General features: G+C 30.9%; 1 pseudogene; it reads right to left on the bottom strand.

Annotated features, from left to right (window-relative positions):
* Positions 1-39,379: 39,379 nt before the first annotated feature.
* Positions 39,380-48,655, bottom strand: LOC148304472 (histone H2A-like; annotated as a pseudogene).
* Between the last annotated feature and the right edge of the window lie 23,434 nt (positions 48,656-72,089).

Below are 72,089 nucleotides of genomic sequence, written 5' to 3'. Positions count from 1 at the left end.
ATTCTTTACAATTAGGCTCGTGATTCTGTCTATACCCGGTGCCTTTGTTGGTCCAAGTCCCTGCACGACAACTTCAACCTCCGCCACCGAAAAGGGTACAATAGCAGACCCCGACACACCAGCCACATCGCGTGGAGGGAGACAAGACAGACTACGAACCTGTCTGTGGTGGTCTCCTTCTCCTACCCGAGACTCTGGAGGTACGAGTTTCAGCAACAGCATTTGAAGGGTTGACTCTACGTCCAGACACTCTGTCCCATCGACAGTTATAATGCTAGAAAGGTAACGGTCTGAACCCTTACCAGTGTTACCGACAGCGCTGTAGAGAGTCCATGGGTCAGCATTGCCCACCCCTGTGACCCACTTCCTCCAGCCCTCTTTTTTCGCACTTGCAATGCCCTTAAGATAGGCCGACCGAGCAACGCGGAGAGCAGATAAGAGAGCTGCTTCCCTATCGCTAGGAAGACCCCCTCTCCTCACCTTCCCGCACCGCCTGTAAGCCCTTCTATAGATTGCACGCAAAGAGGAAAGATCAGATGTCCACCATGTTGATTTAATAAGAGCACCAGGTTTAGTGCGTCCCAGGGCATGGTCAGCCGATCGGACAACTGCTCTATTGAAAAAGTCGCCTAATTCATCAGGTGTCTCTGCGGCACATTCATAAAAATCATGCAACTCATTCTGAAGGCACCTACCAAATTTCTCCCAGTCGGCTCCACCGGTCCTAAAATGCCACGTGGAACGGGCCTCTGGCTCTATGCGTTTCCCGACGCTTAATGTAATGAGTCTGTGATCACTGGCTATCACACCCGGGTGTACCGTCCAGTCTCCCGCAATCCCAACGAGGCGCCCCGAACACAGGGTGAGGTCAATGTTACTCTCACCACCCGCATAGCTGGAAAATGTTTTAGGTTGTCCAGGACTATTGAGAAGGTTCAAACCGTGCAATGCAATAAACTCCTCAACAGCTTCCCTTTGGTAAGCCCTACCCACTCCACCATCATCAAACCATAAAGGTGAACGGGCATTAAAATCCCCACCCACGATGACTGGACGTCCCTTGAGAGCATTAAGAGCATTGGACAGGCCCAGGATATGATGGCCAGGAAGATCCCCAAACCTAAAATACACCGAAATTAAAACGATTTCAAGATCCCCGAGATTTATCGTCACACACGTGCGGTCCTCTGAAGAGAGCCCTTCCAAAAGCATAGGTCGAATTAAGGGGTTTCCTATTACCAGCCCTGCCCTCGGATGTGCTCCCCTCTCAAGTACGGTACATGGTGGGTCAATACCTCGGGTCCTACCGCCCCAGGCATACTGTTCCTGAATGAACATGATATCTAGGCTCATGTCCCGCATAACACGATGTACCTCGAGGGTGGCAGCCCTTGACCGACCAAGATTGATCTGTCCAATTTTTGTTCTTGGTCTACTGGCCATAGTCTGTTGTTCGTATATTTTCATCTATGGCTGCCTTAAAAACTGGACAAATCTGAGACCCTGTTGGATGATCCGCCTGTCGTTTAAAAGCAGTGCAAGAAGCACATTTTGCGGGTTCATCTTTTTTTGGACATGTGTCCTCACCATGGCCCTCCACTGCACAGTGTCGGCAGACTTCCACCTTACGCGTGCAAGTGCGGCTCAAGTGCCCATAGAAGTGGCACTTAAAGCACCTGGTAGCGCCAACATAATCCCGGACACGACAGGCGTTCCATCCAATGAAGCAGTGTCCACAGGACACGAGCTGCCTCCTAACTTCAGCTCCAACTGTATAAATACAGTTTACAGTGGGACCATCCCTCCTTCCAAACATAGAAACCCTTCGGGTGGTTCTCCTAAATTCAGCCTCAGACACCGGTCCACTCTCTCCGAAATTTGCTGAGTAAATCTCTTTCAAGAGGTTCTCCTCAGACAATTCGCGAGGAACGTCATAAATCACTACCCTAGGAAGTCTTCCTTTAGGCTCCACAATTTGTAGACCACGAGATACAAGTTTCTCAGAAGCCTTTTTAAAGTTCTGCAATCCTTTTGTCGTGGCCGTCTCCACCAGGACACCAGCGCCTCGGACCTTCCGAACGCGCACAGCTCGAAAGCCGTCCTCTTTGGGGTTGATAGCCTCCATCACTAGCGTCTTCGTCTGCTCCGAGGTTGCTCCCTCAGGTACCTTGGGGTACACGATGATAGTCGGCTTGGTAGGCCCAACTACGCGAGCCTGACCACCCACCATCACCGAATTACCCGGCTTCTGAGAAGCAGCCGATGCGTAAGACGCTTTCCCAACACCCACCTTAGGACCGGTTTCAGTGGAAGCCACTGGAACCGATCCCAAGGCAGGTGCAATCACTGCAGACTCAATTTTATCCGTCAATTGTGTGAGGACCTCCTTTATTCCCGACGCAAGTGCAAGTGTGGCATTCTATTATTTCTGCCTACCCTTGCGATCAATTAGCTAGTTTTTTTTTTTTTAAATGTCCGATATTTTAATTATTTTTAAGTTATGCAATACGCTACAAAAATATTAGCTTCTTTTTTTGGTTGCATAATTTTTTTCTTACTTTTTTGAGTAGACTGACTACATGGGAGTTTAAGACGAAAGTAGTTTTATCCTGTGTCTTGTCCACGAAAAGATTTGTACAATATATGTTATATATATCTAGTGAAGAGTCGAAAGGGAAAACTAACGAACCTTAGAAACCCGGAAGGCTTTTCGTATGTTCGTTTTATACCATTTTGTGGGGGAATAAAAGCCTCATTCAGACGCCCTATTTTGGGTGATTTTAAATCTCACAGACCCGCGAGCTTTTAGGGATTCAAAACCAAGTGAAATGTCTTGGAAAATGAATCTTAACCACACAAAGATATTAAATATTACATATTTATTTATGTATGATTTAGTATGTTAAGATAAAATACCTAGACCATATATATTACAATATTATAATATATACCTAATTATTTTTTGACATCTCATCAAAGATGAAGAAGTATATGGAAATCTGGGCATTTACGGAGCGGACGACCGTCATAGGCTGGTTTAAGTGATCACATTCATCAATTCTTTAAAGTAAGCTTATAAGGATCGTCAGCCCCGTAAATGCCCTGACTTCCATATTCTTCTTCATCTTTGATGAGATGTCAAAAAATAATATGAAAAATAACCTACATAATTGGATATAATCCAGATTTGTGAACAAGTATTTGGACACACTCAAAATGTTATATTTAACTAACATTTGATAAGGATTTGTCGGTTTAACTTATAAGAAGGGTATAGTTTCCATCAGAGTTGACCCAAACATCGAATTAACTAACACAAATACATTGCTTGTATAGGGATTATAAAACCTATCACATGTTCGGAAGTATTAACCCCTAGGTCTTTATTAATATTCGAGTGGCCTGACTATGACCTATATATCCTTGGGACTTTAATTGTTTTTATCATATCATCCCTTCTATGGTTTTCTCTTCTTCTCCCTCTCATATCTTCATCGAATCCTATTCCGTTACCCAATCAAATGTTAAATAAATATATTAACTGTAATCTTATTTTGTACATTAAAAATATTATATATAAAATATTACTGGCAGTGCGCAACGGAGTCCTGGTTCCAACTCTAATGTATGGATGTGAAACATGGAGTTGGCAAAAAAAAAGCGATCTCTCGGAATAATGTGCGACAAAACGATGTATGAACGATGTGCGAATAATGAAATAAGGAAGGACAGAGTTCTATTCTCTCTGCCTTCCCCTGCGGGGAAGCGGCGTGATGGTTAGTCAGTTAGTTAAAATATTATATTATTAAAAATATTCCCATTTTGATCCTCTATCTTCATTCTCTCTCTTTCAAAGTATAATAATAAATAATCATTTTAGCTTTATAAAAAAAATTACTTCAGTCATTTGGCCTTGACATTCTGTATTTGACCTGATGATGGAATGGTTTTTCTGAAACTGGTCATGAAGTAGTGTTTTAAGTGGTATTTCACATTGAGATCGATGAATGATAAAGACTTTATAAAGATTATACTGTAATTATATTATCACTTATCCTGCAACTCGTAACAATAAATGACTATGTATAAATACGTATATAATTATTTGTCGTTTTGTCTATTTTTTATTGTAAAAAATATTATTTTTAAACAATTGTTTAAAATACAAACCTCAAACTGTATTACTTGTCTGTTTTTGGTTGGAAGATGTTGCTTCTAAACAATAAATCGCCTATTATTTTTTGACATCTCATCAAGGATGAAGAAGAATATGGAAGTCTGGGCATTTACGGGGCTGACGACCGTCATAGGCTGGTTTAAGTGATCACTTTACACACGTGTAACATTCACCAATTCTACCCATTATTGACAACCACACCACTCAAATTCTTGGAAGTTTTATATATATGAACCAATTTAGAAACTTTGTTCTTGAATCACTAGAACTTCACTAGAGACATCTATTGGTGAGATGTAAAGAAGCTTTTTTATTAAGCAGAAACTCTTATATTATTATGTGAGATCCGAATCCTGGATTATAATCACACACATGAGAAACGCCAGAAAATACCATTTTCATTTTTATTATTAAGCTTATAATTCGATCAGATAATTTATTTACAACATTTTGAGTGTGTCCAAATACTGTATTTGGACACACTCAAAATGTTGTAAATAAATCGCCTTATATGCGTTTAGTCTCTACAAACAAAATGTTACCTGAACATGTACATTTGATTTTTTTTAGATTTTCACGATCATTCATAATACGATTGTGTTTGTTTGGGTTACTATGCCGTCCGATATTTTAAATGTCGAACGTTACAGTCGCTGTTGCTCGTTTCATAACTTGGATATGAGATTGTTATGTCTACTCTAGTGGAAATTACTGCCAAATTATAACGGCTCATATTTGATGTTTTTGAACCATTTCCAGTTGACCTATTGCAGAACGAGCTTAGAACATCACAATTACTTGATAATTTTCTAAAGATATACATATCGCTCACTCCTTTCAAGAACGTCATAAATCAAAAAACTTGATTTTTCAGGAGAATGGTTTTGTATGTTCAAAAATATAATAGAAAATATAAAAAATAAATATCAAGACAGTTATTGAACTTTTTACTGTGCAACAGGTCTTTTTGGGTAAAACCTGAAGGTTTTTTCTACATTTGAAAAATATTTAGTTTATTTAAAAAAAATAATTAAACAATACCTTTTCTTCAAAGTGCAAAAATAACACTTTCTGCCCTGTAGCGGGTAAATATTAAGTTAAAAATATGCCTCTTTTGCTGGGATATAGTACATTTTCTAGGCATTCCGAAAACATGCACAAGTGAAAATTGAAAAATTTTTATTTATGACGTTCTTGAAAGGAGTGAGCGATATGTAAACACAAAATTATGATTAACATGTCTTTAAAAATAGAGACTAAATATGAACGAGCTATTCATAAATGCATAGAGGAGGTTGGATATGGAATATATCCCATCATTTGGTTTTTTAGTAAATTACAAAATGTCATAAACCAATTTTCATTCATAAAATTTTATAAACAAGTATTGGGAAAAGGCAGTACATTATTATAAATTGTAATTATATGAATTATGAAATATATTAAAAAATATCAATTTATTTGGTTGAATTTGTATTTTTGGTGTAGGATCGTAATAAAAACTTTCTGCCTACGCATTTTAACAACTTTGAAAGAGTAAAACTTCACAAAATTATTATATTAAACCATATCCGCTCCCTAGGTGGAGCATATGGAGTCCACAAACTGTCTCCAGGCTTTTCTGTTGGCTGCCAGCTCCCTTGCATCCTCCCAAGTCAGATCCGCGTCTCGAAGTTCTGACGAGAACTGCCGACGAATTGTCAGCAGTGGTCGCCCTGGGCGGCGCGAACCTGATGCCTTGTAAAAGAGGCAAGCTTGATTAAGGCTTGTGACCAAAATTTGCTGCGTCCTACGCCTTATCTCTTCATTCCTCACAAAGTCAAACCACCGCACGCCTTAGATTCTCCGCAAACACCTATTCTCAAAGCTTAGTACACGGCTGCTCTGGGCCCTTGTAAGGTGCCATGTTTCACAGCCGTATAAGAGAACAGGAGCAATGCAGGCATTGTATAGGAAAAATATAATGTTTTAATACAATTTTTTTGTTCCTTATTTGTAGTTTTTTATTTATTTGTGAGTTTATTTGTGTAGTTATTTATTTTTCTTTGGAAATCTAAATTTAGTAAAAAAAATATCACGTTATATTTTCATGTAAAGCACCATCTGTTTAAAAACACACAAAACAAAATTCATACTTGTAACAACCATCCAGAGTTTAATGGCTATCAAGAGGTAACGATTCAAATCAATTCATTTCCTGAAACTGAAATAGTCAAGATTCGAACCAAAAAGGTTGAATTCGTATAAAATACTTGTACTAAGCATTTGTTAGAACCTCTTCGTTTACAAACCCTGTATAGTTATGCTACGCGCCTATAGATGACTCTTGTTCATTTCTATTCTAGATTATTATTATTTAAATATCTACACGTAAACCAAATTGATTTGTATATAAGTATATATACTTAGGTGGTCGGAAGGTTGGTCTTTAGGGTAGTTTAAAACTTGTATTTAACTTGTATTTAAAAATGTATTCATGAAATTTCTTTATTTTATTATTTTAGCTTTTGATGAAGTACGCTTGTATACTAAATTATTTGAATTCCACAAATTTCTTTCAGCAAATGTCACTAAGTTTTTGAGTTTAATTTCTAAAAAAAATTAAAATCGTAAAATATTTTACAAGTAATTTGATTTTTTAAACTTCTACATATTTCAATGTGAAAATACTTTTTTGGCAATTATTTATTTTTACTTGAATATTATATTGATAATAATGCGTGAATGATACTAAAAATTAGCATAGAGGGAAAATTAAACCTTTTATTATTATTGGTATCCGAAATATTCAAATATATGAAATTATATTATTTAAAGTTAAAAAAAAACACTCTAATGAATTTCCCATGAAATTTTATTTATTTTAAAAAATACATATAAAATAAAATATCTTTTCTACCTTTTACAATTAAAATTAGCAAATTGGTAAAATGTAAAACCGTTACTGGGTTTGAATGATTACTAAATTGACACACTCAAAAATTTAATTAAAATATTTTTAAAATTAATTTGTCTTTAACAGAAAAACAAATGAAATAATAAAATTTAAAAATTTTGCTCTTCAAATTTCCTTAACACCTTAGAAAAGACTTTTTTTTTAATTTTACTGAAATATTCTGCTCAAATCAACAATTTTTTTAGCTTTACCATTATAATAGTACATTTTTACTTATTGATAAATCAATACTGTCAAATGTTTTACATAAGATATATATTTGAATATTTACACATCAGGAAAGCAGTCATCTTAAAAAAAAAACTTTTTTTTAAAACTTTTTTTTAGTTTTAAATTACTACTTGAATCTAAAGTCACATTTTTAGATATGTTATTAATACTTATCGATCTTTTTTATTTCAGTTCAATTCTAGCAAAAGTTGAAATGAAAATTTACAGACAGTTTTTTAGCATCCTTTGGAGTTGTGAGTTAAATATAGGCATAAGTAAAAATAATTGCATTTTGAATCAATTTTATATAAAGTACAATATGCACCTGTTATTGTAATTTTTAATTTGAAATACAGTTTGAGTCGTAAGCTGAGTCAAGTTAAAATCAAAATATCATTTTTTTTTCAGGCTTTGGCAAAATGTTTTATACTCTTTAGAAATACAAAAATGTTACTTATGCTTGAGTGCACATAACTGTGAATACAAATTATTGAACCCATTACATAATTTTGTAAGACATTATTTTCCCTTTTTATCTTTTTAACATAAATTGTATACATTTATTTAAATCACAATTTTAAACATCTTTTAAAATATTATTTTGCAAAGACCTACCAAGCCACCTTGTGTGTCTTGTCAGTGGAGTTCTTTTTTAATACATGTTGTATTGTTTTAAACATTTTAACCAAATATACATACAAAAAGAGAGAAAAATTAAGAATATATAATAATACCATATCCGCTCCCTAGGTGGAGCATATGGAGTCCACAAACTGTCTCCAGGCTTTTCTGTCGGCTGCCAGCTCCCTTGCATCCTCCCAAGTCAGATCCGCGTCCCGAAGTTCTGACGAGAACTGCCGACGAATTGTCAGCAGTGGTCGTCCTGGGCGGCGCGAACCTGATGCCTTGTAAAAGAGGCAAGCTTGATTAAGGCTCTCAGGAGGCATGCGGAGTACATGGCCAAGCCTAGCCAAGCCAAGAATATATACATTTTACAATTTTCATAAAATAACTCTTGATCATTTAACTATTCCTTTGTTTTGCCTTCGTTCCATATTTTATTTAGACCTCTAACATCAATATTAATATTAATATGTTAAAGAAGCAATGGTGAGTAAAACTAATCATTTCATGAACACATTTCAAAAGAATAAATAACTTACAATACGATATTTCTGAAACCTTTGGATATAGCTACCGTTGATTTTTCGAAGTAGGCAAGTTTTATATGTGAGATGTATTTTTTCTGATTATTGTAATTATTTCTTCAATCAATAACGTATTTATCTTTTAATTTGTTCATCCAAATAGATTGAAATCCAAAAAATATCTTTATTTCAATAATCCTTTATTTTATAAAATATTTTGCTTTTTATAATCGAAACATATTATTTATATTTTGTTCATATTTAGGATGACTGTAATTATTGAAAAGATTTTCGTATAAGATTTGAATTTAATAAATATCAGATTATTAACAACTAATTTTGTTTTTAATATATATTAACAAATTGGTGAAACATTTGCAAATACAAGACATTATAATTGAACACGACAAAAATAAACAAAGTATTTTTTTTTCTACGAACATTTCACTTAATTCCATTTTGCATACATATGTTTTGGTGATCAATAAATTAGAAACATTTTTCTCTGGTATGGCAATTTATTGAATCACGGTATTTTGCTTTACTGATTAAAAATAACTCTAAAAGCTTTTGAATTGATCTCAGTTTGCGAAAATGTCAACTCTCTTTTTCCAACCCAAAAATTTGTTAGTATGAAATTGTATTCCAAAGATTTAGACATTTTTACTGTGCATTTAGATTTATATGGGTTTATAAAACAATATATAGAAAATTAAAAAAAGAAAAAGTATTTTATTCATATTTTTTACTATTCATTAGCCATTATAATAAGGTATAACCTTTATTTTTAAAATAATTTAAAAAGTAATCTGTAAATTAAGGGTTACATTACTGTAATTCACTGCTTAAAGTTTTCAAAACATGGTTTTTCATAATACCGTCACAGAAGTCCATCAAGTAAAGATTTTTTAGAGATGATTTCACTTCACTAAAGTCCATCGTTTTTGTATAAGATATTCATCCGAAATAACTGAAGTCCATCCTACAAAATTCTATGTATGATGGTTTTACAAAATCAAACAAGTGAAAGACACCTTTAATTTTTTTATAAGACAGTCATCCAAAATTATTAAGTACATCCTTTGAAATTATTTGCTAGGTGGTTTTTCAAAATCACGACTATGAAGCCCACCTTTAACGTTTTTTTTAAAGATAGTCATGTAAATTACCGAAATCCATCCAATAAAAAAATTTGCGAGATAGTTTTTTATAATAGCACCACTGAAATCCACCTAAAAAGTTTTTTTCAATAAGATTCGTCCAAAATCAAGACAAAATAAAGAGTTAAAATAAAGGTGATTTGAGCATATAGGACATGTAGTTAACCAGGCAATAGAAATGGATCTTCCTTTTCAGTTATCTAGAAAAACACCAAGGAATTCATGGGTGCTGCAGAAAGATTACATGATTCGAAGACATGGCCTAGGTGATGTTGTCTAGGACAGAAGGACCTATAACCTGAGGAAGAAGAGAGCTGACCCCAGCAGTCTACAAGGACAATAAGCTGGGATGTAGCCAGGAAGAATAAGTAAGTAATAAGTCCAAAATCACTGAAGTCCATCCTTTAAAATTAGTTCTAAGACGGTTTTCCAAAAGCACGTTACTTAAGTCCATCTTACAAAATTTATATTTTTAAATTTCACCATCTAAAAAAACAATACTCAGTAAAGTAATCATTTGTCTATTTAAAACATATAGTTTTAATATTTTAAGACACTTGCAGATAATTGAAAGAATTTTTTGTTCCTCTTCCTATAGGAATAACAAAACTCGTATAAGATGTTTTGTGTTGTAATAATAAGTATGCTGTTTTAACCATCATATTTTTTATGTTTTAAACAGAATTTCTTGAATGTTTTCCGCAGATGCTTTGTGGCACATTTTATAAACTTTATAAAATTAATTAACTTAAATTTGGTGAAAACAAAGTTAATTAATTTCATAAAGTTTTTAAGCAGAAGTTTACTTAAATAATAATAAATTTTGTATTGTTTGTTAGATATTTTACACCTAAAATACCTAAATATAACCTTCCATAAAAATATCCTTTAAATACATATATGTATTAAAGTTTTACTATAAAAATAACTTACATTTAACATAAATTATTGTAATTCACATTAATAGTTTTGCATTTTGAAATATTGCATTATCATGATCCTGTTTAAAGACTGGTAATAATATTTATTTATCTGTTAATAAATTACTGACATTTTCGTCCCCGTTTATGCTATTCACATTTGAGAAAAGTAAATTATTTATTTTAGTATCTGAAATTTTGAAGGAAATAACGTTTGGAAAAAATGCAAGGAAATTGCAAGGAAGAGAAGTCAAAAGGATTATGATTGAAAATTTCATATAACATCACATTTATGGAATAATTATTTTTAATCAATTAAAACTTTGTTAGCCTCCATAGTGTGGGGATTATCACATTTGGCTACAACTCCGGATGTCCCGGGTTCGATTCCCAGGGGGGCAAGTGTTTTTTTTTCGTCACTTTTATATGTACTTAATGCTAGCTTGGACTGTTACCTGAAGGGCAGGACTGAACACCTTGCTTAAATATATTACAATAAAAGATCAAATTTACATTTCGTCAGTTTGATGCAGTGCCGTGTGCACCATTTAGTTTGGATAAAATTCAGTAAAAGTTGTATTTTTTTAAAAACAACTGACAAGTTATTAAACTAGGCATATTAATATATAAAGTATGTAATTTAAGTGCGTTACGGTGTCATGTATTAAATGGATTTTTTATATGAAACATCTACCGTTCTTTCTACATATATGAACAAAGATAGAAGTCTGAGCATTCCAGAGCCTATGACCTGGTATTTGGCTGCCTTAAACGATCACTTTATACACTTGTTAAACAATCACCATTGTTACCATTATTGAATATCCACATTGCATCAATTTTTTAAACCTGTACATATGCAATGGTCTCGGTTACCTTTTTGATTATTGTAAAGCCGTTTTCTATAATTATTACGGCTAGTATAAGATAGGAAGGTATATATGTATGCTGTATAGAAAATTACGTAGACTTTTTTACGCAACACCTTACAATTTATGGCAACGATTAAAATATTATAGTAATAAGGTAATCGTTTGCGTGTCAACAACTTCTCCTCTCGGACCTGCCGAAGTGTCATTAGGTATCATAATTTGCAATCAACCTCTCGATGGTAGTACCTCGAGCGGTCTGAGCGATGCAAAATACATAATTTACATCTGTTATTATGTACTTTGAAGGGGGAGTGAAGCGATTTCGCAGTTAGCCCAAGGAGATCTCTCGTCATTGGTCCATTAAACCGAGGCGAGATCTTTGAAATCGCCGGTTGGTTGAGGCTTGATCCCGGCTCCAGGGGCGGCCTCTTTCCAATCATTGCGTGGGGCAAATCTAATTGCCATGTTTATTTTTTTCGCCTCAGGAATACAGTTATACATAATTGTCGAAGTACCTGTCTGGATGTTTTTTCTTCTTCTTCATCTTCTCAGGCTATTGGTGAACTGCCGATTTAATAATCTTAAGTATCCAGTCGAGGCAGGAGAGGGGAATCCAAAAGTTCGTTGGCACGACTTTTTATGAGAGTTCTATGAAAGCTAAATTTGATTTATAACATTTTAATAAGGTATTCAATGTGTCTTCGTAATGGAAGATTTAATTATGCAATCAAGTGATTTGTAAGCGTTAAGAAAAAAAAACACGATAAAAAAGAAACGCTTTATAAAGAGTTCGTATTGAAATACATACGTATGTCTATACACTTTCTACAAAATATTAAAAAAAAAAAACACTTTTTACTTGATTAAATATTTTAGATATTTTTTAGTTTCACAACATATATTATTAGTTTAATTTTCAGAATTTTTTAAACATATTTAATATTTTCACACTTTTTATGTATGACAAATCACTTCACTTTTCCGCTTTTAAAAAAAATACTATCACAATTAAGGCTAGTAACTAAAAACATATCCAATTTCTTGCAGTGACAAAAATTCACCCTTTCAAAAAAAAAATATTATTTTCACACAAACAAAAACGTACTTAATTGATGAAAATTCACTTAAATTTTTCTTGAATCTTCAAAAAAAGTTGTGGTTTACCCTTTCTAAAGCTATATATGATTAAACGTGAATGAATTTGGTGAAAAGTTCGACCTGATGGTCTACCGCAGAAGACGATGTCGTGCAAAGATATTGCCCCGTAAAATGTTTTCATGGCGGTGAAAATCGAGGTTTTTATACTGAGCTGGGCTGGGGTTCAATTCCTGGTACAGAACCCTCGATGGAAACAGACCGTCCGATTCTCAAGAAGAACAGATTTTACTAGGAATCAGGGTTTAATGATTTTTAATACACACATACAGGTGCTTAGCGTCCACGCTGACAATGTATTGAGAGTTATACAACCCAATATATATTTGAAGATGGTTTATAACAAAGATATTTCTCGGACTTAGATATTAATCTCTCGAACATCAATTACGATGGCGATCTATGATTTATTTATTGTAAGTACCGATAGCTTTCTAGAGAATCGCGGCCATTTTGTTGTTGAGTTAATCATGTTGCTTTGAGATGGTTGAACCGTGTTTCAAGTGCGTGAACTGTAATCCGCCTTCTACAAAGGATTTTTTCACGAACCACCTGCTTATTTTATTGAATCAAATCATTTTAATATTACTTAATCATTTATTTTAAAATATATTACAAACGTTAGTGGCATATATAATACAACATTCTCGATGAACAATTTTCATTACTTATTTTAGAATTAAGGTTTCCAAGACTAAAACATAAGAAAGTAAAAGAAAAGAAAAATTAAACGAAACTAGCACAATTATAAATTATAAAAAAGGCATATAAAAAACATAAGGTAAGAAGGATGTTCAAAGGAAACAAATGAGAAAATATTACTAATATCAAATACAAATATGCATCTTTCTATGTGAAGATTTAACTGATTTATTTTTTAACGTAAAATACATTGATCGTCTGTTAGTATTTTTACTTTAAAAATTCTAGAATCTAGATAGAAAAGGCAAAATTCATATTTAGTGGTTAAAAGCCACTTTAAAAAGAATACCTACATTTATATGTGAATATGTTGCGTTTCAAAAATAGGACAGGGAAAATAATGAAAGCTTTAAGCGCTACAATGAATGATTGAATACCAAAATTTGGGTTTTTCTGAAGTAAGAGGATATTCTGTGTTATTTATAGTGATATCATCTTAAAACATCCGGAAGTTATGATAATTAGTCTAGACTAAACATTAATAAATCACTTACAATGTTTTGAAATATGGCCAACACAAGCATTCATTAATTATTTTTTAAGGAAATTAAAACCAATTTCTATTTACAGATTCAATCTGACGAACTAATGTTTGTTAGCTGTTTACGTATTTTAATATTAAAGTATACGTTTAAAGCATCGTATTTTTATTACTTCTTACAAACATATTTAGTCCACAAGATTTAGAGTGTGTCCAAATTCTTACAAATACAAAAATCTGGATTTCTCTACTTCGGAGTTATTTGGGATTTTTTGACATCTGACAACATTGATGAAGAAAAATATGGAAGTCTGGGTATTTACAATGCTTTTGACCTTTCATAGGCTAGATAAGTGATCACTTTATACACCAGTAACATCCACGTCAAATTTAGGAAGTTTTACATATATTATGAATCTCAATAGATTGATATATACGTATGACCATAATCCAAAATTTAACGTGAATAAAATAACTGGTCAAAGTATAAGATGCAAAAAATAATCTGATTTTCAGGCATTTCTTAATATGTAACATAATCTGAGTGAAATAAATGGGTGTCTGCTAAATGAAAGCTCTCTAGAACCAATCAAATATGGCTGTTGTGAACTCAATCATGGAATGTCATGAGATTGGTTATTTACATATCGCTTATTCCTTTCAACAACGTCATATATCAAAAATCGTCAATTTCCAGTTGTGAATGTTTTCGGAATGCCCAAAAAATGTACTATATCCCAGCAAAAGCGGCATATTTTTAACTTAATATTTACCCGCTCCAGGGCAGAAAGTGTTGTTTTAGCATTTTGAAGAAAAGGTATTGTTTAATTTTTTTTAATATAGTAAATACTTTTCTTATTGAAAAAAAACATTCAGGTTTTACCAAAAAAGATCTGTTGTACAGAAAAAAGTTCATTAAGTGGCTTGATATTTATTGTAATACATTGTAGTATATTTTTAAACTTCTCGATCTCCTGAACAATCAAGTTTTTTGATATTTGACGTTGTTAAAAGTAGTGAGCGATATGTAGGATTACCAAAATTTGAGTAGTGTGGTTGTCAATTATGGATAATAGATTGGTGAATGTTACACGTGTATAAAGCGATTACCTACTTAGCTAGCCCTAAAAGGTCGTAAGCCCCGTAAATACCCAAACTTTCATATTATTCTACATCCATGTTAAGAAGTCAAAAAATATGGCATATTAGGTTAATAAATGTTTGAAAGCTTCACTTGAACGCTATGTTTACATTAAATGTGTAAAATGTCGCTGTCGCCTTGAAAATTTAGAAAATTCACTGATCGATCAACAATCTATCTTAACACAAAGGCCATTCGTGCCTTCAACATGTCTCAAGGATTAAAGGCATATTATTAACCGTCCCCTTTATAGGATCAGTCTATCATACTTATAATGCACCTTAGCCAGAATTGATCACACCGTGTACGCTGTACGCCGTACCCCCATAGACCCATCTGGATTCCCTTTGATCCACCTGCTAACGCTCTCTGAATAGGCCAATTCCCAGAATTTCCGTACTCGATTCCACGACATAAAACGAGGCGGTAAATTGAAGCAACTTACTTGCGTTTACATTACGGCCTTTGGAGGTTTTGTTGTTTTCCTTTTTCCATCAGCGGCCGATAGGAGAATAGCCGGGATGATAAATTGGATTTATAAAATCTCTATTATCATCCACGATGCGACCTAAACGAACTTATTGATTTCGTTAATGGTGGGGAATGTTATTGTTTCGTTGCTGTTTCATATGTATTTTCACACGTTTGACATACATTCGTCCAAATACAGCAAATCACTTCAGCCACTACTAAACGTTAAAAATATAACCCATATTATTTTTAGACATCTCATCAAAGATGAAGAAGAATATGGAAGTCTGGGCATTTGCGGGGCTGACGACCGTCATAGGCTGGTTTAAGTGATCACTTTACACACGTGTAACATTCATTGTATATAGAACATACAAAATTTTGAGTAGTGTGGTTGTAAATAATGGGTAGAATTGGTGAATGTCACACGTGTGTAAAGTGATCACTTAAACCTGCCAATGATGGTCGTCAGCCCAGTGAATGCCCAGACTTCCATTTTCTTCTTTATATTTGATGAGATGTCAAAAAAAAGAATGATACTAGGAGTATTTTACTCCTATAATTGGAGATAATTCCGATTTGTGAACAAGTATTTGGACACACTCAAAATGTTGTATATAACCCTTTTTATTGAATAATATTTTTTTCTTAGCCTTATTTATCTGCACCCAATGGTGCATAGGGCACTGCATCGTATTAACACAATGTTATCTTGATCGTTACTTACATGACGGCAAGGTGATCGCTCATGCGCTTCAGGGACCAGTCGATAGAAATATCAAATAAATATTAGAGCGTGAAAAATCACTAATATTTATTTTCACCCCTCCTGGGAATCAAACCCGAGACCTCCAGAAGGTAGCTAAACACGCTAACCATAACACCACGGAGGCGGACAATTTTTTTTTATAAAGAATAAGTAAAATATAATGAAATTTTATAGTTTTTATTCGACTGGTGATCGAGTTTTGCAATTACCGATATCATCAGACTAGTATGACATAGGTACAAGTATGCGGTAGAAGGAGTTGTCAAGTAACGGTTTCAGATTCATTAATATATTATTTAAGTATAGCTTCTTGGTGTAATGGTCAGCACGCTCGACTACCGTTCTGTAGGTCCCGGGTTCGATTCCCAAGGGGGGTAAAATAAATATTAGTGATTTTTTTCACTGTAATATTTATTCAATATTACCCTGGACTGGTACCTGAAGCGGAGGGCTGATCACCTTTCCTTCATGCGTAAACGATCAAGATAACACTGCGTTTATATGACGCAGTGCCCTATGCACCATTGGGGTGCGGATAAGGGTTTTATTTATTATATAGCTTCTTAAATTCATTTCTATTTACCATATCTGAATTACAATTATAATAATATCACACTACATAAATTAATTCATTTTTAATTAATTTGGTCGTTATTTAAAAAAATATATACTATTTTGTTTTTCAACTCCTGGTTTGTTGTTTTTATGACATAAAATTAATACTAAAAATTTCAAAGATAAAACCTATCTACTCTTAATATATATAATATTTCAACAAAAAGAGACTTACTTAATCATTCAAAATTTGAGCACAATCTAAGTAACAAGCAAGTCATTCTTTTACCTGCTCCAAAACCTAGATTTTTTGCAGACCAGTTTGATTTGGTTGCACTGCAAAGAATCATTTAATATCTTACCAATTGATTGGGTTGTCAGAAAAAAACGGAAGCTTTCTTCGGCGCTTTTATTTCATTAAACTTAACTCCGCCAAAGGAAGGTATTTAGTGACTGAACCCTTTGGTAGTTATTGATGATAAACCGCTTTTATTACTTGACACATACTGAGGGGTGTTTGGAATTGGCGTCAGGCTGTCTACGAGAATTCATCAATCCAGGGGAACCCTTATGTACTGATTGAAAAATCTTTCATCCCCAAAATATTGTCTAATTTGCCAACGGAATCTCTTTTCATATAAAATCTGGTACTATAGAAGATGTGTGTTGACAATAAAACTACTTAGAACACCTGCATCCCATTCATATAATAAACAGTAAATTACGATGACGCGGTAAATATAAATACATATTTTAATATCCATCGGTTAAATTTATTTTATTCCCTAAACATTGACAGCAAATATAACAAATTTTATTAATTACAGCCCGAGAAAAAAAAATCATTACAATTCGTTTATGGGAAATATATTAAACATTTGTTTTATAATTTCACTAATTCATGTGCAGGTGTTGAATAAACCTATGAGTTTTATGAGAGATCGACGCTTGTAGGCGAAGTTTTGAACTTCGTTTAAATGTTAATTTGATCGGTAATAATAATTAATTAACCCATCCACACTTTAAGTGTAAGCATACGAATATCTTACTTACTCGAAGAATAAATAAAACGGTTATTTATATTTTATGTTCATTTAATTCGAGGTTTTGATTTCCTTCTAACTATGCGGTTCAGCAAAAAAACTGTTTGCAAATGTCATTAGAGATTAATGTTATGAATGTAGAATTATTAACAATTGAGGAAATAGTTGTTAAATAATTTGCACGCTTTTTAGATAATAAAATATAAACTTATATATATTTTTTTAACGATACATTTTCAAAATATTATTAACTGACACTTTAAGTTAATGGTGCTCTATAATAGGTATATTCACCTTCATCAGAGTTGATCTGATCATACATACTACTATAAACGCTTGTTTGCCATATATAAACATAGCATTGATTTATTATTGATGTTTAACTCACGTACGTACTACCTATTTTTTTAATGCATGTTTTAAAACAATGATACATATTATTGTTTCTGTCTAAATTGGCTTACCTGTTGCAAGGTATTTATATAATAGACATTGAATTTTTCACGCTACAGACGATATATCAATATGCAAGTACATATTTATTATAGGTGTTTCAAATTGAAACGAAGCTTCTATCGTTTTTATATGAAATAAGATGGAAGTCTAAGCATTCCAAAGCTTATAACCTGGGACATGTCTGGCTTAAATTATCACTTTGTACAATTGTGTAACGTTTACTATTCTGCCCATTGTTAAACATTCACATTGCATTAATTTTTGAGAGTTGGTATATTTGTTGTGTTTTTGAATTCCTTTACTATGTAAGTAGTAATTTGATAGATGTGGAATTTAAACAAACATAGTTAAGAATTTGTGAAGTACATGGCTCTCTCTAAATTAGGTTTGATTCTCCAATTTCTCTCTCCGATTGATTCTTCAATTTCTTTGCGATAAAAATTTATCATCGTGCCTGTTAAATTGGCCAATATAACAGTTATTTTATTGGAGATTGACAGTTTTTTTATTGAAAAAGGATTGTGGATCCTATTCACTGGCAATTTACTAGTAGAATTTGGTAGAAACGATCAAAATGTTCCTTTTGTCAAAGTAGCTAGTGTTACTGAAACGTCAAGGCAGTGGAAATCCGCCATATAAGATGCAATCAAAAGCACGAAGGTGGGCAATTACCCGTCTCATTATTACATAGAATTATGCAATTAAAACCCCGGCAAAAAATATTAGCAGCGCGCGGAAAAGTTCTGGCATATTTTCGCAAATTCAGTCCCGTAGGCAGTACGACTGGCGTCCAATTATCGAGACGAATGTCCGCGCTAATGGATAATAATTTGTCCCCGTTTGTCCAATGTTGCAGGGCCTTGTGCCTTGTAATGGTGTTCTAGGAACACTCGGGCGGCATCAAGGGATAATTCCACTGGTCACTGATCGCCGCTATTCGCATTCATGGGGATATGTGTTGCGGACTACCAGACCAGTGCGTGTTCCTTCGTGAACTGCTTTGTCGCTTAGCGCTGAACTCATTTTTTGCACAAAACGCATCGCATCGCTAACGCAGATACAGTTCTATGAAGCAAATAACATTAGTACTTTTTAATTGTGTTTTTTACGCCTATTTTGTTAAAATCGACGCTAATTGTTGTACTTAGTTAAGAGTTATTTCAATTTATTTTAAAATAGATCACCTTCTTATAGACGTAAATAAAAAAGGTCCATTCACTTTATAAAATTTATTATCCGTTATTAATCATTGGCTTCTGAAATATAAACTGAAATCGTGATTAATTAATTCGAGTCACTTTTTGGTAATATTTACCAATTTTTAGTTGTAATGTAACACTAATTCTTAAAATCAATTGTGACACGCGTTTTGATACATTCCGCATCATTTACGGTGTTTGAAAATGATGCGGAATGCATTAAAACGCGTGTCATAAAAGATCATAAGAAATAGATATTTACCAAGTGAAATGTAAATAAAAAATGAAATCGGTAACCTTGTTTAAACGAATTTGCATTTTAAAAATTTAGTTTATCGCGCTCGTAAAACGTTTGTTTTCCTATCAATACATCAAAAAATCCCAAAAAATAATTAAAATTAGTATTATTTAATTTTTTCACATTCATATTACTTTTTATTAATCTAAAATAAGACACTTATGATTTTTCCCATAATAGATTTGAATACTTTCACAATTATCTCCCGATTTCAAGAAGTCTTCAGCTATTCATCAGTATTATTTAGATTCGTTAACCTTTTTCTTTTTGATAGTGTCGGAATTACAAAACGTAGACCTAAAAGCTTACCATCTCGACAACCAGCTTTTTTGATGCTTTGAGACAATTTTCCAAGCTGTCGGAATCAGGGGGTAGGACACCTCAGCTCTTCAGGTTACTCTTGGAACTTTCAGTGTCTTCTCGGAGTCTGTTCAGAGACCTTCAATCGTTACACCCCTCATCATGTCTAGATGGTATATTTTAAAAGTGGATTAATGTGATTTACAAAATCCATTTTCCTGCCGTGAACTAGAGAGAGTGTTAAAAGTTATGCACAAGGGAGGAATTTTTACCTCAAGATCGGAAGTGGAACCTTCTCTATTTATTATAAAAGATATGCAGTGTCAGAATACCAAAATATCAACCAAGACTTGAAGTAACACGTTCAGTCTTAAAACTTCATGAGAAGAGATAATAATTTTAGTAATATTTAATGTGATATAATATAAAGATTTCGACGAACTAAAATGTTCTTACTATGTATCACGCTGCTTCCTCATAGGGGTTGACAGACAAATTATAATGCCACATAACTCTTTTTTTGAAAACATTATTCGTTTATTATATCGTAAGCAGAATGGCGAATGTTACATGTGTATAAAGTAATTGCTTAAACCATGACACGTCGTAATCCCTATAAATACCCAGACTTCCAATTCTTCTTCATATGTGTTGAAATATAAATATAAAAAAATCTTTGCCCCTTCCTCATTTATGGATCTATTAACATACTCCCCAATCATTCCGACTCCTGACCTCTTATTACTTGATAGTGCCAAATTGTTGGAATACGTAATAGAATTTTATTAGCGGAAAAGAAAAATCCATTTAATTTTTATGGAAAATGTTTGAGATTTTTCGTCTTCAAATAATAATAAATTAAATTATATTTAAATAACAAACATAGCTTTTATGAACATATATGAAAGCTCTAAAAATAGTTTTCTAACCTGATTTTCTCAACTGCTTAGATAGACGTTGAATAAACCCCGTTTAAATTCAATAAGTACACCATGAAACAATTATAGATAAGGATAATTAAATTGGTAAAATGAATGGTTGCATGTTCCGTGTAACGGTTCGAACATGACATGAAAATGTTGTACGTAGGTGAACGTACCTACGTTTTACAGCATACTTCAGTGTGATTATATTATATACGGAGAAAACCTTCGTAATTATAGCAAAGAGAAAATACGTAGAAATATTATCTAGCTAATTAGCTTTGTATATGTCCCCCGTAGTGTCATATTACATGCTTGTTTACATATTTATTTATTAATTTATTTTTCAAAAATATTACATTTTAAAAAGACAACACCAGAGTGTAATTTATTTCTTTATAGTTTTGCTAAGAAATTGATATAAAAGAAAATGTTTAATATTTGGATTAGTCGATATTTAGAAGCGGAACAGAGAAAAATTGGGTAAATGTTCTTCGCAACTACACAAAATTGTTCATAAAAAAAAACGTAAATTGAACTATGCGTTGACTCAATTTTGTATGGGTCACGGAGAATTTCCAAAATACCTCATCCGTTTTTAAATTAGACAAAACTCTACCTGTGAATGCCATGAGACGTCATCACAAGATGTTCCTCATTTAGTGTGAGTATGTCTAGTGTAGAAGTATTGTAAAGTAAATAGGCATTTAAAAAAGGTTAAAAGCTTGCTAAAAGGAAACAAATGAGAAAATATAACTAATCACTCAACGCAAATATCTTTCAATAAAGTATTTTTTAGTTCATTCATTTTGGATCCCTGACTGGATTCTATTTTATATATATACATATACATATAACAATGCCATAGATTGCACATTTTAAATTTAAAACTACTTCATAAAAATAAAAATTGTTTGATCAAGATCTAAAATCTCCCATAGTTCTTCACCGTTTGCTTTAAATATTTGTACGAATTTATAATTTTCTAAAATCACCTTTTTTATGGATTGAATCTCTAAAATCACAACCAATATAATACAATCGTTGATGACAACATTTTATATAATAAATAAATACTTTTGTGTAAATAAATAAAAAAAATTCTTGTGTTTGGTATAAAAATGCCATTAATGCTTACTTTTTTTTGTTGTTGAATTTATTTCTAAAATCGTTCTATAGTTAAAAACAAAAATTTATATGATTAATAAATAAATTAAGTATGTCAATAAATAACCATCGCTCTTTTGTTTGGTGAAATAATGCCATTTATTGCACATATAAATAAAAAACTTTATAAAAAAAAACCGTTTTATCAAGATTTTCAGTCTTCTTAAGTTTCAATGATTAAGGAAACACTTGTTTTCATACCACTTGAGTTTTTTTAAAGACTACTTGTTTCGGAAGCTAAAATTCCATCGTCAGGTCTGAATAATAACTAGTATAATAGTTACTATTCAGACCTGGCGATGGAATTAAGCTTCCGAAACTAGTAGTATTTAAAAAACTCAAGTGGTTTAAAAACAAGCGTATCCTTATTCATTGTAATATGTCTTACCACAAAGTTAATGCCAAAACAATAAATATAACTTCTCAAGTTTTATTCATCGATTGATTTGAAGTTTTGACACAAATTTGTTTTAAAAATACATGATTTATCTATTGGAAACTATCTCCCTTGGTCTAATTATACCCTATACACTTTCACGTAACAATGCATGTGATACTTAAGAATCTGTAGACATCATCTCATCACGTTCATCTTCTCCCAACTCCTAAATATTCATCGCCTGTCCTGAGCATAGACGTAATTTGATTTGAGTTTATCGAAGGCCGATACGTTATTCCAGGAATTGTCGAAAGTACTTACAGGTGGATACAAGTAAGGTGCAGCGATCATAGACCACTACCAAGCTAGCTGAATGATGGTACAAATTCATCACAAGATCTCATCATAAAGAATCTGAAGTGGTCAGCACACATTATATCGAGTACCTACCTTTGACAAGTTAATAATTTTAAAAAAATAACTAAATTATTATGTATGAAATCAGACACTGGATTATTCACCCTACTCATGATTTCGCTCACTCCTTTCAATAACGTCATGTATCAAAAAACGTGATTTTTCAGGATATCGTTTTTAAAGTTTAAGAATATAATAAAATGTTTAAAAGTAAATATCAAGCCATGTATTGAACTTTGTACTGTGCAACAGATCTTTTTAGGTAAAACCCTAAGGTTTTTTTCTCCATTTGAAAAATATTTGGTGTATTAAAAAAAATAATTAAACAATACCTTTTCTTCGAAATGCAAAAATAACACTTTCTGCCCTGTAGCGGGTAAATATTAAGTTTAAAATATGCCACTTTTGCTGGTATATAGTACATTTTCTGGGCATTCCAAAAACATGTACAACTGACATGTACAACATGTACAAAAATGACGATTTTCGATATTTGTGATTTTGAGCGATATGTCAATATTATATACAACATTTTGAGAATGTTTAAATATTCACAAATCTGGGTTTCTTTTAATTAACACAAATTTATTTTTATATATTTAAACAGAATCAATTTAATTTTTTGAAATCTTATCAAAGATGAAGAAGCTCTATATATATGAATCAATCTCGAAATAATGTTATAGAATCATTAGAACTTCGCTAGAGACATCTATCGGTGAGATGAAATTAAGCCTTTTTATTGAGCAGAAACTCTTTTTCTTGAATCCTGGATTATAATTACTTACATATAAGCGTTTTCTTTAAATATTTCAACATGTCTTACCACAAAATAAATGCCGAAACAATAAATAAAATACATTTCTTCATCAGTTAATTCATTTGCCAGACACTTCTTCTTTGAACATAACTCAATACTATGTACTTACAATGTTCCTCTCTGCAAAGAGACTAAGCATTTGAGCTTAGAGAGGGACTACTCTTTGTTTATTGTTTATACTTAAAAATGATATAATAGTTTATTTTCAATTTTGTAAACTAACCCTGACTTCCATATCCTTCTTTATCTTAATTAAGTTGTGAATATTATAGTTGTGTCAACTTGATTTGAAACATCTATTTTTAAAATTCTTAAACTATTCAAACTGAAATTCTGTGAAATCGATGAACGTATCTGTAACCTATTTTTTCTCCTTCAAATTAAAAGGATGGATCTCATATTCATCTCCATTTTACTTTCATCTTTTCTCTTGCATCGGATAAAAGATCATCTCTCAGATTATAAACTGAACAAATAATGTCGAATTGTCTCGGTTCCTGGAAAACATATCCCGTTCTGACAGATTATGTCTGGACGGTTCATCGCATAGATTATTCAATAGGAACAATCGACCTTCAGATAGTACCTACATATATCGGTGAACCGAATCATGGATTAATAATTATTCATGATTTGGAGTAATCTTACAAAATCATCAAGTATGCATAATACTACCTTATTATTTTAAGAAAGTAGGAAACTAGTCTAAATTATTCACTGGAAAAGAAATCTTGATGCTTTATTTAATTGAAACTTTTTTAAGCTCCGCATGACAAATATACACACACACATATATATATATATATATATATATATATATATATATATATATATATATATATATATATATAAATATATATATATATATATATATATATATATATATATATATATATATATATATATATATATATATATATATATATATATATATATATTTATATATATATATATATATATATATATATATATATATATATATATATATATATATATATATATATATATATATATATTATATATATATATATATATATATATATATATATATATATATATATATATATATATATATATATATATATATATATATATATTTATTATTTTTTAACATCTCATCAAAGATGAAGAAGAATATGGAAGTCTGGGCATTTACGGGGCTGACGACCGTCATCGGCTGGTTTAAGTGATCACTTTACACACGTGTAACATTCACCAATTCTACCCATTATTGACAACCACACTACTCAAATTCTTGGAAGTTCTATATATATGAACCAATTTAGAAACCTTGTTCTTGAATCACTAGAACTTCACTAGAGACATCTATTGGTGGGATGTAATATTTGAGTAGTGTGGTTGTCAATAATGGGTAGAATTGGTGAATGTTACACGTGTGTAAAGTGATCACTTAAACCAGCATATATAATTATATATATATATATATTATATATATATATATATATATATATATATATATATATATATATATATATATATATATATATATATATATATATATATATATATATATATATATATATATATATATATATATATATATATATATATATATATATATATATATATAAATATATATATTTATATATATATTTATATATATATATATATATATATATATATATATATATATATATATATATATATATATATATATATATATATATATATATATATATATATATATATATATATATATATATATATATATATATATATATAAATATATATATATATATATGTATATATATATTTATATATATATATATATATATATATATATAATATATATATAAATATATATATTTATATATATATATATATATATATATATATATATATAAGTATATATATATATATATATATATATATATATATATAAGTGATTTTTTCACTGTCATATTTATTCAATATTACCCTGGACTGGTACCTGAAGCGGAGGGCTGATCACCTTTCCTTCATGTGTAAACGATCAAGATAACACTGCGTTTATATGACGCAGTGCCCTATGCACCATTGGGGTGCGGATAAGGGTTTAAAAAAAAAAAAAGTATATATATATATATATATATATATATATATATATATATATATATATATATATATATATATATATATATATATATATATATATATATATATATATATATATATATATATATACTACAAGTTAAAAAACAAGAAAAACCTTAAATAAAACTCTATTCTGGAGAGTAATGTTATATGAAAGCAAAATGTAGACTATTGGGCCAATATAAAAACCGTTTGCACGTTGACTCGACTAGCAGAATTATTCAGAAAATTTTCTGTTAAATTTTCTCGTTAAATACCACTAGTTAATTTAATAATATCGTCACAAGTGTTCGTTGCATTCAACATCATTATCATACACCAAAGTGATTAAAGATGAGATGAGAGATGAGATGATGAGAAACACGAGATGAAAACATTAGGGAAGTGATTTGAACGATTTTACGAAAGGCATCAAGATCATCGGAAAACTTTACATAACCTTTGGATAGATATACTCATTTTTGCATACAAAGTGTTGTGTACATTATTGTATTATTTAGGGTATAATAAAATCATTATATATGTATTTGCATAAATAAACTATATGACGTCAAACCTCCTAGGTTACAAGGCTAATGAATATTACGAACAATTAACTTGGTAATTTTTAAAGGTCATATTATTTTTGGAGGATCGTTAAAACATAACAGAAAATTATAAAATCGGGTATTAAAAGTAAAAGTTTGAGCTAAATTGAATTAAAATTATGAGTTAGACTTTAAAAAATATCACTTTAGAGAATTGACTCTTCCTTCTTTTTTTTCCATAATCTTCCCAATTTTCACGGAAAGTTCTTAAGTACAAATTTGAGAATAATTTATCAACTGTCGGCTCTAGGAGTTCAATTTGTTTTCTTGATCTTCGAATAGAAGCAATGTTATCTTGATCGTTAAATACACGTTGGTTCCAAGGTAAAATTAAATAAATAATGTAGTGAAAAATCACTTATATTAATTTTAACCCTCCTGGAAATCGATGACCTCTAGCATATAAAAATACCAAAATATACATAAGGCACTGAATCGCATCGAAACAGTGTTCAATTGATCATTATTTACTTGAATATATGATGATTAGTCCTGCGCTTCAGGTACAAGTCGATGGTGTCATGTAATAAATGTTTGTATAATTGTTTTTAAATATTTATTTTGACACTTCTGGGAATCGATCCCAAGAACTCTAGCATGGCAGGTTTTTGGGAGAAGTATCCAAAAATCAGTAGATAAGTAAAACAGCTTACGTTATGTAAATAGTGTATTGCATCCATTATTTTAAAATCTTTGAATGAAAGAAGGATGTACCTATATTATAAATTTTGGGCCCAGGTATTAATTTGATGTAATAATTTTTTACCTCTGATCGTTTTGATATCTTAAAATATATCATTGGTTAATTGAAAATTGTCTTACGTCGCCGAAGTAATGAAATGGTCATCTTTTATGTATGAATAAATACATTTTTACATTTGTTTATATGCTATCAAACACATAATTACAAATTACAAATTGATGTAATGCGCCCTCACCGTTTTCCCGTATCGACGGCACACTTTACAATACTTATTTGAAAAACTATATGAAAGAAAATTGTTTTTAACTTGCAATCAAACAAGACATGGCCAAATTATGCGATCTATTTCAGATCTTATTTTCATTTATGAAAAGTTCTTTTATACTTAATTCAATTTTTTCAATGACTGTTTGGACTTTATTACATAATAATCCTAGTTTTTTAAACCGAAAGAGGTACCTTTATTATTGGTTTAAAAAAAAAAATATATCTTTGTTTTCGATCCTGTAGTTCTATGAACGTTTCCATAAAGTGTATTAAATTTCATTTGTGTGCTTTGCTAGGAGGTGATTTTTTTGTGTTATTGAGTTATTTTTAAATTTATATGTAAGGACTGTTTCAACGTATGGTTATTTGACTGTCATAAATTATAATTTCATGAATATTTCCTGTGTGGAAGCTTGTTTTAGAGCTATAAGTATTTAATTATGTATTTTTATTTAAGTACTATAAATTATGTCTATTTGATTGGTGCTGATGCGTTTAGCCCAGATGCATAAAACTCAGACAAACAAATCAAATTAATATTAGATTTATATACTAATAAAGAGAGTTTATTAACCTCCTTTATTGTCCAGTTGGCCTTTATTCTCGAAGCTTTCATCTCTCTCTGTATTGTTATAATAATATCTTGTCTCCCTTTCTTTTGCTTTTCCAAGAAAAACATTGGTAGCATCAGTAAATTAAATACCATTCAATTATTTTGATCATGACACCATATGGATTCGAAACTACTGCAGGTGTATCCAATACATTACACCCATAGATTGTTATATTTATTTTTAATGGCGTAGATTCACAAGCATCTTTGGAAATGAAGTTTTAAAAATATCCCGTGTAAATAAGTAATATTTTGTTTTCTTTGTTTCTAAACCGAATTAAAGTAAAATAAAAATTAAAGATTCACATTTTTATCACAATATTTTTATTGTTCAAATTTTTGGTCACAAATTCTGGAATACTCCACTTAGGAGCTATTTATATCAAGATATTTATTGATATCTTAGCATAATAAGTAAGAATATGGAAGTCTGGGTATTTACAGGGTTAACGATATTTCATTGGCTGTTTTGAGTAAGCACTTTATACACTATGTACCATTTATCATTTATCATTCAACCACCCAGTCGTAAGCCCTGTAAATGCTCGTAGTTCTATATTGTTCATCATCTGTGTTTGAGAACAGTTTAATATGGCCAGAATAAAAAAAAGGAATTTCCTTTTTTTTACAAAAATAATGTTCTTCTTCTTCTTCTTCTTTATTAAGGACTATGTCCTGTTATTCTCTGGTCCGCTCCTGGGAGGTGGAAGACCAGCTGTGTCTCCAGCGTTTAGGTGGTCTTCCTGGGGGTCAGTTACCTTTTATGTTGCTGTCTGCTGCAATTCTCACCACTCGATCCGAACTTGCTTTTCCAGCATGATTTCTCCAGAAACGTCTTCTTTCTCTTCCCCATCGCTTAACATCTTCAGCATCGCAGATTTTTCTTATTTCAGAGTTTCTTACTCTGTCACGAAGTGTTAGGCCTGCAATGGGTCGTAGAGTCTTCATTTCGGTTATTGGGTAGTAAGCCCAAAATAAAACAGGGTTTTTTGGATTGAATTCTACATTTATTTATGTATATTTTAATACGTGATGCGTTTTGTCTTCTCAGGACATTATCAAACAATTTATTTGAGTGTTTGATAATGTCCTAAGAAGACGAAACGCGTCACGTATTAAAATATACATAAATAAATGTAGAATTCAATCCAAAAAACCGTGTTTTGTTTTGGATATAGTACCCAACAATTCAATATGGAATTCTACCAACTGTCTGCAGTTACAATAAATAAAATTAATTTCGGTTGTTCTAAGGCTATATAAGAATATAATAACGTTTTTTTAATATGATATTATTTTACGTTTAAGTATACTAGGTTGAGAGCAGATGATCCAATTACTCGTCGCTATGATGCGTTGTTCGTCGTTGGTGTGATTTGATTTGATTAGTGAAGACTCGAACCAGCGGGCGGAAGGCGCACTATGTACCCCCTACCGGGCGATGGCAAAACTAAACACGAGACTGAAACTAACTGGGTTTAGTTGTGAAACTTTAAATATTGTTTTGTCAGAATCGGAGCTTTGACCTCTAAGTTATTTATTTTATATTAAAAGCAGTTCTTATTATCATTAATATTTAAGAGTTCATAAGTAAAAAAATTGTACATCAATTTAAAAAAATCTTATAGATTTAAATTAATTTTATTGGCCAATGCTTTTTTCTATCCCTATCCTTTGAACACATTTTTATGAACCTTTTTATAGTACTTCTACTACCATCACGCCGTTTCCCAGCATGGGTAGACAGAGAGGATGAAACGTCACGTACATCTGTCCTGACATACACTCCTAGCTTCCTTTGCATGCATACATCTAGTCGTACACGCCTTTTGGATACCTAGACTTTTAATTTGACCATATTTTAGGTTCTGATTGATCTGGTCATGAAAAAATTTTTTTTGGGGTCCTATTTCTTTTCTCCTGTCACATTTGACAAATATATATTTTCCATTCATTCTCTCGTTATCCATTCGCTTCATATATCTATTTCACCACATAGAACTTTTTAAAAATCTATTCAACTATCCGTAGTTCAGCCTTGCATTACTTCCCAATATCCTCAATTTTTATTATGTCACACAAGATTTTCCACACTGAAGTAACTTAATTTCCCCAATAGAAGTGCCCTAGCGTTTGCAATGCGACGGCGCCGGCATTGATGTCATTCTACGTATTAAAATAAAATAATCAATCATATTTAATACAGGTCATAAATAATGTGTCGATAGAGTGACTTTTCTTAGTCACTAGTTTTAAGTTTTGAAACTTTTACATAAAAATATGAATATAAACTTTTACGCTTGTTAAAAAGGTTTCAAAAAAATCATACATATGCGCACAGCTACTAATACTATTTATACCAATTACCCCCTGTAGGGGAAAGCAGAGAGGATGGAATGCCACATTCTTCTGTCCTGACATACACTCCTAGCTTCCTTCACTTCCATACATCTAGTTACACATGCCCACCATCGGATTTTAGGTTCAGATTGTATATAGATATTAAATACAATATAAACTATATATATTATTAGGCTGATTGTAAAAAAAAACTAGGAAATAGTTCGAAAATTACGAAATATAATAAAAATTATCGGTTAAATATGAATTGTTTTCCAATTTAAAACCGTTCTTAATCCATACTGTCAGAAAGTCTAAGTAACAGATTTTTTTTGGACTTTTTTGCCAAATAGAAGTAAAGTAAAAATTGTTTACATAACGTTATTTAACGTTCGATGATCATGTAACATGAATCAATGAATGTAAAATGCATTATAAACCATGTAACATGATAAATTGTCCGCCTCCGTAGTGTAATGGTCAGCACGCTCGGCCACCGTTCCGAAGGTCCCGGGTTCGATTCTCAGGGGGAGGGGGTGTCAACTAAATTCAAGTGATTTTTTCACTCCAATATTTATTCAATATTACCCTGAAGCGGAGGGCTAATCACCTCTCCTTCATAAGTAAACGATCAAGATAACACTGCCTTTGTATGATGTAGTGCCCTATGCACCATTGGGGTGCGGATAAGGCTTTTAAAAAAAATAATGATGAAGAAACATACATAAAAATTTACGTACCTTTTTTAAAGTGAAATAATGAATAAGCGGTAGGTTTATTTGTTTACTTAACATGTCTGTAAGCATTATGCCTTTTCAGGTAAAAATGTTTTCTGATTTGTTAGGGTGATTATTAACCGTGAAAAAGGACATACGCAGATAGGTACCAGCGACACGTAATGAAAAAAGAAAATAAGGGTCCTTAAAAAAATACAACAGACTGTGAAATCGATGAATGATGACATAGCTTTTAAAAGAGCTTTATGAAATGCTAAAAAAGTATGTACGTCAATGTTTTTCGTTTTTAACATTTTAATTTTGATTGTTATTTATTTAGGATTAAGGTTGATTTTTTATTTTTATTTAATCGCAAGTATATAAAAAATTGTTTTAAATTCCACTCTTTTTTATAAATATTTTATTTTCACCGTTAATTTATTTATATTTGTACAAAAAAATAGAATTCTCTGATAAAATACTTTCTGGCATGTTCACTTAATATTTTCATTAATTGATTCAGCAGTCAGTTTGTGGTAATACACATGTGAATTTATTATTTGAGTATGCATTTCAATTTGTTTTCTTGAATTTATTATACTAACGCAATATTCGGTATTATTCTAATAAAACTAATTTTGCTACTGCAACTGTCCCTCTTGTTTATTAAAAAAAAATATATATGCGTCCAGTCTAAAATAAACATTTTACAGTGGTAACAAAATTAGGCAAGAAATAATTACTTATTCACATTCTAACAAATCAGTACTAGTATAATTCACTTTATCAATTCATTAATATTTGTATCATTTAAAAAAAACATCTAAAATGGAAAATTGCATAATATATTTTAGTCAGTTAAGCAAAATATTCGGTGACACACATGAAATCCCTACGTAGTCTAAAATGAGACACCCACACGAGAATATGTTTTTTTTTCCACATATTTCAAAGATCATTTTTCACCGAGATTTTGCTTGGCAAAGAAGAAAAATTCAGCTCACTTTAATATCACTCCCCCGGACAGATTATGTATGAGACAAAACGGAAGACAAAATAAGTCAATTGTGACGGCTAAAATTCTAGCGTGACCGAAGGAATGAGTTTTGAAAGAGAATCATGTGGAATTGCCGTGAAGCATAGTATTAATTATTTTATTTTATTTTTCTTGCATCTTCAAAGAAACTAGATAATTTAAGTAAGTAAGGGACTAACATTGGTAAAAAAAGGTATTTACATATATTTTCGTAATTTTTTTAAAATTTATTTATTATATCAGATACTAGATTATTTATCAATATTATTGGTGACTCAACGTGAGATAAAGTATCTATCGTTTTTGTATACGATAGAAGATGGAAGTCTAATCATTCTAGAGCCAATAAACAATCTGTCGTAAGCTGGTTTAAGTGATTACTTTATACACGTGTAACATTCATTATTCTATCCATGATTGACAACCACACTACTCCATTTTTTTAATAACTCATACATACTCGTATATCATTTTACTCGTTTATCATTTGTGAGAGCTTTATAAAAAATACATCATATAATTCACATGTCGCTTCATGTGTGAGTCCGTGGCACTATCTATGGTTGATTGATATTTTAATGAATGCAATATTATTCTCGAATTATATTACCTACTTAGAGACGCCTTATAACATGATACAAAAATTTTATGAAGCTAATAATTTGACCAGTTATTTAGTTATTTTTATAAATATAAATATGTTAAAATAACTCTTGGGGATTATTTTTTGTCCGTCTCCGTAGTGTTATGGTCAGCACGCTCAGCTACCGTTATGGAGGTCCCGGGTTCGATTCCCAGGGAGGGTCAAATAAATATAAGTGATTTTGTCACTGTAATATTTATTCAATATTACCCTGGACTGGTACCTGAAGCGGAGGGCTGATCACCTTTCCTTCATGTGTAAACGATCAAGATAACACTGCGTTTATATGAAGCAGTGCCCTAAGCACTGTTGGGGTGCGGATAAGGGTTTTATTTTTTTATTTTTTTTGACATATCAACATAAATGAAGAAGAATATGGAATTCAGTGTATTAAGGGAGCTTACGATGTGTTGGTTAAGTGATTATTTTACACACGTGTAGCATTCACCATTCTACCCATGATTGACAACCACAGTACTCAAATTTTGGAAGACATACATATATGATCAATCTTATGACGTTTTACGATTAAGTTATAAGCCCTTTAAATACCCAAACTTCCATATTCTCTTTCATTTACGTTGAGATGTCAAAAAATTCTAAAAATATGAAGCATTTTGTGTTCACAAAAACTTTTAAATTGAATTCCTAATTATTACGAAATGCGGCTATGTATGCGAAACCTAGGAATTTAATTTGTCTTCTAGTTTTGTAATGATTCATTGTTTTAACTTTATATTCTGTTTATTTACTGTATTTATTATTAATACCCCAACTACGTTTAATAATATAAATGAATTATCCTGACTGTAAAAGTTTTACTGTATATTTAAATCATATTATATATTTTGCATAAATTGATTTAGGCCGTTAGTAAAAAAATAAAATTAATTTAAGTCTTATACGCACGAATGCTTGAAAAAAGTTGTCGCAACAACTTAACAATCCCGAATATATGTATATGATTTGTACGAACTATTTGAAAACCTTACGCATACACAAGGTCCCTCGTAGACGTCCGTTGGTTTTCATTCCTTTTTTCCAATAGTTCACTCATGCCTCCAACAATGGCCACGGGAACGTAGCGGACCTGACTTCCCGGAAGAGTGGTGACCAGACATTCTGTTCTGGATTGACTCCCAATCTTCCCATCTCTTCACGCCATTATGCGGCGACTAATGATGGCACTAGCGCTCGTACCCCATAAAACGGCATTCTTTAGTATAAAAATTATCAGCCTACTATATGGGCTATGAAATTATCGTCATACTTATGAAAATGGATATTTTTTCCACATGTTTTACGTATTTTCTAATGTTATAAAACATATATTTTAAAGAATCTCATATATATATGCAGTGTGAAACTTAGACAAGATTGTTCCAGCTTGAGTATGTAAACTATCTATGTGACCTGCCCATCACTTATTGCCTCCTTTTCCTACGTACAATTTATCCCTCTTTTAATTTAAATTTTGCCTGGCAAATACTACTATTTCTTAAAATCCGTTTTGACAGGTATTTCGAAGCTTTCCGCATCATTTTAAAATACCGTTTATGATGCTAAGTCAAAAATTTAGAGTTGTATCATTGGGATGTCAAAGGAGGAAACTGTAGGAATTGTTTCTTATTTTTTTATGAATATTTTTTTTAATCAGTGGAAACATAGACAATAAGGGAGAGACTTTAGTCATTGTCGTATTGTTAGTTATGGGTTTATTATTATTTATTTAGATTTAAAAGTATATTGGTATTTATTAGGTAAAATTTAAACTAAAATGGATCGATATAACCACAAAGTGACTGCCGAATGTATTTTCCCATATAGCTCTTTTATTCACTACATTACTTTTTTATAGGATCTTTCGTCTCTTGTAGTAGCCTGTGGACCTTTTGTTGTTCATAAAAATCAGATGATTGTTTGTATTTTAATGGAATTTCATTTAATTATTGCCAATAGCTGAGTGCTTGAAAATATTTAGCATATTTTAAAATAATATATTCGCTACATGTTTTTAATATTCTGTTTCCAAAGACTTTTATTGGCATGGACTTTCAATTAAATCAGGAGTCATTCAACGCATTATTCAATTATGCAATTAATTAAAAAATGTTCGATAATTTTTAGTTATTTAAATTACAGTTTAACACTGCGTTTATATAAATTTAACACTGCGTTTATATAAAAGCAGTGCCCTATGCACCATTTGGGTGCGGATAAGGGTTTTATTTATTTTATTATATAAATTACAGTACTGACACGCATAGACGGAAGATAATAATGCCTTGATCATAGGAGGAATTACTGTTCCCTCGAAAATTACTCGTGTGATTCTCAAACTAGCATCAAAGTTTGAAAACAATACAATAATGTATTTTTTAGAAGTGAAAAATAAACTATCATAGCTGCGATTATCACAACCAGAAATCGTTTTAACGCATTAATTATTTTTATAGGCAAATTTAAATATACTAGTAAACGTCGAAGGAACTAATTAAATAAATAGTGAAAGGTAATCCATATTTATAGTAAAAAATTATATAATTGTTGTTTATTGTGGGGCTGTTTATTTTAAACAGCCTTCGTTTTATAGTACCTGTCATTTTTAAAACCGATACAACTATTTTTGACAGGAATTTTTCGTGACCCAAAAGAGGTTTTTTGTTTTTTTTTTACTGAAAAAATGTGTTTTTTCATTTTTACCACCCTATCCTTGATACTTATACTCTGCCTGTAGATAAACCTTTAAAATAAAGGTTTTGCGTCTTATTACCGTAAAAGATGTCGAAAACCAAAGAAATAAAATAGAACTATTTTTAACCAGTTTGAGAAGTCAAACACAAAAAAACTTTCATTTAAAATACTGTAAAAATAGTATTTCCGTTCAAGTTTGGGATTTTTTTTTTATTGATTTATACCAATAATTTTCCGAAAATTCTTTCCTCATTTCAAATTGTGATTAACATGCGTTTCCATCAGAGTTAAACCGAGCATATAACTAACGCAAACAAACCGCTTATATACGAAGTGTATATAAGAATATAAAACGTCCTTTCTCTATATCGTTTAATACAAGCACCTTAAAGTATAAAACAGTCTCCTTACTATCCATTGCTTACTTTGTGTGATACCACTTTTTTAGGAGAGTGTTTTATTACCATACCACAAAGTTATCAATGCTTTTAATATACAAAATACCTTAATTTATGTTTATTAAAAAAAACTCATAACGCACTAAACAACTAGCCATCACTCCACCTCACCGCAGGGGTAGACAGAGATAATAGAACGCCATACCAATCTGTCTTTTGCAAACACTCTTCGCCAATTCCACATTCATATTCGCCGAATCTTCCGACTCCTGACCTACCACTTTCAAGTATTTGAAATACTTTAACGCGGTAAGTTTTCCTCAGTCTTTTGCTCCGATTTCCGACTACATTCCTTCATCAATTTGTTTTTTGTTCTATCTTCACTCATTTGTTCCACAATCCTAAACCATCTCAACACACCTTTCTTAATTTTATCAATGGTATCGTAATATTATTATATTATATCATCTATCATCTTTAAATGTATATAGAATTATCAAGTTATTTGAAATTATCAAATGATCTGAGAAGGTACTTTATGGAAAGATATATATGTAGTGATTTGTGGTAAGTCATTTTTTCATATTTTGTTTTTACCTTATGGTTTTTATATCTTCTCATTTGTTTATTTTAAATATGCTTCTTACCCTATGTTTTTCTCATTTATTTTTTTCAAATATATTTAAATATGTTTTTTATGCCTTTTTATTACACTTGTTTATTGTTTTTAAATTTTGCCATGTATTAGTATTAGTATTAGTTTTGGTTATTTGAAAAAAAAAAGTTACTTTTTTATTTGTGTTCCAGTCTTGTTAACCTTAATCCCGTGTCCCAAAATGAGAAATAGAATTTACTCATCGGGAATATTATATGTATACTCGTATATGGCTTATGTATGTAATACGTTTTGAAATAAATAAATAAAATAAGTTTGAGAGACTGCGGGCAGTCTGCGAGGACTTCCGGGAATCGCGCGCGGCGTGGTCAAGTGTCGATATGATCCCTTTTATATTGGCACCCCCATTGTGGGTCCATTATCTACCGGTTACATACAGTTTCGCCGAGTCATCATCCGTCCAGAGGCATTGTGGTACCACTAACTAGCCAGCTTTTTACTTATTGAAATCACCTCCACAGATTTACAAAATTATTTTTCAAGAACATATATCGTCGCTTCGTGTGAAACTCATAAACCCATCAAAGTAAAAATAGTTATATGTTTTTTTAACAATCAACAGGTTATAAACTTACCCTAATAGAAAAGCATTTAGATGATACACATTTTGAAAATTTTTGATATTTTAAGACCCATGGGAAAAAAGGGAAGTTTAAAATATTATAAAGAAAATAAGGATGGAGTATTTTGACAAAATTATAAGGAGAGAGAAAAACAAGGTAATACATATAAACATTTTGACATCTCAACAAAGACAAAGAAAAATATAAAAGTCAGGCTATATTTAAAGGGATTATGACCTTTTATAGGCTCACTTTAGACGTGCAACATTCACCATTTTACTCGAGATTGACATCTGCAATACTGAATTTTTTGGAGCTCCTTCATATATCATCAATCTCATGACATATGTGAATTACCTACAGCCATCTTTGTTTGGAATTGTAAATAACACGTCTGCTTACAAGCTTTTTACTAGTTTGATCATGAAGTATCGACCTAACGTCCAAAAACAATCTTATGTTTTGCCCATTAAAACTACAATATGATTAATTTTAGTGACCAGATCAATCTGAAGAAAATAATGCTTTCCCATTGTACGGGCATTCTCATAACAATTGACTCGGACATATGTATCACTTTAACAAAACAAACGTAAAGCTTGTATAGGAAGCATTTAAACCATACGACTGCTGAAGTGTATGAATATCATCGTAAGAATTTATTTCTATCACATTATTTCGTTTCAGCTAAGTCTACATATTCAAAAATGGCACATAGCATACTGCTCGTTAAAACAAATGTGATCAATCATATTTCATAAAATATGAAATGTATTAATAAATGGTATTGAGAAATTAATTTTCATGTTCATAATATCTGGAATATGTTTTATTTTATTTTATTTTATTTTATTGGAAGGAAGAACAACAGTTACAATATATGATACATACAGAATACAAAAAATAAAATCATGAGTACCAATTATAGTTCTTCACAACTATGCATAATAGAGGTCTATATAAAGAAAGAACATGAGACAAGGATGGGATAAAGAGAAAAGGAGATGGCAGTGATAGGAAAAGAAGAAATGGAAAGGACAGGGAATAGAATTACTTTTTTAGGTTTATAAGATTTCGAACAATTTAGCTTTAAATTATGAATATAAGTACATTATTTTTGTCACTAATCTATCACAGAAATGTTTGTATGTATGTCGTATGTGCGAAACTAAATCATAAAAGGACAAGTGGCTTCATGTTATATTACAATTACATAACACTTGAAAAATGCCATTTATATCACTCAAAAGCTCCATTGGAAATATTCCTGAGCACGCAATGTTGCTCTAAATATAAACTACGAATTTAGATTATTATCAGTTTTCAACGAAGCTCATGGATGTATACAGGTTGCTACGAAAAATAATTCAATTTTTAAATCTAAAATGGTTGTAATTGATCAAAAACCAGGTTATCTACGAAAATGGTAAGTGACATAAGTAACAAGAATGATAACTTTTAGAAAAAAAACTTTGTACCTTAATTAAAAACAAAGCACTTGTTATACCACTTGAGTTTTATATCGACTAGTTTCAGAAGCTACAGATGCCTTCATATACGGGTATAAAAATAAATTGTTTATAAAAAATTGTATTTCTGCCTGTAGATGAAAGCATTTTTAGCTTCCGAAACTAGTCGTAATTAAATATGAAACTAATTAGTATAAAATAAGTGTTTTGTTTTTATTTTTATATGTCATACCATAAAGTGAATCTCAAAATAATAAATGATGTAACTATATATCTTAATTTATTATTGTTAATTTATGAAAAAGAAAACAATGATAATGATACAATAATTATAATCTTTGTATGTTTGTCTGTTTAAAATATTTACGATATTAAACGTTGTTACTAAGAAGATAATTTAAAAATCATTTATTGATTTTACATTTTTTAACCCCCAGACGTACCCGGTCACGAATTACCGTGACTCAATCATATTGAATTGAAAATAAAGAAAATAGAAAGTACACATTTCTTGTATATTTCATTTGACAATGCTTGTGAAGCAATAAATCTACTAGAAATCTATAAAGCTACATTGTGAACCAGCTCAGTCAGTATAAATCCACCGTTTTTTTTAAAGAAGAAAAACAATGTCTTTGAAAAAGTTTGTAACAGAAAGAATATGAAATAATTTTTGTGACATTCAGTCATTTTTGTTAACATTTACACAGGAATACTACAAGAGAATAGCCAAAATCCAACATGATTGAATGATTTACATAGCGCCATTTTCGTAAAATAATACCTCAAGGGCGCTTATACAGATATGGATTATGGTATGAAAATGATAATGAAAGTTTTTTTAAAGAAAAACGTCGTTTATCAGCTGAGTCTGAAGGAGGAAAGTGGAGTCGCTTTCTTCTGGGTTTTCTTAGGCTGGAGCATGGCCAATATGTTGTGCAGGACGCCTCCCTGAACGATGGTAGCGACGGAGAGCAGCTTGTTGATCTTCCGTCATTGTGGGAATTCAACTGCAGATGGCGGGGGTGATGCTAGTCTTCTTGTTATCACTAGCGACATTGCTGGGCATCTCCAACACCTTGGCCGCCAGGTACTCCATGACGGCGGTGAGATATACAGGCGCACAAGCCCCAACTTTCTCAGCGTAGTAGATGCGAGCTGGTATGTTTTAGGTGTTTAAAATTGCCCCATATATTCTATAAAATTCAATAATTTTATGTGTGTGAAGAAATTGATTATATAATTATCTGATATGTCAATAATAGTGCAAACCAATTAAAATTTCTAGAAAATGCTTCACAACCCTTAACAAGTACTAACATATATGATGAGCATAAGAAGAATACCTCACGGTCGAAACCAACAGTGATCCACCCTGTATCTATAGTTTTACATTTATACTTGTTAAAGTATTCGTTTGAACAAAAGATTATCGCTGTACAAGGGTATTTATTCCTCGGATAAATTTTTTCACAATTGCGTGTTAGTTTTACCTCTGAAGGTGACACAAGTTTGTGCGATCCAAGAAATATTCCGGTAAGTACAATTTTTAATCTGTTTGATTGTGTTTTTATAAAATTATTTTTTGCCAGTAAATAAAAAAATGGTTAATTTTGTATTTATTTATGAAGAAATAAATCGTATTTCATTTATTGATTTGGCAGTCACTGTGTGGTAATATATGTACATCCGTTTTTAATTTAAATTTAACTTGGTAAATACCAATTTTGTTTTCAAATAAGTTTTTCAAAACATTCCGCATCATTTTCAATCACCGTGTAGGTTTGTGTAAAAATAATTGAAAATATTAAAGATCCATAAATATGAGTTATAAAAATAAAAACAAAATTGTTATAAATGTTAAAAATTGTTAAAAATGACTTTAAAAGTTATAAAATTTAAAAAAGTCAGATTTAAAAAAAATGTTAACTCGTTGTAAAAATGATTTTAAATTCCACGTTTTATATAATATATAACTATTATTATTTCCTCACTATGTATAATTATTTATTTTGAGAGCTTTCTTTATAAAGCTGGTTTTTATTTATATATTTAATACTTAGTCACCCTGCATAAAAAATACCGATATTTATAAAGCAGAACAGAACTTTTTTATTGTAGAGCTTTATATAAAATTTGAAATATCGAATCACTGTGTTTTTATTACTTCAGTGAAATAATACGTACGTTTTTGTAATAACTTTCTAAAAATTTTAAGTCAATGTTATATTATTTCGAGGTATTTATTTTGATTTATAATATAACTTATATCAATTTTGGCGCCTTCTTACGTAATAAAAGCTATTTAAAAGAACTATTCGGCTTAAGTGGAAAATAATGTGTTAAATATAATATTAAATTCGCGTTTAAAACAAATAAAATAAATGTGATAAAACCATTAACTGGTACATTATTTTTGAATAAATGAATAAATTAAATAAATATACGTTTATTGATATCTTAAATAGATCTTTGTAGTTCGAATATCGATAAAATACATATTTTTAAAAAGTACAGTCGATTCCGCTTAATTGAGACGCGTTGGCACGGCACAGGGACACTTGTGCCCCTTGGCTGATTCAATTAACAACTGTTTCGTTTGACAAATATTTTTTCTCTTAATATTTAAGGTTTTAATAAATTCCTTTTTAAAAACACAAATTGTTTGAAAATTTTAAACTCAAAAGAACGAACAGTTAATTCATATAATTTCAGCACTTTGTACAAGTAATTTCTAAACTGTGGATATATAAATCTGTGACTTTCAAATGTAGTATAATAAGAATTTTTAATTATGGGCAGAATGCTAATCGTTACACAAACGTATAACGTGATCACTCAAGCCAGCCAAATCCCAGGTCGTAACCTCTGGGATGCTCAGACATCTATCATATATGGTTTTTATATATTTAAACTAAAAAATATTGATACTTCATCCCAAGTTGACAATCATAATACATTTATTTATATCGAGAAGTCAAATAAATTAGTCGAAAAGTAAGATATTAACAAAAAGGTTGCACCCTGCGGAGTAACTTTTTTATACTTATTTTGAATTTTGAAACTAAATGTTAAGTTGAAAATCAAGATTTCAAACATAAGGCACGTACATAATCAATAAATATTGTAAATTTGAAACAATCACTTCGCTCTAACCGTGATGCCACACGTTTTCTGACCTGGTATTTTATGACCCCACGGTTAGGGCGGTACGCATAAAGTTAGTTAAGATTACGTTAGCTTAAAAAAAAACCTACCTGTGTTAGACTGAATCTGTTTCAATATGAAATTGCACGAAAAATCTTATCAACTGTTTGAACTGACTCAATTCTGCATAATACATGCCAATTTCAACTAATATGAAATAAATTTCAGAGATAAATAAACAAATTCTAAATAAACTCTTTCATGATACCATTGTTGAGTTTATCAGTGTAAATACGACTAGTTTTGAGAACATTAATAGTTCTCGAAACTAGTCGAGTTTACATTTATCACTCAAAAGGGCTCTAATACCAAGTGTTTTTACATTTGTATCATTATATTTTGATTAAATATTTGCTTTGTGGAATACAAAACAAATAATTAAACAAAAATAATATTAATAATAATAATAAAACCCTTATCCGCACCCCAATGGTGCATAGGGCACTGCGTCATATAAATGCAGTGTTATCTTGATCGTTTACACATGAAGGAAAGGTGATCAGCACTCCGCTTCAGGTACCAGTCCAGGGTAATATTGAATAAATATGACAGTGAAAAAATCACTTATATTTATTTTACCCCCCTTGGGAATCGAACCCGGGACCTCCAGAACGGTAGTCGAGAGTGCTGACCATTACACTACGGAGGCGGACGAATAAATAAAATCATACTTTTTTTTCGTGTTTAACACTGAAAATGCCTTTTTACCAGCGCGCGGCCCAATTAAGCGAAGCCAGTGTTTATTCCATTTCATTTGACACTTTTAACCTGACTAGACATACAATTTATCTTTCATATTTTAAGGTCATTTGAGTATTTTATCATCAACTTAATTATTAAGGTCATATACATCACATCCAATGACCACTGACCAATTCAAATAGGTATAGACGAGTATGTCATAAAGATCGCGCTTGTGAGATCATTTGATAGAAGTGAGAAGCTTATAGGGCATTATAATAAATATGTACTTTATAAAACTATTAGAAACAAAATAAACGTAAAATTAAGTGTTATTTCGTTACTTTCGATTTCTCGATTTCTCGCTTTTAAATTTTAGGCAAATAGTCCCGGCTGTGTCGTTTGAAGTGAAGATTGCCTATTTTAATATATTTGTGAACACATACCAACATATTAATTTTGCAAAACGATTATTTGAATACAACCAGGATAACGTAAACTATAATAATAATAGTTTGTGTAATTTTCGCAGATAGGATCTTTTTATATAGCTATTTAACACATTTCAAAAACAAAAAAATGCGAAGTTATGTTATATACAATATATATATATATATATATATATATATATATATATATATATATATATATATATATATATATATATATATATATATGCGAAGTTATGTTATATATATATATATATATATATATATATATATATATTTTAAAATTCAAGTTTTACTTGGGAAATACTAGTATTTATGTAGTGTAGAAATGGTGGTATTTATCAAGTAAAACTTAAATTAAAAATGGATAGATATTACCTCAAAAGGACTGCCGAATCAATTACTAAAATAATTTTTATTATAACTTTATAAAATGCTAGTTTGATAAATTTCAACATATATTGTGACAATATGACTACTTTATAAAAAAAAACATAACTTCGATCTCATAAAAACAGAATATATTACTGTATCTAAAAAATCACTAAAGATATAAAATTGCATTATTTTTAAGCTGCTTCATTATGAATAGAAAACTATAAATTTATTTTAAATTCTAAATTAAAATAAATATTATTATCGATATTTAATTATATAAAATATAATTATATTAATAATTAATAAAGAAGAATAATTTTATGGAGGTCTGGGCATTTACAAAGCCAACAACCTGTCGTTGGTTAAAATATTGTCCGATAAAAATTTCAACCACGAATTCAGCCGACAAAGTATCACATAGTAAATCTTTTTAAATTGAAACATTTATCAAATTTACAAAATTTGAGTAGTGAGGTTGTTAGTCATGGGTATAATGGTAAATGGTACACAGTGTATAAAATGATCACTTAAAACAACCAATGAAATGTCGTGACCTCTGTTAATACGCAAGCTTCTATATTCTTCTTAATTATGCTAAGATATCAATAACAATTTGGATATAAATAACCGATAAGTAGAGAAAAACTAAAAAAAGTAAACAAAAAATTAGACACACTCAAAATTATTATTGTTTAAATTATTTATTTGGCAGTCACCCAGTGAAAAGATGTTTCTGCCAGTGTCAAGTATAATTTTTATTTATGAACAAAAAAATAATAATAACAATCTATGCAAAATTTATAGTTTAAATGCGTTTAGCTTTATCATTTTAGAAATTCACTCAAAATATTTTGAAAGAAATTGTAGTTTTGCCTGCCAATTATTACTTTGCTAACCCAGGTACAATTGATATTATAAAAAAATATATAATAATACAATGATTCAATGAAGCATTTCAATCCAGCCCCGGAACGTGAATGAATTTATGTTCACAAACATTCTTCAAAGTGTCACGGATCATTAATTTCCTTACGGTTTAAGCAAATCAATACTCAATGGCACATAGCAAAAAATACCCATACCAAAACTACTGCGTTAAAAATTATGCGTGAATAACAAACACCCTTTTAACGACAGTATTCAAATTTACTGATAATTTCAATAATTCAAATCGCGTAATGTATAATTTATGGGTCGATCTTATAAAAGGCAGGTAAAATAACATTTTTCTCAAGATTAATCATTTTTTATAAAAAAGGGCGAAGTTTTATATTGATGTGCTTGCGAGTAGCGTCAAGCGATCTGACCTTTTGTTTAAGTTGGTTAGCTGGACTAGTTTTTATTTAGCTAGGAACGATGTCTTCAATATGGCAGGCTGTAATACAATGGCTGGAATACGCCACGTGACACGAACCATAACAACTGTTTTACACATAAAACTTATCACAGGGTGAATGGAAAATAATGAAACAATTTAATGAATTTAATAAAAAAAATACCGAGATTATTTTGTGATTCATTGTAGAAATGAAATGAGCTTCTAAAATGAAAAAAAAAATTAAAACGTATTTTATCGATTTCAAAACCTGATAATTTTTATAGTTATCCACTCGGGTTTTTCACATTTACTACACAGGGAAAGATATATTGTTCCATTAATTGATTTGGCAGTCACTTTGTGATAAAATCTTTCCATTTTTTATAAAACTTTTATTTAGTAAATACGGTGTTTGAAAATGATACCAAAAATATCGTGAAAAAAGTTATGCGTGTAAAAATCGCCCATGCACTTTATCGTTAAGTAAATTGTGTAGTCAATTGATAATTTTTAAAAGATAAGGATTTATGGTTTTATGATTACTTACACACATTGGCATGATATTTTTATCATGTTTTTTAAACTTCAAACATTAACCCTTCAACGACTGTAGTTTACAACAATACGAACGTTTTGGTTAGGCAGTCTTTAGACCCCTAACGTATGAGGCCAATTAAAACCAATAAATATTATGCAGTAAATTAAACAAACATTGTACTATACTCGTATATAACAGAGAGCATCATTATTTATAAATATTTTCTTTTTATCTTACGATGAACTTTAGAGTACCTACTTCTCTACTTCATCGGCAATTAACCAAAATTACACGGCTGGTTTCATTTGATACTTTACATTTAACCGTTTTAGCACCAATTGTTTTCCATGGAACTATCTAGAAGCGCGATCGCGCTCTTTCGCTCTAAAACGATTAAGCACATCCTAACAATAACTTACCGATGTATCTTATTCTTTTGGTATAGTATCAGGTCCGTTCGACGTTTGCGAACACTCTAAAGAAAGCTTCTCCGTCCTCTCCTTTCGATGAACAACATTACTAATATTTTAATTCCAGAAAAATCTCTTATACCAGAGCTCTGCAACCGGTGTGCCGTGGCACACTAGTGTGCCGTGAGCCGGATACAGGTGTGCCGCGATGAAATTCAATGTATTTGACATTTTTACACTATGTATTTCATATAAAACACAAAATACACAATTTACATAAAACGCGATGACAAATTATTTTTCATAATATTATCTCTTTTTGAAAATGTAGAATATACAAAATAATTATTAGGTATAATTTGTTTTATTGCTCCATATGTTATTTTTTGGTGTGCCGTGGAATTCTAGGAAGAATTTTAGTATGTCGTAGGTGAGAAAAGTTTGCAGATATGTAAGTAAATTAAATTATATTTATTGTCATTACCTTTTTCGTTGTCTCATCAAAACCTAAACATTAATCTTGTTTTTGGTAAGCGAGTGACAAATTGTGAATTGTAAATCATAAATATATATATTTAACTCCTGAGTTACCGAGTTATAATATGTACATAAATGAACTCAAAATATACAAGAAATACTATGGAGTTTTTTTTTAATTTATTATATTATTACATAGGAACGGTAAAAATATAATGGTATTATTAATAACACATTGAAATAGAATGTTATTTTTATAACCTCTAAAATAAAAGCACTAAGCAAGTAGATTAATCGATGAAATAATGATAAGTTCATAAAAAAAAATTCTTCCTGTTGTAAATACATATGGAAAACTGACAAAAAATAAATCTTTTTTATCATTGTGACACATCCGTTCAGATAGAGTAATATGTTCATTTTAATTTATTTTCAAGTCCATATAAACAAATGTTTCTTTTATTGTCATTAGCTTTCAATGTAAGTTGTTTGTACCCGCATTACAACACAAGGCCTTCGATATGAAATATTGTGGAATATTTTCGCTATGTCAATATGAACTGAATTTCTAATCTTAAATCAATACAATTGAATAAATAATGTTTACTTATTTGGTTTATCGAATGTTTGATCACTCTGTATTTCGTTCAGTTTACTTTCAGTTTCCAGGTGTCCTAAACTATGTCCAAATTTTTCAGCATCGAAATTGTTTTTTTTTTCATATGATGTTTTATTATTTCAATAATAAATCGCTCACTCCTTTCAAGAACGTCATAAATCAAAAAACATGATTTTTCAGGAGAACGATTTTAAAGTTTAAAAATATAATACAATGTATTAAAAATAAATATCAAGCCGCTTATTGAACTTTTTATTGTGCAACAGATCTGTTTAGGTAAACCTGAAGGTTTTTTCTCCTTTTGAAAAATATTAAGTATATTTAAAAAAAAATAATTAAACAATACCTTTTCTTCAAAATGGAAAAACAACACTTTCTGCCCTGTAGCGGGTAAATAATTATTTACAAATATTCCACTTTTGCTGGGATATAGTACATTTTCTGGGCATTCCGAAAACATGCACAACTGAAAATCGTCGATTTTTGATTTATGACGTTCATGAAAGGAGTGAGCGAAATGATTAAAGATGTGCATGATTGACAAACACACTATCCGAACATTTCGGAACTCCTAGATATATTGATCAATCTCATGACATAGTATGTACATATGAGTTCATAACAGCCATATACGTGGAATTGAGCAAAGTTTTTATTTACCAGAGACTAATGGTATTTGTTTAAAAATGATGCGGAATACATCGGAATGCTTGTCACAATAGGTTATAACAAATAGTGGTAATTACCAAGTAAAACTAAAATAAAAATATTTTTACTGGGCTAATTTTGCAATTAATCGTGCCGGGGGCATCACACACTTGCGGAATTAACTTGATATAAAAAAATGATTAGGGCTGGATATAGGAATAAAATATATTAGGTAGGATACAGATGGTGTATGTGAAGGAGCTCAGATTTAAAGAATGGTTTGTAGAAAATAGAAAATATCAGAATTCGCTAAAGCACTCGGGACTGCCTACACGAACCCGTACTTGTACGCGTCCTATGACAAAATAATAATTCATTTATGAATATTTATAACGATTATTTTATAAAATAATAATATTTACTGTGATACTATATTTATAAAGTAAATCAATATGAAATTATTAAATATTGGCAAATTAGTAGCGACTGAATTTTTGATATTTTTTGATATTTTAATGATAGAAATAACACTATTTAAAAAAAAAATATTTAGTTAGTTTTTTTAAGAAGACGATCATTTAGTTTAAAGAAACAATTATGTTTATATGTTTCTTTAAATGCATAAACATATGGAAAATCATAAAAATTCTCATCGTATTATATTGTATTATAATTTGTTAAGTACATACAGTTTGTATACAATGTAAAAAGAGCTTATATTTAAGAAAAATACAAAGTTTTTTTTAATTGCTTTTTATTTTACTCGAAACCTTCCATCATTTTCTATCACAAAAATGTGTAACTCGAGAAACCAAAACTTTTACTTTTTATAAAAATTTAATAAAAATGTTGATTATTTCTGCCAAGTCTGTACTCAGACGCGTGGACAAAAATAAACCTACTAGCGATTTTGCTTCCACTGCGAGGAGTTGCTAGCACGCGAGTGTTATTTTGAAACTAATTTTCCCTCTTTTTCTATACACTTCACGAATTTTCTTACTTACAACCATTGTCGTACGTCGGGAAAATTCGTTCAAGTTCGGGAAACGTCGGCTTCCGCCACAACGCGCGAGTTTACGAAAATATTATAACCCCATTCAGATTTCAGATATTCTGGAAAAACGCCAGGCAGTTGGTTCGCGATCTTATCGTACGTGCATTTTACGAACACACTCGCGTTGATTTATTATATAATATTATTAAAACTGTCGAATTGGTGACACGTGTCTAGAGGAAAATTATACTCCGTTAATATTTTAAGTCAACACGCCAATACGTCTTATGCGGATCCTAGCATTCATTTGTCTACGATTACGTCTGATTTTTTTAGGTGAGAGTGACGAAATGGCTTTTGTCTCGTTCCTTCGTAGACTAAAGTAGACGTTCTCGTATCGACTCTGGCGCGAAGGCATGTCGTGTCTGAACGTTTGTGTTCAAATCAAGTTTTTATGTTTTGGGTCAGGTTTGTTCACAGCAGAAGTGAGTGCTTTTGAACTTGTGGGAGTTTTATGAAGCCGATTGCCTACATTTGGATTTTACCTTGAACGTGGATTACTGAACTGAGGATTTTACCTTGAAATCACTCCGTGAAACGAGAAGTTAATAGTTTGATTCAGTTACTGCGTTCAGTTTATCGAATCTGGAAGTTCTATCTGTAATCGTACGAAAATACCGAGTTATCTCTATCATTTTCAACTTAAAGACTGATTGGTGTTATTGAAGATTTAAATTTTGCTGCTACAAAGAAGGTAAGACATTCATTTGATTATTCATTTACCTAAGATCCAATTTTTAGACTTCAAATTACCTACATGTATGAATGTGTCTCATGTAAATAATTTGATATTTTTATTTTATGTATTTTTAAATAGTTTAAAAATCGTAATAAAGCAATTTAACAGTCGGGATGTGGTCCCGTGGTTAATGTCGAGGACTCTTAAGCCAGAGTTTCTAGGTTCGAACCCACTCTACCGCAGTTTAATACCCATTTAAAATAATGAGCCATTTATGCTCACAGAAATAGTATGATTGTAAATAATGAAATGAAAAATAATTAAAAAAAAAAACAATTTTTGTGTGTGAATTTAAAAAAAACGTCGTTTCTTTGGGCTTATTTTTTATTGTTCACTTAAAAAAAATACAAAAATCATCAAGATTTACCTAGACTGATTTGTTACTAAATGATAAAAACCCTACCAACATTTTAGGAATCATATTGTGATAATAATTTTTTGCTACACTTAGCCTTGAGACTTACGTGACTATTTAAAAAACTATACATATAAATAAGTAATAAAACTTAGAGTATTTTATATCAATGTTTTGAGATGCTCATTATTTTCAGTCGCTAATTGGTTACGCAAGGAGGGGGCTGCCGTGAAATTCTTAGCCAATTTCACCAAAAATACTTAAGGCTGCTTTTTTTATTCACGCTTATCTCCTACTTAGATTATTAAAATGCTGTGATGTGCAGTTTACAACTTATATGGAGAAAGTTAATTAAATATTTGCTTGCATTTAAATCCTTGATATATTGTTTGTCATTCTATTCGGAATTCTTGATAAGAGTGAGTCTGTATATCGTTTTTGTTGTAAAATTAATAATTATATTTAAGTTGTAATTAAATTAATCATACTGTAGTTATAATTATAATGCAATATTTATCATATCATCATAATATTTCTCTTAAGTAAGGCGATAAGAACACACACACACATGCACACACAATAACATACATATGTACATATTATACCTATATATTTCTTTAAAATATAGTTAGATAAAACATTGCAAATTTAAATAAGATTTCACGAAGACCCTCTTCATTGACCATAAAAATAAAATAAAGGTAAAATATTTTTGACATCTCAACATATATGAAGAAAAATTTGAATGTTTGGGTAATTACAGGGCTTGCGACGTGTTAATGGCTGGTTAAGTGATCATTTTACACATCGCTCACTCCTTTCAAGAACGTAATAAATCAAAAATCGTCAATTTTCAGTTGTGCGTGTTTTTGGAATTCCTAGAAAATGTACTATATCCCAGCAAAAGCGGCATATTTTAAACTTAATATTTACCCGCTACAGGGCAGAAAGTGTTGTTTTTACATTTTGAAGAAAAGGTATTGTTTAATATTTTTTTCAAATAAACTAAATATTTTACAAATGGAGAAAAAACCTTCAAGTTTTACCTAAAAAGATCTGTTGCACAGTAAAATTTTCAGTAAGTAGCTTGATATTTATTTTCAATACATTGTATTATATGTTTAAACTTTAAAAACGTTCTCCTGAAAAATCAAGTTTTTTGATTTATGACGTTCTTGAAAGGAGGAGCGACATGTGTAATATTCACCACTCTACCAATGATTGACAACCACACTACTCAAATTTTTGGATGATTAAAGTTATACATATATGTATATCAATCTCATGAAGTTCTGTATTTGAGTTCAAAACAGCCATCTGTGATCAGATTTAGAAACCTTTTATTTAGCAGAGATCGAACCCGAAATATTTTACATACTAAGAAACTCCAGAGAACCTGATTTTCAATTTTTATGCAGCTAATACTTTGACCACTTATTTTATTCACAACATTTTGAGTGTGTCCAATTACCTGTTCACAAATCTGGGTTTCACAACATAGGAGTAATTTTAAATGTATGGTATCTCAAACAGGGTTTACAGGGTTTTAGAAACCCTATAAATACTTAGAAATAAAATATTGTAAATTTGTAAAATACTTCAATACAATTGAAAGAGATATAATTAAAGGATTCGGACCTCTCATACTATTATAAGAGTTTCTGCTTAGTAAAAAGCTTCTTTACATCTCACCAATAGATGTCTCTAGTGAAGCTCTAGTGATTCAAGAACAAGGTTTCTAAATTGGTTCATATATACAGTACTTCCAAGAGTTTGAGTAGTGTGGTTGTCAATAATGGGTATAATTGGTGAATGTTACACGTCTGTAAAGTGATCACTTAAACCAGCCTATGACGGTCGTCAGCCCCGTAAATGCCCAGACTTCCATATTCTTCTTCATCTTTGATGAGATGTCAAAAAATAATAATTGAAAGAGGTTTATTAGAACATGAGCGAGAAGATAGTTCGGGTCATAAGTATTTCTACTGCCTCTACTGTAATAATTAACACTCTTCTAGCTACTGAAACATGGGTTCATGATAAATTTAAGTCACCAAAATAATGCATGAATTTTCCTCGAATAAACCATCGGTAAAAGGAAAATTATTGTTTACAAGTTATATGATGTGTTCATGTTGAAACTTGAAACGCTCTAAGTGTGATTTATTTCTTGAGGAAAAGGCGCAAGTCAAGTGTAATAATCTGGCGCCAACTATGGATCGATACTATGTAGGTACATGCGAGCAGCATGTGTGTTTTAGGGTTGCCATTTGTCCCGTTGTCTTCAATTTGTAGCTTAAACGTTATGTAATATTCTCCTTATCATTCATCGTTCACTTTGTGTAATACCACTTTTTGTGTGTTATATTATCATACCACAAAGTTAACAACGCTTTTAATGTACAAAAAAAACTTTTCATAAAAAATATTTTCATTGTAATGTCAGTCCTGCCCATGGATTATAAGGAGGAGTAAATTTTATACATTAGTGTAGATAAGTTGGACTTTACTGTTAATAAATAAATAATAAATAATAATAAAGCCCTTATCCGCACCCCAATGGTGCATAGGGCACTGCTTCATATAAAAACAGTGTTATCTTGACCGTTTACACATGTAGGAAAGGTTATCAGCCCTCCGCTTTAGGTACCAGGTAGTATTCCAGGGTAATATTGAATAAATATTACAGTGAAAAACTCACTTATATTTATTTGACCCCCCCTGGGAATCGAACCCGGGACCTCCAGAACGGTAGCCGAGCGTACGGACTGTTAATTGGTAAAAGTTTTACTTTTTATCGGCAATTTTAACCTCTTAAAAAAACGGCTTCACCTTCTCTTGGTGTAGGCCTTGTGTCCTGTTTTTAAGAGGGATTAGCCTCCGGCGATGTTGATTCCTAGATGTCAATCCATCTCTTTGGTGGTGTACCCAGAAGTCGTCTACCTTGGGGTTGGTTGTGGAATGCGATGTAGAAGAGTCTGTATGGTTCCATTCTCCTCACATGCGCATACCATTGTATTCTTCGTTTTCTTCCCCACCTAAAGACGTCTTGGATCTCGCATATTTCTCTCATCCTGGTGTTCCTATTCTATCTCGTAGACTCATCCAGGTATGCTTCTTAGAGTTTTAGTTTCTGACACTGTTGGCGCGTTTTTGTTACCGAGGTGTCCGCTCTGCATTCGATCCCATATGCCATGATAGGACGCAACAAGTTTTATGTACGGCAAAGTCATTTTAAATAAATTTTTAGAAGTAATGTTGAAGTTATTAATTGTTATGTTTATATGACCTCAACACTTATCTTTGTACTGTTATCAACTAGCTACTACTAATCAGTAATATTTAAACTGTCAATATAAGAGAAAAAATAGGTTTTGTAATCTGAACACAGGGAAACTTGAATTCCGTACCAATTAAAGGAGAATTAGTAGTTTTGAAACCTTTCAAAAACCGAAGAAGGGTAGAGAAATTTGATCTAAATTCTCCCCTTCATATTTCTCGGATATAAGAAAAGAAAAAAAACCTTTTGGCTATTACAATATGTTAATATACTCTAATATAAAATATCAATATACGTACAATATCTTAATGAATATCCAAATACGAAAATATTTTTGTCAACCCTGAACTAGTAGCTACTGTATTACGCTCTTTCTTTCCTCAACCACTTCAATGCTTTTCTACAATTACAAATAAGTGGTCATAGTTTTCCTCTACCTACCGTTTATGTATCAGTTTAAGGTTTACTTTATCATTTACCTTGTTTACATTAGACGTGGATCGTTCGTGAACTGTCGGATCTTAATAACCCGTTCTTGTACATTAATTTAGTGACCTGATCCGTATTTTGGAACAAACTCGTTCACTAACGCTGACCAGTTCACTGCTCTTCTTACTTACTAGTTCACTAATTTACTGATTCACTTTAATCAAAGAATTAAGGTTTCACGATTGCAAAATAGTTAATGATATTGTTTTTTTACTTGACAGCTATCGTTAAAAGATTTGTGGCAAAAATTCTCCCCTATTAGGCACAATTTGTCCGAAGACAAATCAATCTTTTGATTGTTTCGGTATTAGCGAATGGATCGAATCCACTGATCCAATGATCGGATCTTACCCACCTATAGTTAAGGGTTAAGACTATTGTATTTTTTTTGGATTTTAAAAGCATTGTCTTTTTTTGGTATAGTTATATAATATTTTATTTTATTTTTTAAAATTTATTTCTGGAAAAATATATTTATGCATCAAAGTAAAAATTTGACTACTTTATTGAATAAAAAGTTAAGAGTCATATACTTATGTATTATGAAATAAAATTAATAAACAGAAAAAAACAAACTTATAAACTGCCTGCCATAAATAATAAATGGTGTGAAATAGTTTTTTTATTAAATTAAAACCGGTTCATCAAGTATTCTAAGCTGTTTTAACAGCTTTATTTCTCCGTCCATCAACACCTACAAATTATCTGAATATATGTTCATCTTATTTACATATTCCTTTTGTTTTTCGTTAATTATTTCAAACAAAAAATTCCAAGAAATTAAATTTTTCCTTTAATGTTTTTTACATCAGTTCTAAAAGCGTGCAAGAGCTTCTGCTATTTGCCGTTAGATGTCAGTAATAAATAAAGCACCATTTTTTGGCAAACATCAGCAAATTATTGACTCCATTGTTTTAAAGCTTTTTACTTGTGAGAACAGATGTCGCTCTTATTTGGTTTGTTTTTTATCATTCAATTTTGAAAAATTTCGACAAGGATTATTATTATTTCAAAGAATATTAAATTTTGATACATTGCGTTTGTGATATAAAGTCAAGTAATAGAATAATAATTAAAATAATAATAATAATAAAAATAATAAAAGTTAGTAAATTTTTCAAATTATAAACATGGTGCACAATAAATAACTTACAGTTGTAGAAAACTACAGAATAGTAGAAATTAAAAAAAATAAAATAAACAAGAATTATATATATATTTTAATTGTTTTTATTTGGTGTTGGGTTGCGTTCCCGTGGTTAGTGTCGCGGACTCTTAAGTCAAAGTTTCTCGGTTCGAACTCACTCTACCACAATTTGATACCTTTTTCTAATAATGAGCCGTTTAAGCTCACAAAAATAGTATGAAATTGAAATATTGGTGTAAATAATAAAAGCGCAAATATTTCTTTTTTTTTAATCGTGAACGTTCCGTTTTACGTTAAGCTCTTTTTTGTATTGAAATTAGACAGGGATAGTCTAATATTTGTCATATTTCAACGTCACAGACTTACAAACGCTTTATGTATTTTAACGAATTTACTTAATAAGTGGTATTTGTTTAGTACATTTTCATCAAATAACATTTATAAAAAATGCTTATCTACTCATATACGGAAAGAAATATCTAGAACATTTTCTCCATGTCAGCATGACTTGCTATAGTATTTTGTATTTGTACTTGCAAGTATATTTGCATATTTGAATCAAATTTACCTTAAAAGATGGAACACCTATAAATGACGAAATTTGTTTTCCATTTAAAAAATAATAAATAAGAATAAATTATTGGGAAATCGGGACCCTACCGGATTTCGAAAAAACCCAAATGATAAAATTCTATTTAAAAAAATATCGAATGATGTTGCATTTTCTATACCAAATTCCTTTATATGTTGATTTTTATATTGGTACAAATTTATTACGAAATTAAAAATCATAAAAAAATACAAACAAAAACTCTTACCACGCGGGTAATATGTTAATTAGTACGTGATAGCTTTTCTGCTATTAAAAATTGATCCCACGTGGTATCATAATTCTTTCTCCCGTCATTCTGTCGTTCATTTTTCAATGTGGCATATCATTTTTTTGACCATAGTAACATTCTTTCAGTCCTAAGATTCGTAATTATTCATTTGATGTGCTTCCTTTTTTAATGTTTTAATAGCGTCTTTTTAAGGATTTCTTTTTGTAAATTGAAAATGTCCACCTCCGTAGTGTAATGGTAAGCACTCTCGGCTACCGTTCTAGAGGTCCCGGGTTCAATTCCCAGGGGGGTCAATTATTAATTTACGTGATTTTTTCACTGTAATATTTATTCAATATTACCCTAGACTGGTACCTGAAATTGGACGGCTGATCACCTTTCCTTCATGTGTTAACGATCAAGATAACACTGCGTTTATACGACATAGTGCCCTATGCACCATTGGGGTGCGGATAGGGGGTTTATATATATATATATATATATATATATATATATATATATATATATATATATATATATATATATATATATATATATATATATATATATATATATATATATTTATATAGATATATATATATATATATATATATATATATATATATATATATATATATATATATATATATATATATATATATATATATATATATATATATATATATATATATATATATATATATATATATATATATATATATATATATATATATATATATATATATATATATATATATATATATATATATATATATATATATTGAAAATACGTCTATTGAAATAATTATTGCGCTTCAATTATTGTACTATTCTGGAGTGTTAAACATTAAAGTGAAAATAACCCATATTTATTGACAGTGTCTAACATGCACAATATTGAAAAAATATGAATATGCAACCCCGAGTAACCTAGGCACCGTTTCTTTATTCATATCTCAATAATATCTTTCATTCTGGGGTTTTTCAATTGACGAACTCCACCGCAACACACCTTTCTTAATTTTATCGATAATGCTTATCTCAGCCTTGCATCGATTCATTATATCACCATTGATTCATTCATATATTTATCATACATCGTTTTGCCGCACATTCGCAAATTAATGAAATACGATTGTGGTAAGATTGGTTCCGGTGTTTAATAAGGGTAAACTTCATTTTTAATTTTGATTTTTGATTTATTCATTGATTTTATGAAAATGGTAGTGTAATTATTTTTAGAGATTACTGCGATATTATCGTATATATTAGTCGGAAATATTAATGCATCATCTTTTTCATCTTATTTTTTAAACAAAAGATAAACGATCACCACTCGAACATTTATCATACAATTTATGTATTGAATTTTTAATTAAAAACTGATTTTTTTAAATCTACTAAGTTGTATTTCATTATTAAAAAAAACACATAAAAATCAATTTCGTGACAATTGTTTCGCCTAGTTATGGCATATCCAAACGAATGACATTCGTTTGAAAATGCCATAACTAGGCGAAACAATTGTCACAAAATTGATTTTTCGTGTTTTTTTTAACATTAAAATACAATAAAGTAAACTAAAAAAATAAGTGTTTGATTTAACATTAAATACATAAATTAAAATGGAGTTCTATCAATTAAAAACGCCAAATCTATAAATATCAATCATACAACGTTTTCCCGCACGTTCGTTTGAGTGAACCCATTTTGACTGCATTCAGTCTACTTTCATGCTTCTTTTGCCAACTCCATGCTTCTCCATACACTAGACTTGGAACCAGGACTCCATTGTGCACTGCCACACATAGGGTTCTACTTACCATGACTGAATTTCGTGCCAATTACTCATCGGGAGTATTATATATGTGACTTATGTATGTATAATTTATATTTAAATAAATAAATTTCACAAATATAATATAAATAAAAAAATTCATAAAAAATATGACATAATACGCGAAAAAGTTCTGTCAGTCATGTTATTACATTAATATTGCATTCGTTACGTTAGCTGTCACGTGATGTACGAGTATTACGGTGCGGCAGAGGTGTTCCTACGCGTTCGCGATAAATGAAACCGGATTTACGTGGAAGTAAATAGTGTAACCTTTGGTACCGTGACGTCACGGTAATCTGAGCGCGCTTCACCTGTGCGCCTCTAGATGACAGAACACAATTAGCTGTCGGAAAAACACATAAAGGCTAATTAAGTACTTAATTGGATTTTCTTAAATCCTTAGACTCTTGTGTAAAGAATAATGTTTTCTTAAAGAAAAAAGAAAATCGTTGTAAGATTTTGAGTGTACTTTTTTATATTAAATGCTTTAATCAAACAATGTTTTTTTGAGTCTACTAAGTTGTATTTTATTTTGTACTTTCTTCCATCAAAAATAATTTAAATGGATCGTTTACAGTATAAATTGGTCGGAAAAACGGAATACATTTTTATACCAAAAGAAATGAGGATGAAGAAAGATTATAATAAATTCTGAAATAAACATTTTATCAATTCTTCGGCAGTAAATTCGTGGTAATATCTATTCATTTTAAATTCAATTTTTACGTGGTAAATACCACTATTTGGTAATGAAATAATTATGACAGAACATTAGCTATTGGAAAAACATATAAAGGCTATTTAAGTACTAAATTGCATTTTCTTAAATCCTTTGTCTCTTGTGTAAAAAGTTACGTTCTCAAATAATTAAAATTTAAACAAACTTTAAAACCAATCATCACACAGATTGTGACCCCGGAAAAAGAAAATTAGTAAAAAAAAAACAGTTTTATTTAGTTTCACCCCCCTGGGAATCCAACCGTGAACCTCCAGCATAGCTGCCAAACTCGCAAACCACTCTACCTTAGAAGCAGAAAATAATGTTTAGTCTCGTTCTTTTATTTCTTAAGCTTTCTGTCCTCCATTGCTGGATATAGACCTCTTAGATATAATGTTTTGAAAATTGAAAGCATTAACTTTGTGGATCAAATAGATATATTATTTTGAGAAATATAAAGACCTTGTTTTTTGATCCACTCACATTTTTATTAACCAACTAGTTTCGGCAACAACCTGTTACCCTCTTCAGGATTTAATTTATGACTAACATATATATAAAAAAGAAATAGTGTACAAGTTATTGGGTTTCGATAAGGATAGGGGGGGGGGTAATGGTGTTTTAAGGAGGGGTAAGAACAAGGAAGAGGATAATTGTGTTTAGGTTGGGTTTGATTTTATGGAAAAAATATAAAAAATGGGACTAGGACTTTGAATTTCTGTTTAACAGCTTTTTTTATTTCTAAGACTTCCAAATTATTAATTTGACAAGTTCTATTATGAAAATGTGAAATTTCTATCCAATCTTCGAAATTGAATGAATGATTATTTGACAAGATGTGGACCGCGAAATCCGAAAAATTGATATTGTTAAGACATCTCTTAGATGTTTTTTCATTTCTTTCGGTTAGTTGCTGCTCGCCGCCGATTTTTACCCCCAACAGCGGCTATGTCGTCGGACTATCTGTTTTGAGGTATTCCGACGCCTCTCTTATTCTTCATCTAAAAATCTCAATCGAATCACATGTTTAATGTTTTATTTCAATTAATGTTGTCGAAGAATAAAACATAAAGTCGTAAAGTTTTCTATTGTGTTGAACTGAAGAAGAGATTATGAAAATCATTAGATTGTAGCAAAACTTGATATCCATGACCTGAGTGCATACTCTTATGTATGTTTGTGTGTTAATAAAATCTACTTCAGAATATTAATTACTACTGTTATGTTTGCTTAAGTTGGGATGAAATATCCTGAAAAAAACTTTCAGCCTTGGACCATTAAATAAATCAAAGTTTGAAATCACTTTCCGTTTTAATTTGGTACAATTTCGCACATTTCAACATGATCATTGTGTCCCCAACGTTTTTTACGATAGTAGAAATGGATTTTTTTCTTTGTTATGTTTACAAAAGATATATCCAATGTGACCATTTTTTATGATATACTACTACTAGTCTTATGAATTAGGATATCAAGATAAATTCATTAAATTAATTATCATTTAGTAAATGTACTAATTGTATCTTGCACACAAGAGAACATATCGAGGACGGATATAAAAAATATAAAAAAGACTTATTAACTTTATAAACACGACTAGATCAATCAAAACGTTAAATCTGAATGAAATTTGGAGTGCATGTTAGGACTGATGAGTGTAGCGTTCCATCCACTCTGTCTACCGCTGCAGGGAAATGGCGTGATGGTAGTAGTATTAAATAGTAGAAGTTTTCTATAAATGCTGAAAGACATTTCTGTAAAAAATATTTTTCATATAGCAATGAAGGTTTTCGAATAAAAAACAAATCGTTCTGAGTAAATTTACTGGACTGTTTATTGCATCAGGAAAATAATAAAAGTTGTAACATGACAATTATTAGAACAAACATTAATAAAATGTTTTCTTAAATTTCTTATTTTTTTCCCAAATATATATCGAATACCCATATCGTTTGGAAAATGCTCCAATGTTTTATAAAATATTTGAAAAAAAACACCAACTCGCTAGATGTGCGTAACACATCGAAGGTATTCGGCTGTTCAAATTTAAAACACAGTAAGGGACTTTTTATTGTAGTAGGTTTATTTTGCATTTATGGACTAAGTAGACTCTACTTAGTCCAAAAATGCAAAAAAAACCTACCACAAAAAATGTCCCTTACTGTGTTTTAAATTTGGACAGCCGTATTATACCCCCACGTTATAAGTATGTATAATCTATCAATTTAGGTTGAAGATATTCGTGAATTGAATCCAGTACCGGTCTAATTGTTAGGCGGTTCAGTTGGTTTATGCAATTCGATTACGTAATTCCGCATACCCAAGCATTGAGTGAACTCCGATGAGTATCGAACGATCATGACTTTATTTCCCGCTCTAAATGTATCACATCCACGCGGATGCTAACTAAGTATTGAATTTTATTATTACTGAAAACACAAAGGCTAACAGTAATCGCCATTTATTACGGTTAGTGTTTAATAACATGAAAATGAAGCCACTTGGGTTTTTCCCAAATCCTGGTTCCTGGGAAATGGAGGCGAATCTGAGCTCTATGGTGCAAATGGAAAATCACCATAGAGAGCTATTATTAGAACGTATTGTTAGAATTTCTATTCGTGTATTCAAGAAAAACAAACGTAATAAAAAAAATACGTGCAGTATCGTACACGTGATAGAAGTGAAACTTCTTTATAAAAAAAATAGTAAAAGAGATTTATAACTAACTAACTAACGATCACGCCACTTCCCAGCAGGGGTAGGCAGAGAGAATAGAACGCCACACCACTCTATCTTTGCAAACATTCTTCACCTCTTCCACGTTCATGCATCTCCTCATACATACCTGCCGATTGTTACGACTCCTAACCTGACTACTTTCAAGTATTTGGCATACCTGATCGTGCCATGTTTTTCTCGGTCTTCCTCTGCTCTTTTTTCCATTTACATTCGCCTCATAAATTTGTTTTACCGTTCTTTCCTCACTCATTCGTTCTACACGTCCAAACCATCTCAACACACCTTTCTTAATTTTATCGATAATGCTTATCTCAGCTTTGCATTCCTTCCTTATTTCACTTATTTATTTCATCGTTTTGTCTCACATTCTTCTGAGAGATCGCATTCCGACTGCATTCAGTTTAAGAATAAGAGAGATTAAGTCAAAAAATTTGTCAGAAATGAGGACTCTAAGGAGCATATCTAAGAAGAGTCTGCGAGATATTGAAAGTTATCTCACCGCATTTCTAGATCTGATACAGAAGCACCCTGACAGACCTTCTCCTGCAAATCAATTTTTTTATTTATTTTTTATTTATTTTCATTTTATTTTTGTTTTGTCAGCACGCTCGGCTACCGTTCTGAAGGTCCCGGGTTCGATTCCTAGGGGAGGTCAAATAAATACAAGTTATTTTTGCACTGTAATATTTATCCAATATTACCCTGGTACCTGAAACGGAGGGCTGATCACCTTTTCTTCATGTGTAAACGATCAAGATAACACTGCGTTTATATGACGCAGTGCCCTATGCACCATTGGGGTGCGGACAAGGATTTTATTATTTGTTTATTTATTTTATGAACTAAGTTGCGAAATTTATAGATAATGTGAAACAAAATAGTATACGGATTTAAATGTGAAATTACATTTAAAAGCTTTCTATCTAAAAGCCAATTAAAATAAATACAAGTTTGTAAAACCACCACCAGATAAATTCTACGATATAGAACAAGGATTAGAGAAATATGCGAGCTCGAAGATGTCGTTAGGTGGGAAGGCAACTAAAGAGACAATAGTATGCACATACAAGGATAATGAAACCATCCGTACTCCTACACATTGCACTGAACGGCCAACCTCAAGGTAGACGATTCCCGGCTAGACCACCAGAGAGATGGCTCGACAGCTGAGAATCGACATCGCAGGAGGCTAATCCCTCTTCAAAACAGGCCACAAGGCCTACAAGAAGAAGAAGAAGAAGAAGATTAAGAAGAAAACGAAGGAGAAGGGATTTAGTGTGAGTCAGATAGAGAGAGCATCTGAAAAGAAATACATCACTTCAACATTTGCATAAAATATTATGTTTTTTTCAATTTTTTAAGTTTCCATCAGGGGTAGGCAGAGAGAATAGAACGCCACACAAATCTGTCTTTGCAGACTATCTTCGCCTCTTTCATGCTCCTGACTATGTTATTGACCTGATTTTTACAGAATGAAAAAGGCCCTTTATTTATTTAAACCTCTCCTGGGAATTGATCCCGGATCCTCCGGCATAGTAGCTAAACGCTTAAACTAGTACACTGCGGAGGCGGGCAAGAACAAATATACAGCTATATCAAAAGTAATAAGCTTTCAAGTACTCGTACATTCAAGAAACAGTCTTCGAAAATTCTAGAAGGTCCATTCTCGTACCTAAGTACCTACTTTCTATTGATACGTTTAAATTATACCGTTATATCAAATTATTTCACAATACACCATCAAGTAAAGAGTCCATCCGGTTTACGATTTTTTTCAAATACACATTTTGATGCCTTAACATAGATGAAGAAGTATTTGGACGTCTGAGTATTTGCAGGGATTTCGACCTGTCAAAGGCTAGTTTAGGTGATCACTTTAAATACGTGAAACATTCACCTTTCTACCCATGATTGACAACCACGCTAGTAAATATGGCACAGTGGTCGATAATGTGGTTGTCAATCATGGGTAGAATGGATATAAAGTTATCACTTAAACCAGCCTAAGACAGGTCTTAAGCCCTGTAAATACAAAGACTAACTTTTTTTCAAATTCATTTTTCAAGTTTATTTAAGAAACACATTCTAATTGTATGTATGATAAATGTATGTTAGATAAGATCGAGTGAAATAAGGAAAGAATGCAAAGTTGAGATAAGCATTATAGATTACAACATTTTAAGTGTGTCCAAATACTTGTTCAAAAAATCTGGATTGAGTATTTGGACACACTCAAAATTTTGTTAATAAATTATCTGGTCAAATTATAAGCTTAAATTACAAAAATGAAAATGATATTTTCTGGCGTTTCTCATGTGTGTGATTATAATCCAGGATTCGGACCTCACACACTAATTGATTATTATACATAGAGTGAGAAACACTCTTATTTAATTTAACCTCTCTTGGGAATCGAACCCAGGACCTCCGGTATAGTAACTAAATGCTTTCACCAATATAGTAATACAATTAGGTCAAAAGTAATGATCGCTCAAATATATTCAATTAAAAAAAAATCTTTGAACACTCTAGAAGGTCCATTCTCGTAATTAAGTACTTTCTACTGATAAGTTATTCCGTTTTATCAAATAATTTCACAATACACCATCGAGTGAATAGTCCATCCGGTTTACATGCAGCCGGTATCGTATTTGAAACAAATCAGTCACACGACGAGTCCAAATTTGGCCAACAGCCATGGATCGCTGGACGATCTTCTTCGTAAGTGTTTGGAAGTTCTTGGAAAATTCGCCGCGTATTCCCGGTAGTATGATGGACACCAAACATCGCCGTTAGTCACGGCCAGACATGCGACCTTTGAGTCACTCCCACTGAACGGACCCGTCTGGCCAAAACTAGGTTATATCATAAAACAGAAATTTACAATTTCCTCGAAAGCTTATTTCACTAACTAATATTTGATTTCTGCGGTTAAAGCTTACATTCTTTAAATTCCTTCGTGATTTTAGTTCCTCCTAACGAGGGTTTGACCACCTTTTTTTATCAGGTGATAAAAAATGTTGTGTGTCGGGTTGTGGTCCCGTGGTTAGTGTTGCGGACTCTTAAGTCAGAGTTTCTCGGTTCGAACCCACTCTACCACAATTTGATACCTATTTCTAATAATGAGCCGCTTAGGCTCACAGAAATTGTTTGAAATTGAAATATTTGTATGAACAATAATATCACAAATATTTCTCTTTAAAAAAAAAATAAAAAAATACACATTTTGACATCTTAACATACATGAAAAATAATTTTAAAGTCTAGATATTTACAAAGATTATAAGGGATGTCATAGGTTGGTTTAAGTGATCATTTTATAACTAACTAACTAACTAACCATCACGCTGCTTCCCCGCAGGGGTAGGCAGAGAGAATCGAACGCCACACCACTCTGTCTTTGCAAACATTCTTCGCCTCTTCCACGTTCATGCATCTCCTCACACATACCCGCCGATTGTTACGACTCCTAACCTGACCACATTCAAGTATTTGGCAAACCTGATCGTGCCATGTTTTTCTCAGTATTCCTTTGCATTCACTATTCTACAGAAGACTGTTCTATTCTAAGCTCTAAACAGCGGCATAAAGCGGAAATTAAAAATGAAGAATTTACCTTTTTTTAAATTTTTGTTTTACTTTGTAGACACCACTGTTTATTAAAATTTACTAGAGTGCGTGTTTCGTTGTATTAAATATAAATACATTACATACATAGATTAAATGTAAAAATATAAGCAAAAATATAAAAAAAAATATAAAATATTTATCTATTTTTATTTTAAAATATGCCAAATTTGAGTAAATTTGATGTTTCATAATGGATTCCCAGTTTTAACGGTAGTACTTAATCTAACATTAGTTTGCTGAAATAAATTAAAAAATTGCCTAAAGTATAACAAGAGAACTGCCATTTTTATAAATATACTATCTGAACCCGACATGCCTTGCAATTTATGTTTCATAATACTGACGAAGAAAGTGTATCGTGCAAATCCATATATATGAATGTCGTCGTAGATGAAGACTTAGGAAAGTATGGATGGATCAGATTTGTCATATAGCGAATGAATGAGATTTTTTTTTGCCTCTAAATGAAATCGAAAAATGCAAATGAAAAAAATATTGTTCATCTGGAAACACATTGAAATATTATATAATCAAAATATTGTAAATATTTCTGTTAATTTTTCCATTTTTTGCTTCCGTTAAGAACAACTACCGCGATCATGCACACAATAACTGTAGTAAGTTTCATCATAGTCGGTTAAATAGATTAAGAGTTCATAGAGGATAAAAATAGAAAGATAGTAACATACACAAATTCATTTTAATATGTATAGATGGATAGAAAATCTAATTTTAAAACTTGGCATCAGACATACTTAACTTTTTCGTGTAGGTGCTGGTTTCGATTTACACGAATTGTTGGTATCCTATTTGGTTTAAGTATTAAACGATGAACGTCATACACTTACATCAGAATGGCGCAGGTTCAATGTTTACATTACCTAGTATTCGTGTTGTTTTACTAACAATGTGTCTCCTTTTAAGGGTATCTCCGGGTAAAAGCTAATAAACTATCGTAGAATTGTAACTTTTTTAGCTAAAAACACGGGAATACCTATGTGTGACCTAAAGGTCAGTAGTGAGTAAGACGAGAGCAATTTCAAAGTTTAAATAAATTAAATACGTAAAATTCTTAATAACGTAAATTTCTTGCGTGTTTTGGATAGCATACAGTTTTTGGATTATGAGGACCTAATTCTGACATATATATTTTTGCATAGTTTTATGATTATAACAAATAGTTTCATTGGTCAGTAATAGAAACAAATTTAGATCAGTATTACATACAAATACTTTTTCAGAAAAGGAGTTTCATCTTTTGTGATTTTTCTTATGTTGAAATATAATTTACTTTTTCTTTTTTAACATAATATCCAAAACAAACTTTGTTAACATCAAACATAAAACTGATTCCATTGTACTCGTATGTATACATTATACTCTGAAGCACAAAAGTGGTCACCTTGCCTTATATATATATATATATATATATATATATATATATATATATATATATATATATATATATATATATATATATATATATATATATATATATATATATATATATATATATATATATATATATATATATATATATATATATATATATATATATATATATATATATATATATATATATATATATATATATATATATATATATATATATATATATATATATATATATATATATATATATATATATATATATATATATATATATATATATATATATATACAAACTATAAAACTTCACGTTACAGTCAGAAGAAGTGCCATCTCTCTAAAAGAAATACCGATTATGATTGACACTTATGATTGACAACCACGCTACGAGTTTCAAAAAAATGCGTTGTATGGTAATCAATCATGATTAGAATACTAAATGTAATTTATTAACAAGACGATGACGGGTCATAAGCAATGTAAATACTCAGACCTTCATATTTGTCTATGTTGAGATGTGTAAATGCGAAACCCATTGCAGGGAGATCACTTATTTAATACTCATGGTGTTGCATTATTTCTACAACGGTAATCCCAATCATGTAATTAAAAATCACTTATTATACTATTGTTGTTGTATCCGTGTTTTAAATATAAATATGATTAAAAGCATCCATGTTATATAATATGATTGAAATAACTATACATATATCGCTCACTCCTTTCAACAACCTCATATATCAAAAATCGTCGATTCTCAGTTGTGCATGTTTTCGGAATGCCCAGAAAATGTACTGAATCCCAGTAAAAGCGGAATATTTTTAACTTAATATTTACCCGCTACAGAGCACAAAGTGTTGTTGATGCATTTCGAAGAAAAGGTATTGTTGTATTATTTTTTTTATATACTAATATTTTTTAAATGGAGAAAAAACAGTCAGGTTTTACCTGAAAATATCTGTTGCACAGTAAAAAGTTCAATAAGTGGCTTGAAATTTATAATTAAAACATTTCATTTTATTTTTAAACTTTAAAACTGATCTCCTGAAAAATCAAGTTTGTTTATATGTGACGTTGTTGAAAGGAGTGAGTGATATTTTCAAATATTTTTTTACCATAAACTGACCTGTTGAGGATTATAAACCTTGTGATGATGACGTTTCAAGTATTTGTTACGCTTGTTTGCGTTTATCTTAACGTGGTCTAAATTTGTTCTACTTTCCATTGGTATGCTGTTAAGATTCTGTGACGTATCTGTCTGACGAATGACGCAAACTCCAAGTAAAATGATGCAAGGTGAAAGACTGCATTGGTGAAAGTAGTTCTTGGTTAAGAAACGTAGAATTAGCAGGTGACCAGATCAATAAATATTTCTTTCTATGCCAGACGTAATTTTTTGTTTTTGTAAACTTAAACTAACTAACTAATTAACCATCACGCCGCTTCACCGCAGGGGTAGGCAGAGAGAATCGAACGTTACACCACTTTGTCTTTGCGAACAACTGATCAATCAACTGGCACAATCAGGTATGCCAAATACTTGAAAGCGGCCGGGTTAGGAGTCGTTATAATCGTCGTGTATGTATGAGGAGATGCGTGAATGTAGAAGAGGGGCGAATATTGTTTTCAAAGACAGGTTGGTGTTTTTTTTCGTTAACATAATTACAAACGGGTGCAAAGGGCTTAATATTTTATTACTATCACTAGTCTATTTTAGGTTGGTTGGAAGATATTGCATCGCAGCTATCAACGCGTCAATGTAATATATTCCGTATAAGAAGATTAAATAAATGAATAAATAATGAATTAAAGATTTTTTTTATAAATTTATTAACGTTATTCTTGTAACCCTCATCCGCGCCCAATGGTGCACAGGGCACTGCATTGTAAAGAAGCAGTGTCATCTTGATCGTTAAATACACGAAAGAAAGGCCATCAGCCTTTCGCTTCAGGGTCACATCAAATGAATGTTGCACTGAAAAATCACAAATATTTATTTTGACCGTCTTGGGAATCGAGCCCGGGACCTCCAGTATGGCTGACTACTGCGCCAACCACTACACTATGGAGGTGGACACGTTACGTTAAGTAAATAAATTAATAATATCGTTTGTACTTAGCTAATTTTACGTCAATTCCAATAATAAGCTACAGTTAATCGGAAACAGATTTAAGTACATTCTTATTGACGTTGGCTTTGACAATTCTATAGTCGAATACTGACATGAGTACCAGGAATATATGAAACTATTCAGTAATGTTATGCAAAGACATTCTTCCGTTCTGTTTCCGAAAAATCTCTGGGGGTATTCCCTAAATACAAGTATAGTTTAAAGTTACTTTAAAAAAACATTGAAGCAAGCCCGCACGTTTCGCGTAAAACGTAATGCGTAATTGTACGTATGTGCGAGATCATGATTAGAATAAAATATTTGGGATGACGTCTAGTAGATGGAAAAGGCTTCATGGTGTTAGTATATGGTAAAGTGTGAACATTACCCTGACCAGGTAGGCTGTAAGAGAAAATATATTACTCATGATGTGAGTTGCAGTATTATTTCATACGTGAACCAAAAAGATTTACGTCAAAGATGCTACGAATTTACTTAAATAAATAAGTAAACGTAATGTTAATATACGAGTATATACTTAAATGTTGTATTTCACACAAAAGCATAATTAAGCTATTTTAACAAGTGAAATTGTCTTAATGTATGTATTAAATGTTAATGTCCGCCTCCGTAGTGTAATGGTCAGCATGCTCGCCTACCGTTCTGGAGGTCCCGGGTTCGATTCCCAGGGGGGTTTAATAAATATAAGTGATTTTTTCACTATAATATTTATTCAATATTACACTGGACTGGTACCTGAAGTGGAGGGCTGATCACCTTTCCTTCATGTGTAATCGATCGAGATAACACTGCGTTTATATGAAGCAGTGCCCTATGCACCATTGGGGTGCGGTAAGGGATTTATTATTATTATAATTAAATGTTAAATCAAACACTGATTTTTGAGTCTGCTAAGTGGTATTTTATTGTTAAAAAAACACAAAAAAGTCAATTTTGTGACAATTATGTCGCCTAGTTATGGCTATTTCAAACATTAGTTTGAAAATGCCATAACTAGAAAATGTCACAAAATAGATTTTCATGTGTTTTTTCCACAATAAAATACAATTTATTAGACTCAAAAAATCAGTGTTTGATTTAACATTTAATACGTAAATGAAACTGGAGTTCTACAAATTATACGCCAAATCTATATATAAATTGTTTTAATGCAATTACAGGCTATACACATCTACGAGTAAACCAACTGCTGAAATTCAATTTATACAGTATCATATGTTATATGTTCACAAATTTACTAAACATATGTATTTAAAAAAAATATATTTGACTAATTAAGCGTCTAAATCAGTATTTCTCAAAGTTAGCGACAACGCCCCATTGTGGGCGTTCTAGACGACTTTTAGAAGGCATAAGGAGACCAACGAGATACTTATATAAAAGGGCTAAGAATTAAGATATATATTTTTATTCCTTCCCTCTTTCTATTATGGGACATTCTGGCGAATTTATTTTCCCTTTGAAGATAATTTTTGAAAGGGGGACGTGTGACTAAAAAAGTTTAGGAACCTATCGTCTTAATCATGTTACATCAAAAATTCATCATTATAACCCAGTTGGAAATTAATTCCAAGACCTTACGCGTTTTAGTAAAATGTGCTTATCACTGTACTACAGAGTAAAACTGTATTAATATTTTATTTATGCATACGGTACTGTACTTGTGAGTATGTAGTATATAATGTCACTTTTATAATTATATTAATAAAATTTTTAAATAAATATTTCCTTATTATACTTTCTTTATTATTATTTCCTCTCTCATTCGTTCGACATATCGCTCACTCATTTCAAGAACGTCATAAATCAAAAAACTTAATTTTTCAGGAGAAAGTTTTTAATGTTCAAAAATATAACACAATGTATTTTTTTTTTAAAAAGAAATATTTGTGTTTTTATTATTCACACAAATATTTCGATTTCATACTATTTCTGTGAATTTAAGCAGCTCATTATTAGAAATAGGTATCAAATTGTGGTAGAGTGGGTTCGAACCGAGGAACTCTGACTTAAGAGTCCGTGACACTAACCACAACGGACCACAACCCGACATCTATTAAAAATAAATATCAAGCCACTTATTGAACTTTTTACTGTACAACAGATCTTGTAAGGTAAAATCTGAAGGTTTTTTCTCCATTTCAAAAAGTATTAAGTATATTTAAAAAAAAAAATAAACAATACCTTTTCTTCAAAATGCAAAAACAACATTTCTGCCCTATAGCGGATAAATATTAAGATAAAAATATGCCTCTTTTGCTGGGATATAGTAAATTTTCTGGGCATTCCGAAAACATGCACACCTGAAAATTGACGATTTTTGAGTGAGCGATATCTAAATCATCTCAACACACCTTTCTCAGTTTTATCGATAATGCGTATCTCCGCCTTGCATTGTTTCTTTTTTTCAACATTCAATCATCTATCAAACATCGTTTATCCACCGTTTGTTTATTTACGTTTATAACGTTATTTTATTTATTTATTTACGTTAACGGTATAACGATAACGACAAACGTATCCAAGTGTAATTATACATATCTGTAGGATGACCATGGCATGATTCAACCGTGGAATAACTATTTCAAAGTCAAGGTCGTCCATTCACATGGCATACAATGGTCTCAGCAGTATGTGTTTGTCATAGGCCAACAACACAGCACAATAATAACTCAAGCCAATTCATCAATTAACGTGGCACTACGTAAACTGGTTATTCCATACAAATATAACGTAAACGCGAGTATTGTAAACACTGCGCCACTTTTATAAATAGTGCTAAGTTTATCATGTCAGAATTTATTTTACTTTTAAAAATAGATTTCTTCATGTATATGATTATAATCCAGGATTTAGACCTCATATACAAATAAAAGAGTTTCTGCTCTATAAAAAAGCTACTTCATCACACCAATAGATGTTACAAGTGAATATTGTAGTGATTAAAGCATAATGTTTAAACTTTATGAAATAAAACAACTGAGTTTTAACCACTTTTTTATTGTTACATTTTTTCTCCAATCGGTTTCTAAAAGAACCTTGTCATCATTAGGGTTTAACATGTTTATAAAATGTGCCACAAGCGAAAATCTGCGAAAAACATTCAAGAAATAATGATTAAAAATTGGATCATATATCGCTCACTCCTTTGAACAACGTCATATATCAAAAATCGTCAATTTTCAGTTGTGCGTGTTTTCGGAATGCCCAGAAATAGTTCTTTATTCCAGCAAAAGCGGCATATTTTAAACGTAGTATTTACCCGCTACAGGACAGAAAGTGTAGTTTTTGTATTTTGAAGAAAAGTTTTTGTTCAATTATTTTTTTAAAAAAACAATAAAAATTTCAAATGGAAAAAAATCCTTCTGGTTTTACCTAAAAACCTAAAGGTTGCACAGTAAAAACTTCAATAAGTGGCTTTATATTTATTTTGAATACATCGTGTTATATTACATAACTTTAAAAACGATCTCCTGAAAAATCGAGTTTTTTTATATAAGACAATGTTGAAAGGAGTCAAAAGTGATGTGCCACTCAGGTATGTCAAATACTTGAACGCAGTCAGGAAAGGAGTTGAAACAATCAGGGGTATGTATGAGGAGATGCATGAACGTGGAAGAGGCGAAGAATGTTTGCAAAGACAGAGTGTGGCGTTCTATTCTCTCTGCTTACCCCTGCGGGGAAGCAGCGTGATGGTTAGTTAGTTTTTTTTCTAAGTAAGGAAAAGAAAAGCGGTGTTGCATAAGCCGTAGCTGGAGTCACTTGGACGTTAGGTAATTTAAAAAAGATAACTTCTGTAATTCGCGATTGAATATATCTAATAATCTTCTCTTTTGAGGTTATAATGATTAACTAGAAAAGGTGTACTAAAATATATCCCAATACAATAGGTATGCCGTGTGTTTCTAGAGAATTATATTAACATATTTCTACAAAACCAGATTCAACTTACCCGTTTTATCCGAAGATATTATGCTAAGCGTATTGAAATCGTTCGTTGAAATAACGTATATTCTGAAAACTTATAAAGAACCTATCGATTAAGCTAAGGTTTTACGAATCTACTTACAATATTATCTGTGATCAAATTTAGTTCAAAGTACACAATATTTTAGTTTCAACAACCTCTATATTTGCAATTTGCATACATTATACTTACGTTTGGATACTATACCCAGAATAACCGTTTACGAACACTGTATGTAAATTTAAGGTATGTTTTAGCACAATTTTCTGTAGAAAATATTATTTTCATAATTACTTCTTTATTCATTCATTTATTTACTTACGCTGCTTAAACAGAACAAATCGGCTGTTTTATTGGTAAGAACCAATTTCTTTCAACTAACCGAACACAGAATTATTATACTTGTCAATATTTGAACCTTATAGAACTGTTTCAAACGTATGGATTTGATTGTTTTCAAAAACAGATTCATATATAATATTACACTCTTCTAATCATTCAATTTTCACTTTTTGTAATACGAGCACCACCTAAAAAACACTATTT

The sequence above is a fragment of the Brachycentrus maculatus genome, unplaced genomic scaffold, assembly GCF_059751285.1.
Source record: "Brachycentrus maculatus isolate JH-2025_06_01 unplaced genomic scaffold, ASM5975128v1 h1tg000315l, whole genome shotgun sequence".
In the NCBI taxonomy this organism is placed as follows: Eukaryota; Metazoa; Arthropoda; class Insecta; order Trichoptera; family Brachycentridae; genus Brachycentrus; species Brachycentrus maculatus.
This window is presented reverse-complemented; position numbering and strand designations above follow the sequence as displayed.